Source organism: Chinchilla lanigera, unplaced genomic scaffold, assembly GCF_000276665.1.
Source record: "Chinchilla lanigera isolate Chin_1 unplaced genomic scaffold, ChiLan1.0 scaffold00014, whole genome shotgun sequence".
Lineage (NCBI taxonomy): Eukaryota > Metazoa > Chordata > Mammalia > Rodentia > Chinchillidae > Chinchilla > Chinchilla lanigera.
In genome coordinates, this window is record NW_004955415.1 from 5503118 (window position 1) to 5575206 (window position 72089).

Consider the following 72089-nt stretch of genomic DNA (forward strand, 5'->3'; position numbering starts at 1 on the left):
AAAGTGTTTGGTGTAAGTATAGCCTATGCAAGATTTGGGACATACTTATCTTAAAAAGCATTTGTTGCTTACTCAAAATTCAACTATAACTTAGTGTTCTATACTTTTATTTGCTAAATCTCGCAATCTTAGAAGAGCTTTCAGTGCCACCTTCCCTTGAAAACTGAGGACCTGAGAACTGGATCGAATGTTTCAGAGGCAGACCAAGACCAAGACTTTGAAAACCTTGTGAGTTGCCTTGACCCTGCTTTTTCCTTGGACATTTTTAAGGAAAACATAATCACTTATTTTAAATGGATGATTAGAGGCCAGTCTGAGCTTGACAGACATCAGATCTTTGTGAATCTACTGGCAAAACCAGCAGCTAATTTCCCGTCCCTCACCCCTATGCATAAATATATTTATGTGTTCTTGAATCTTAGTTTAGGGAATTAATCCAAGCACTGTTTATAACTTCCTTTCCATTGTATCCTCCTTTAGACTGAATGAAATTTAAAGATGCAGAGCAACTGTGTCTGTCCTGGTAACTGCCATATCCCACAAGCTGTGGTACATAAAAGTGTTCAAATTTTTTAAGTGAATTAATTACTTACAAAGTTGCTTGGAAAACTAAGTACACCAAATAACTTGACACTCATAGGGAGACTTCCAGATCTTTTCTTCAGGGTTGGAATTTGTCATCCACACCAGGCTTTCTCATACCTGTTACTGTATGTGCTGCTCACCGGTGCTGAAGGATATTCTGTTGGAAGATGTTGTGCAAAACAAGAACATCTAATTGCTATGACTAAAACAAAACATTTCAACCAACACAAGCTGCTTTCAAGAAGTTGAACTACTTCCCAGAGCCTGCAGTTTTTACTGAGGTGTGGAACTTGGCCCTTAAACCAGTCTGGGACATCTCCAATTGGTGTGAGGCTGAGGCACATAACACTGGGTCTTCCCACAACATCCTGTTTCAAGGGGAACCGGGCAAAGTGAACAAGGACAGCCTCAGAGGAGTCTGAGCGGCCACAGCATCAAATGGGAAGCAGGGCGCAGGATTCTACAGCTTTGCTTTGGCATGGAGGTATCTGGAGACTGGATATGAAATGTGCGTAGCTTCTGTCCTAAGCCACGGTGGACCTAGCTCACCACTGCACACCTCTAGCAGGAGCTCACCCAAGCTGTGCTTTGTCAACATTGAAGCATCTATATTGTCCCTGGAGTATGAAATTGCTTATCTGCTGCTTGGCATTGTGTTCCAGTGCTGGGAAGTGCTAACCATGACTTTATAAGATAAAACGTAGCAGAAAATGGAGAAGCACAGTGAGGACAGCCCTGGCTCTTGGGAGGGTAGCAGGGGCAGGCTAGCAGGTCCAGTCAAACTTGTGTTGTTTCCTGGGTCTGAGCATGAATGCCTAAACTCATGATCCAGCACTGCCCCCTATTAGCTCACTGTCCTTAAACAAGTCTGTTACCCTTAGTCCTCTGATGTGTGGACCTGGGACAACCACGGTGACCTTAGTGTTCTAGTGATTAGACAAGGTGGCAGATATGAAAGCTCTTTGGAAACTGCCAGCTGCTGGGTCAACCTGAAGGGTTGCTACTCATAGTATCCCTTGGAGCACTATGGGCTTCAGTAGCTTGACGGGTCTGATAGATAGCTGCCAGGACTGCATAGAAAATCACCCAGATGAGGGTGGGGGAAAGAAACATGTACCTTACACAGCCTGAAGTAAAATGAAAATATTATGGAATTCCTCTTAGTTATGGGAGAAAACGTGTTCCAAGCTTCCTTGAAAAACATAAAATATCTGTGAGTAGGAGATCAAGGAAACCTCTTGGGAACATCTATAAGGCCTGAGGACATAAGGCTGGAGGTGGGCCTTTAATTCTGCATGAATATGACTATAGATCCCCTTGGAGTCTGTTAGTAGATCTGTCCAAGGCTCGTGGAGGCTTTGCTGGTAAACAGGAGTCAAACACATGCAAGTATGGTTTTTTTTTTTTTTGAAGAGAAAGTACTGCAGGGTGTTGTGGCTGAAAAATTACTTGCTAATTCCTCTGCTGTGAGATGCTACACCTACTGGAAGAAAATTTGCTAAAGTGAGAAGATGTGTGTACTTGTATTTACTGAGCCAAAGCAATAGGGAACACGGATAGTCCCCTGTGTTGAGCAGGATTTCCTAGCTGGTTTTGTGTGTTTCCTCCCCAGTGTCACATCACAAGTAGCGGTTATTCAAGGGATGCATTACTTTCAGTCCCAAGGAGGTCCTGAAGACCTCTGATTCCCCCATTGTCCCGTATGTTTACTTCTAAGTATTGCCCACTCTGTGCAAAGATTACTCCGGGCTGTCATTGCCAGAGGCTCTGCTTACAACTCTGGAGGGCACAAGGCAATCTTTATGCAACCTGACCTGCCCATCCTCCTCTCCTTGCCCAGGCCAAGAATAGTCAATGATCATGTTCTGGAAGAAACCCCACCTTGTCACTGGATGCTCTGAGCCAACAAGAGGAGGAGCAGGGCTGCAGGCACATGCAGGAGGCCAACCAGCAAATCTTGCAGGAAAGGCAGAGAGCTCCCTTCAAATCAAACATTTCCCTAGTTCTGGCCCCAAGGACTGGCTTTGGTCTACTGGTATCAGTGAGGAGGGTGTTGTCTGCCTCTCAACACTCACTGGATTGTACATACTACGGGTAGGAATGTGGAGGCAGAGTTTGAGAATGAGCATTGACATGATTTTAGCAAACATATACAAGTGTACCTAAGGAACCTGTATGTGTACAGTTGTCTCTATGAGATGCTTTTGTTTGAGTAAGTATATCTTCAGAGATAGTCTTTCAAAATACAAATCTGATCTTTGCTGCAAATACATTGGATATGCTTAGGACAAAGACCCAAATTTTTAATTCAGCCTGAAAGGCCCCTTATGTTTTGTCCCCTGCCTGCCTGTTATACCCCAATACACCAGCTACACTGACTTTTGCTAAAGTCTTTTTATGCAGGAAGTTTCCTTTCACCTAGGACATTTGCACACACTTTTATCACCACATGGCATTGGCAAATTCCTTACTACTTTTTTTTTTCCTAGGAGTTAGTTAGTCACCCTTCAACTCCCTGCTGAGGCTTCACTTTCTGGGAGAACTTTAGTTGACTTCTCTGAATTAGTCAAGTTCACTCAAAACACCCTGTATCTCTTTCATAACTTATATCCCAGCTGCAATTTTGTATAGCTTTTAAGAAGCATTATCTTTTCCATTACAAGGATAAAGATGAACTGTTTTCATTCACCTACTGAGCTTCAGTATCTAACAGTCCCTGGTGCATAAGAAGTCAGTGGACACATACTGAACCAAGGCTGTATACACACACATAAAGACCAGGGTCAGCATGTGAGCAGATGCATATTCAGGTAGAAGTATGATAGTGATAACATGGTATGGCTCAGGTGGAGCATACAAAGTCATGCCTAGGAATCTCCATGTGTCTCTGTGTCTAAGGGAGGATGTATGGACCTGCAAGTGTCTGTGTCCTGCATATGTGTACATAATTCAAAAGAATCTAGATGCGCACAAACATCTATGTGAAGTGTTTGCATTTGCTCTCATACAGGCCTAGTCATCTGTCTTAGAGTGTTTTCTGTTGCTATAACAGAACAACAGAGACTGATCATTTGTGAAGAAAAGAGGTTTATTTGGCTCATGGCTCAGGAGACTTGCAAGTTCAAAATTGGTTGGCTGCATCTGCTGAGGGCCTTATGGTGCTTCTGCTCATGGTGAAAAGGAGAAGGGCAGATGGGTGCAACAAGAAAAATGAAAAACAAAAAATGAAACAAAGGGAACCCAAAACCAGAGGGGCTGCTTCACTTTATAGCAACATCCTGTCATGAAGTAAACCCACTTCCTTCAAAAAGCATTAGCGCTTCTTAACAACATAATTAATAGCTGCTTACAAGCCCCGCCTCCCAACACCACCATGATGGCAGTCAAATTTTGACATTACCTTCAAAGGGAACAAACAATATAGAAACCAGAGCAGCATCAATGTGAGAGCCTGTGTGCTTGTTTGGGTGTGTGCATCCGTGGGGGTGTATGCATATGTGTGAGTCATGCTGTTCTCTGCAGGTGGGTGGGTCCTCCTTCAGATTTCTAAGTAGGAGGGTTTATATCCACTTGGCAAATTGATTCATATAGAGCTGGGCATGATTCAGCTTAGCCCAAAACAGGCTTCTGTGAGCAAGGAGCCCTGGAAGAAGGAGCTGCCACTGGGGTGAATTTTTTCTTCTCCTAGCTGCTGCCTCCTCATCTACAGGCAGAAGGTTGAGAACAAGGTGACAGCGCTGCTATTTTCATTTAAATGCCTGGTTGCTCTAGGCAATTTATTAACATCTTCCTCATTTAAAGTTATATTTTATTATTCAGAAATTGTTTTCATCTACATTGTTCTACTGCATAACACAGGAAAATTAGGATTCTGTTTATCTGGCAGAATGATTATTTGCATAAATGCATGCAGGATCAGTTTTCATCTGCTTATATTTGGTGCTCTGGAGCAGGAAGGAGAGGGGATATTAATATGATCTCCAGACCCCCAAACTGTAATCTATGGGACACTTGCTTCAGAATCCTCCAGGAAGTTGAGGCAAAAACGCAGTTTTCTAACCTCTAACTAAGATCTTGTTTGATCAGCATCTCAGAGGTTCAGGGTTAGGGCTGGGCACTTTCTCAGAAGTTCCCCTCCAATCATTTTTGTGATCTGTAAGCTTTGGGGCCCACTGCAATAAAATAAAAGAGAAATTCATGCCTAAATGGACACCACTAACTGTTACATCATTCTGCAGAAAGACATGCCTGAGTCTGACAACTTATGTGTTCTAGGCTGACCCTCCACTCCAGATAGAGGTGAACCTTTGAATTTACAGAGTGACACTGTGGGAAATACAACAAGAAACAAAGTTTTCATGAGAATAGAATGAACCTGCTGTTGTAATATATATCACAAGAACTACATCACAGAAAGTAAAAAAGAAAGGCCAAACCAAACTCCTAAATCCCACCAATAGATAAGGTGGTCTGTAATATTTATAAACGTCTAAAGAGATTTTTACTAGGAGAAACACTAAGTAGGGAGAAAGCTATAGAGAAAACTGGGACAATGAAGGAAATTCCCAGACAAAGGCAGTGGTGAATTTGGAGCACAGACTTCAGGTTGCTAAACCAATATGGTGTGGTTAAAGAACAAGCAAGAATTCCCTAAGATCCCGTGTTTGCTGTGTCATGGGTGCTTGTGGCTTCAAAACTGTTTTCTATTCCTGGATAAAAACACATCTAGTCCTCCTCTCATAGCACTGGAATAAACAAACAAATAAACAAGCAACTAAAAAACAGGACAGGAGACACTGTCCTCTTTTGGCCCCTGATGACACTGTTGGGTGACCTCAGCTGCTGGGAGCCTGGTTCACCTCCAGAGCACCAAGCAGTTGCATTTCTGTCATGGCCTGGCTTTCCCTAATACTCCCTGATGAGAAACCTCTGATGCTGGCACAGACCTGGGCTGAGAAAGGAGCAGAGCTCCCGACTTCTGATGTCAAGAGCTTCCAGAGTTGAACATGGCACATGGACTCAGAGAAAACCAATGTGCCACTACCAGGCACCTCCCTCTGTCCTCCTACCTGGCAGGGGTCCCTCACTCAAACCTGAATGGTGGCAAGTGGCAGTGATGCAGACCCACAGTGCAGTCTAGTTTCCGCTTTATACCTAGTCACAACCTACCTGGCATTGGCTTGACCTTTCGTTTTAAAGTTCAGAAATTAATCTGCACCTTCTGAAAATAATCCCCAGAGAATCAGAAATGATCTGAAATGTCCTCTCAGGATCTTCTCCCTCAGTCTCTCTCCTCTGGTTCTCATCAGGGGAAAGCTAGTGTTATCTTGTGGCAAAGTACATGGTCTCTGGTTTCATTACATGAGTTGTACGATGTTGGACAACTCAGCCTCTGGAAGGCGCGGGTTCTTTACTTATAAAATGAAAGCAAATGTGACAGTACTATTTCATAGCGATTCCACAGGTAGTACAATGAGACATGCAGAGTGCACTGCTTGGCCTCTGGGTGGCACTCTGCAGCGATGCGCCATGACTAGGATCACAGGAGGTGCTCTACTGGAATAGGAACCTACTGCCGTATTTCAGAAGTGGTCGAGGTTGGTCACTATATGACTTAAATAGATTTATTTTAACACCAGTGAACACGCAGAGTTGGAGGCATTCATCAGCGCAGAAAGAACTCTGGCCTGGAGTTCAGTGGTTAGCGTCCCCCGCTCTGAAAGCAGATTACGCAGGGCCCCAGTACAGGAAGAGTACTTTCACCAAAGTAGGTATAGAAACAGCCTTCTCATGTGCAGCAAGGGTGAGGATGGGGTCTAATCTGTTTAATTTACAAATTTATAACTCTATAAGCTTTTTCCCCAAAATGTGGTCCATGGACATCTGCACTGGGAAAATCTCAGGGAATTTGCCACAACGCTGATTGATTCCAACAGTTGGGGAGTGGAGATGTACTTGCACCCAAACATATGGGAACTACTAAATACTCTAAATCATCAGGCCAGTGGATCAATAGAAATTATGATATCTGGATCATGTTACATATAAACACATATGAGGGGGCATTTGTGAAAGTATTAGCAGTGAATCCCAAAATGCCCAAATAATCTAATTCCATTTTCATTTAAAAACATATTTATACACATTTGTATAGGTACATTTAGAGCAAAGGTAAGTTTAAACATCAAACTCACATATCTCTGTGTGGTGACATGATATGTGATTTAGCTTCTTTCATGCTTTGAAATGCTCTATGATAAGTATCTATTACTCTTTTTAAAGGGAAAAAAATTGTGCCTTTAAAATAAAAGTAATACAGCCACTGTGCAGTGGTGAAGACGTCCTGAAGTCGTTCAGAATTTTGGAGAAAGGAAGGAGACATAAGAACTCACATAAACTGAAGTGCTTTCTCTTCAGAGATGACAAAATGCCTAGCGAAAGCAGGTAGCATGCCAGAGGCTTCCTCCACGTGCTTTTAGCAGCTGGCTACCATCGGCCCTGGGCCTCCAGGTTTTTAGGCCAAAGGACTTTGAAGTGGTTCACCCTAGCCGAGGACCTGCCTCCCTTCCTTCCCGCGCTGCAAGGGTGACGAGGGAAAGACCACAGGAAGTGCAATGATTCCAAGGGTGGAGAGGGACGTAATAGCCTTTGCAGAGAGGACTTTGCAGCTCTCATTATTCTCTCTTTGGGAGTTAGTAGGTCATTTGCAAAAGGCATGGGAAGAGCTGCTGATGAAAGGTCTAATAGTTTGGAAAACTGTTTAACCTTATTGCTCTATTTCTGGATGTTCCCCTATGGCCACGGACTGTTCAGATCCTGATTTCCCTGGGAGGTTTCCCGTTTAGGAATGCAGCAAAACCTCTGAAATACAGAGGAATAGGACAGAAGGCCAGCTGTGAATAGGGAACCATCTGGGTACTTTTTAAGGACATTCAGGCCTATTACATTCATGGACACAAGATCATAGATCGGAAAGGAACCTAATCTAGTCTCCCGCTCAGCGCAAGGGTCTTTGTGCTTCATACTGATGGGACTTAGATGCTTCCAAAGAGACCGCTTACTATCCTATCAGATAACCTATTTCATTCTTAGGAAAGTCTTTTTCACATGAGCTGGCATTTGCCTGCCTGTAAGGTTATGATTGTCTTCTGGTAGTCACTAGGAACTGGTATCTCCTTTCCATCTAGATGGTCCTCGAATATTTGAAATCTGTTACAGTGCACTAAAGAGTTCTTCACAGCACCTCTCTGCAGGCTGAACATCCTCAGAATACTCAACCATTGTTTATATGACAAATATCACCGAGTCTAACTAGGAATATGAATGGTCATCTCTTATTAGCCTATGAATTCACAGCCACATAAATTTTATCTGAGCAGAGGTTGGCTATGACCTGTACTGGCCTCATTATTTTGCAGATAAGCAAAGTAAGGTCCATGGAGGAAAAATGTCTGGCCCAATTTTAGAAAGAGAAATAGGGGAAAGGGGGGCGGTAAGGGGAAAGGAGAAGGGAAGGGGGTGGAGGAGGAGGGAAGGAAGGAAGGAAGGGAGGAAGGAAGGAAAGGAGGAAGGAAGGAAAGAAGGAAAGACAGACAGGAAGGCGGTTGCATTGATACCTAAACCCTAGTTGTATGGCTTACTATTCATAAGCCACTAGCTTTTATCAAGTTCTTGAAAGTACTTGAGAAGTCTGTTCCTTTAGGCATTTCAAAAATTCTCTCCTTCAAATTATATTTCTGCTGTCAGCAAGGTAGGAACTGGCACAGAGCGGAATGCAGTAAGGGCTGTACTGTCGATGAAAAGTGCCATTCAAAGTGCATTAAGTCTCCTTGCTTTCTGCTGCCTGGAAATTAATGCTGCAGCCTTAAGAATTCCAGTTTTTTTTTTTTTTTTTCTCTTGTACCGGGAACTGAACTCACGACCTTGTGCTTGCCAGGCAGGCGCTTTTGCTGCTGAGCTAAATCCCCAGCCCCAAGAATTCCAGTTTAAAGTGGACAGCACACCTACAGGGCTACCCCATCAACTTTGCATGAGGTCTAACTAGCATTCAGTTTAGACGACCATCCCAGCTTCACAACGAGGAAGGAGTGTGTCTGCCAGGATGCAGGGAAGGCTGTGCTGCTGTTCAGCCTGCTGCGTGCACTGTAGATTTTCATATCCCCTTTTCAACTTGGCCTGGTTCTCAAATAAAAAGATGAAGCAAAGACTCAGAGAAGCAAATTCGGCATTTCAGCAATTGGTTTCCTGTCCCAGTCCCTGCTGTCCCGCAGTCACATGCTGTGAAGGGGAGCATTCCTCCTTTCTCCAATCCACAGCCATTTTGCTCTTCTCTCAACAAGGTATCACATTTCCAGCTCTGCACTTGTCCTGGCACACATGAGCAGCGGCCTCCCAGTCCTTTCTAGTTTGCATAATGCTCACTCCACCCACCCTGGAGTTGCACAGACCTGGGTTCAGGGGTGGACTCTGCAACTAGCTGGCTGTGTGACTTTGGAAAGTTACTTAACCTTTCCAAGCAAGAAGCAATATGGATATGTATCAGTTCCCTAAGATGAATGTAATTAATGTATTGCAAATTTATTTTGATAAAAAGGAAAAATAATAAGTAGCATAAAAATAGAATAAATACCCCCCAAAGTGAATGACTTAAACTTTCGTGAACACAGTTAGTGTCATTCCTGAGAGGAAGACAATTATTCTACCCACATCATAATGTTGATGTAGTACCTGAGGTTCCTTACATAGTCCCCAACATGCAATTAGATTCCATATAGGTGGATGTTTGGTATTATTAATGTTACAATCCAGAAAGCAGAGAGTGAAACCTATACAATTCTCATGCTGCACACAGTGAGTGCTCTATAAATACTCCCTGGTTGATTCCGGTCTAGGCTCTATTCAACAGTAAGTTCCCCAAGAGAAATACTCTAAGCACTGTGTGAGGAGGGTCCTTATGCCTAACCACCCCCTTTCCCAGAGCCCCCAGTGACTGTCTCAGCAGGCCACTCCTCACACCTGTCAGCTTGCATCTCAGAATGAAGTTCTCATTTGGCATACTCTGAGAACTCGCTGTCCAGGCAAAGAAAACTTTACGATGGTGAATCCAACACAAACCTTATGTAACCAGCATGTCAGAAAACAGAGAGACAGAGGAAATGAAGCTACACACGAGAAGTAGAAAGCTTTTCAAGATCCTTAAAACTGATAAGCATTCTTGTGTTTAAAATACTCCAGAATTTTGCATGAATGTGGCTAAACTCCCTTTTTTGGTTAGGAATCTGAAATAATATTCATAGTTGATTTTTAAAATTGAAATTATATTAGATGTTCATTTAGCCAAAAGACTTTATATACAATATTAACATTATTTATCAAGAATATTTATTGTCTTTGGGGCTTAGAAATAATGATGTTTCCTACTTTATAAAAAATTTAAGACTGTGAGAAATTTCTACCTAGAATGGTTTGAAATTCTTCCCATGTCATAAAGAGTTAAAAATGGTCTCTCAGCTGTGAAAGCAGAGGATATGGATTCTTGTTGGGTAAAACAAACAGTTCTTTCTCTTGTCACTATAGAAGATTATTTGTTCATTCTCTGAACTTTGTGTTAATGACCCAAAAGAAATAAAAATATCCACCACAATACATTTGCTATGTTATAGCCCCAGGGAAAAGATTCCACAATCGAGGGTGAGGGCAGAATCCAACCACAACGACGTCCCTGAATACAGAAGGTCTTGGCTTGGGAGTCAGGTCTCTCCCTGCTCAGAACTACACTGGCATCCGTGGTTGCTTACCTGGGGGAGGTCATTGCCCTCGCGGCCCTTCATTCTCCTCAGGTGATGAGCCCTTCAAATCCAAGCTCCCATGAGGCTCTAGGGGGTGTAAAGAAGCTAGCCCATCTCTGCGGGTGGGCGCAGAGCAAGAGGAGGAGGGTGTGACAGGAGGTATGCAAACCTTGAACAGAAGGAAAAAGTACTGAATGGCATTCACTCTGCAGTTAGCTCTGCAGTGTTCCAAAAACAAGGGCCTAGCCTTCTCCTGGGAGGTCAGTACCCGCCCAAATGCCCCATCACCGAGCTGACAGGAAACAGGCAAGGGCAGTGCTTTTCTGGTTGGGGACCTTGGCTGGCATAGAGGGGAAGACAGAAGTGGAGTCAGCTTCAAGAGAGAGTGAAATAGCAATGAACCCTGCGGGCTGATCCTTCCCAGTCTGGTGTTGCCAAGGAGGACGATCCACGCCATGAAACCTGGGCCAAGCTCTGGCTCAGGCACACAGGCAAAAATAGAAAAGGGGCTGTGAAAAGAAATGTGTTTACTTTTGTGATTTCCCTTCTGTGCCTCCTAACAGTATTCTAATCTCTTTGTAAACAGGCAGTGAGGACCCATAGGCCTTGCCTGCATTGATAAACCCTCCTAAACCATTCATATACAGACCTAAAATCTTAATGCCACTAGCCGGGCAGCTGGAAAGTGAGTTTAGAAGGCAGAATGACAGAGTTGAAGGAGTGCTGGTCTAGGCTCTGTCACTAACTGGGTAGAGTAAGACATTCTTCTCTGAGGCTCTGCAAAATACACCACTTGCATTAGATAGAACATAAATCGTTGTTTACAGCTTCAAAGTGTGTATCAGTGGCACTCTGAGAGGGACAATTTCATGCCTCAGTGGTATTTGGCAATATCTGAAGATATTTTTGCTTGTCGTATCTTGGGGGTGCTATTGGAATCTAATGGGTAGAGGCTAGAGGTGCTGCTAAACATTTGACAATGCATGGGGCTCCCTCCTACAGCAGTTATCTGGTCTGAAATGCTAACAGTGCTAAGGATGAGGAACACTGGTTTTTACTGAGGTGCAGAGAGTTAAGGGGAGGGGAGAAAAGTGTCAAAAGTCAAGAAGGGGGTGTTTAAAATCTTTTTTCTAGGTAATGAGGTATTCATAAGGTATATGTTTTCCAGCTTTGTTTGCTCTGACCAGTGCCCTTTGATTTTCCCTAGGAATTATAGGGCTCTGTTTGAATAGCTTTTGCGCAGGAACATTGTCCTCAACTGGAAAATGCCAAGCTCTGATGCAGCACAAAGGGTTCTACTAAGGAGACTGCAAAGATTCAATATACACAATTATTAAACAAGTAGAACTGGAAGGTGGGTGGCGGGGGCACATGGAGGGAAGAAATATCTGCCTAGAACGCCGTTTGTATGAGTCAGTGTTTCTGAGGTCACAGGACAGAATAATAACCGTAGGATGAGCTGCTATACTGAGAGCAGATGAGGCTGATACGGGCACCAGTGTTAGGAGAGATACAGGTATACCATCATGAAAGGGTTAAGCAATCAGTGAGTGCCGCTCTTGTGTCATTCCACTGGGCAGTTATTGCACATAGTTACCTGTGGTTTCCAGTGGGAGAGGCAAGGACACTCCAGTCAAGGGGTTTTGGAGAAACAGGTGCAATGAAGTCATGGTCAAACAATTTATTTACTGTAAACGTTAGACTTTGCTCAGGAAAACAACTGAAGCTGTCCCTCGAATCCCTACCTACAACTCCATTTGAGCAGAAAGAGGTGGGGTGGGTGGGGGAGAGTCCATGTTCACAGCTGAAAGGTCTGAGATACTCAGGAGTCTCAAGTCCCAGGGTGCAGGAAAGAAAATTTCCTTCAGATACAAAATTACCAGCAGCAATATATTATCCCTAATACTTGACCAATGAGGTAGATACAGAAAAACCATCAAACACACACAGACCCAGGTCCTTGAGGATGAACACCCTTCGGACATAAACTTAAAGTTCCAAGCAAAGAGGAACTGAACTGCACAAGAAACAAATAATCACTCAAATATGTTTTTCTTTTATACAGCTTAAAAAAATAAAAAAAAAAGCAGAAGGATACCCTCCTTCTGCAGCTCTCTATACAGTTTTAGTCTAAATTACTTACACTGAAGTTAAATAGTCTAGTGTTCTGTTGAGGGAAAAAAAAATCTTAAGTAGAAAAACTGCGTTAGAGCAGTGAGTCATTTGTACTACAGTTCCTCCCTTGTGAATCAATGCGATCGCTAGGCACAGTACCTGGACAGTTCACAAAGTCTTCAGTGCCTGGGGGGTCCTCATACAGAAGTTCCCCTTCTTTCTCCTGTCCCTGGTGGCACACACTCGGCTCTCCGGTGTAGTCCGTTTTGCTGTTGCTGTTGCTGTAGCAGCCATTCCCATAAGCCTTCAAAGAAGATCTGCGCAGACACAGCAGCTCCTGGAAGGCAATCCTGAAATCTGGGCTCCGGCAGTAGATGAGGGGATTAAAAGCAGAATTGACGTAGCCCACCCAGTTGAGGAGGATGTAAACCTCCTTAGGGATGAGCTTGTCCTGAATCACGTGCACAATGTTGACGATGAAGAAGGGCAGCCAGCAGAGGGTAAAAGTGCCCATGATGATACCCAAGGTCTTGAGGGCTTTGTGTTCTTTCAAGTAGAACTTGGAGGACCTGCGAAGTCCATGCCCGCTCCGCCCATCCTGCTCCACCTGGCCGAGGTTTTGAGTGTGGAATCGGCCCTCAGATCGGTCAATCTTCTGGAGCTGCCTTTTGGCCACCTGGAAGACCCTAGAGTAGACAAAGACCATGACCACCAGGGGTAAGTAGAAGGACACGATGGAGGAGGCAATGGCATAGGCTTGGTTCGTGAAGAAGTCACAACAAGTCTCCTTGGCATAGCAGTTGATGGCTTCCTGGTGGGTGGCCCGGTACCAGTGCATCTGGATGGGCAGGAAGGAGGTAAGGCCTGACACAACCCACACCATCAAGATGACCACCCGGGCCTTATTCTTGGTCAGTAGGCTCTGGTATTTGAAAGGCGATGTGATGGCGAAGTATCTATCCACTGCGATCACGCACAGGGTCTCAATGCTGGCGGTGACGCACAACACATCAATGGAAGTCCAAAACTCGCACCAGAAGTTGCCAAAAGTCCACATTTTCATGAGGATGTGGCTGGCCCCAAACGGCACCACCGCTAGGCCCATGACTAGGTCAGCACAGGCCAGCGAGGTGATGAAGTAGTTGGTGACCGTCTGCAGTCGCTCGAACTTGGCAATGGCTGTGATGACCAGTACGTTACCAAACACGATGGCCAGGACAATGAGGGACATGAGGATAGCCATGCCCACCACCCAGGCCTCGTCCCGTTCTTGCGTGACGTTGTGGTCCGGCGCGTGGCTCGCGTTGGGTGCCAACAATAAGTCACTGCCGTTCCCAAGGTGCCCCATGGCGCGCAAGGGAGCAGGTGAGCGCATGGGCTGCCGGCACAGCGGCCGCGCCTCAGCGGGCGCCCCTCCGGCGGGGCGCTGCGGGCCGCGGGTGGACGCCTAGAAGCCTCATTCAGCGGCTGTGGGTTGGCTGTGGAGGGGCTCGTCCTGCACGCTCAGCTTGCGGGGTGCTCTGGGCTCGCGCTGTCCGCTGGTTCCAGCCTGCGCTCTGGAGAAGCCGCCTCTGAGTGCGCTCTGCCCGTTAAGCGAGCAGCACTTTAGGGGAACTGCCCTCCCGTGACGTAGAGCAACTTTCGGCCAATGGCGCTCCGGCAGCCCCGAAGGGGCGAGGCCCCGTTCCCCTTCCCCACCCTACCCTCACCCGCCCTCTCCAGGGGTTGGCCCGGGCGCGGCCGGAAGGCGGGCGGGCCACCTCTTTCTCCCGGCTACCCTAGCTGGTCCCGGAGGGCTAAGGCTGGCGTTGCGGTGCTTTGCAGCCAGCCTGGGAGACTGGACTCCTCTTTGGCGCTACCTGTCTGCTCTGGGCACCTCTGTGGCCTGAGCTCTCAGAGTAGAAGCAGCTCACGGGGACACTCATCCACATTCGGGAACAGATGAAAATATCCACCGAGACACGCACGCACAGGCACAAATGCACCCCGATAAACATGCTCAGACTTATTCCCAGCGACAACCACAGACTCGGAGACACACCCGCCCAGCGCACCGACATGCACACTCGTGCGCTCTCTCACACCGAAGCTGAAGGCATGGACACACGCCTAGCCAAGATAAGTGAACGAGCGCTCTCACCACACACACGCGCACTCACACGCACACGCCCGCGCACACGCCCACACATGTTCCTTTGGGACGAAAAAAGAGACATAGGGTGGTCTCCATCTAGGTCGTTATCCCCCGCCCCCAAACACATAAATGATACCCCCTGCCTCCAACCCCAAGCACCACTGTATTCCCTTTCAAACATTTGGCAAGACCACAGGAGGTGACTTCAGCAGCTGCAGATTTCCTCAGCACACTCGCCTTCAAGCACTTTTGGTGCTCTCCTGGGGAATTTGCAGCCATTGAAACAGATAATTGTACCCTTTGGATTCTATTAGAAGCTGAGGTATGCTTGTATGTCTGTATGCATGTATGTATTTGGAATGAGAAAGGAAATATGGTTTTGTTCTTAATTCTTGTTCATGTGACATCATGGCTGGTTATCTTTTGGATCAGAGACATTGACAATGAAAACGACATAATTTTTCTTTCAAATATAACTTTGTCACTAGTTCCATTGTAACTAAAAAAATTTTTTTAAACCCCTTTCATCGGGTAGGTAATTTGTTAATCTGTTATATTATGCCGCATGAAATTGCCACCATTTGGCTCTCTCTGACTTCTAAAAATGCCAACTTTAACAGTACACATTATTAAAAATGTGTGAGCACTGACGTTTTGAAACTATTAGCAAGAGATAATTTTCTCCTTCCAAAAAGTCAGAAAATGAAAGTCTTTATCCATGAAATTCTATCTTCTACATCTGGCATATGACTTTACTGCTGAAAAAAAATTCATTTTCAGAGTTTTGATTTTACTTGTATTGGTGGTGTCTGAAAAACTGAAAGTATTTCATGCAGTGTAACCAAACATACTTCCTAGATTACATAACAATGGCTTAAATTTATGGAACATCCTGCCATGTGCTTTTCATGCATTATTGCATTTAATCCTTTGCACGGTCCCATGGAGTGGGGAGTAGTTTTTTTAGGTTAATTAACAAATAGGACTTAAAGAAGCAAGTAGCCTGCTGAAGAGCAATGCCAGGCAGTGTCAGAAGCTGGATTTGAACCCAAAACTTCCTGACTCAAAGCCTGGACTCTGAGCTTTTCCATTTATTGCATTATCATATGCAGCAAAGAGTGGCGCGGGGGCACAAGCGCTGCAGCTGAACAGGAGCACCCACATTCCAGCTTCACCTGACTTGGACATTTACCGTTCTGCAGGCAAATCAGCGGGACGGAGCCTAATTTCTCTCCCCTGTAAAGGAAGGAGTGAGGCACTTCCAGTGGGTGAGGAGGATGAAAGGCTATGAGTGTGCATATGAATGCCACAGAGACCTGGGTTGCCAGTGAAGTCTGATTACCTAGACTTTGAAAGATTATTGTTAGTCTTCTCTACAAGAACAATAAAATACTTCAGAACACAAACATAAGTGGGATGTTTACTCCGGAAGTAAAGCGCAGAAACAAAATTTAACCTCCATGTCCTCTTTAACTTCCTTCAACAGCAGAAACTGTCTTTTTGCACAACAGATGCCCCCTTGACAAGTATTTTCTATACAAGCCACAGCTATCAATTAAGAGTCTATTATGTTCACATAGTTTTCAAAATAGACCCACCTCAAAAATTTGTGTTTTCCAAAACTGGGCCTCCATGTGATACATTGTAGGAAGAGGCAGTGTGTATTATGTAACAATGCTTCTTTAAATATACATCTGCCCCAATTGTGGAACTAAACCATTTTCAGCCTCCTTCCTGTTTGTGAAACTATAGAATACTGTAAATAGGCATTTTTGCTCAGCCTTCCCATACAAGAACAAACAAATCCCTTTTAAGATAAACATTAATTAGTCATTTATTTATATACACATAAATAAGTCATGTAAAAGCTTAACTGAATATTTTGGTAAACACCTTTTAAAAAACCACAAGCACTAAATTAAGAAGGGGAAACTGCTTATGTCAACTAGGAAGTCCTCAGTTTTGCCCACAAGCTTTGACAAATGCAGGACAGTGTTCCCTCTCCCCCCTCCCCTCCCTACCCCCTCCTTCCTCTGCCCTCCACTCCCTTCTTCTCTCCATCCCCAAGCTGGTAGGAATTTCAAGATTTATCTTGTAAGAGTCTTTCTCTGACCTTTTAGAACTCTTGAATCAGAAAATTAGAATGGGAAAGAATTTGATAGATCATTTAAGTCAGTTCCTCCAGTTTGAAAAGAGGGATCTCAAGTGAAGAAAGAAGAAAGGTCCAGTCCAAGGTGGTGAGAATTTCAGGAGTCCTGCTCTACCTCAAGGCCTCACATGTTCTCACTGCCCAACAACTGTTACGTCATCTTTGTCTCTGCAGGAGAGTTGGACTGGAACTGCTTATGAGCTCCTGGCCTTAGGGAATTCATGCTTGAGTTGAACTAGAAATTTCTTATGGGCTCAATGCAGCTTTATCTGATGTAAGAAGAAATGGGCTCTTTTACAGTGGTTGATAGTATCTAATTACATATTTTGTCAATCCCTTAAGACACTGATTTGTCACTTCCTGCCCACCGAACAGGAATAAAAATCACAGTGTGGTTTACCTCATGAACTGAATAGGAGTGAGGTTCTGGCATGCCAGAAAATGCCCTCAGTCTGATAGCTGAATGGCTGAGGAAAATCTTATCTCATGCAATTTTGGCTTAGATAAGTGTCCTTCTGGCTTTATGATTCTTGAGCAGAAAACACCTGTAGATTTCTCTTGTTTAAAATGTCGCTTTTTAATAATATCTATCTCATTAAATTTCCATGAGACTGAATGTATGTCAAGTGTCTTGCCTTACAAGAGAGAAAATTGTTACTAATTATTTTTAATTAAAATGCATATACAGAAGGAATATTTCTGTCATCAGATCATATATGTGAAAGAATCCTTTGAACATGGATATTTGTATTTCAATTAATGTGAAAATTTTTGAAAAGAGACGTAGTTTTATTCCTTAGAAGAATGATTCTGCAAATTCTAAAGCATTGAGTTATACAGTGAGATGGGATGACCGTGGTTTCTGGATGAAGCATTTTACAGTCTGGTCAGCTTCTTACACAGTGCATCCCTCAAAACTCTTGGAAAGCCATCTCTGGACAGGTGACTCTCAGTAGTCGGGTTCAAAGGTCTATGAAGTTATTTCCCTCCTTCCTAAGAGTTTGCCCTTAGATCTTAAGTCTGCCCCCTTGAGGCCACTCAGCATAAGTGTGTTGTCTCCTTTAAGATTGTTCTTGAACTTGTGGGAGAATTCCTTAAATTTCTCCTGAGCCCTCGCCTCTTCACACGAAGTATTCTTTGTTCTACAATCATCTTTACCAGCAAGGCATAACTCTTCTGTTCTGGCTTTGGTTTGTTGACATCTAAATTTAACATCAATACCTGGAAAGATCCTAGAACACGTCATCAAACAATCACTTTGCAATCACCTTGACAACCATAAAGTAGAGCAGAACAACCAGCAAAGCTTTCTGAACAGCTGATTATACCAGATGAATTTAATTTCCTGCTATGCTAGACTTTTATGAGAGACATACTAATGAATTCTCCCCATCTCAGGGGCACTGAAGAAAGATGACATTAAATTAAAGCAGTGGAGACTTCAGTTGGCATATAAAGGGCTCCTTGGCTGAAAGAGAATTAATCATTCAAAAAGGCTAAGCTCTAGCCGCTTTTCTCAATTGGGAATTTGCAAGAGAATTAGACCCTAAGGAAATTATTTGAGTGACTATTCTTGATTCTCCCCAGGGTGGTACAAAACTATTATCCTCTGAGAGACATAAGAGAGAAATTAAGTCATTATATACAGTGTAATAGATGCCCTGGGCACAATGCTCATTCTTCTTGAAAAGCCGGAGAGGGATTGGTTGGAGTCTTTTGCACATATAAGAACAAAGAGTGTGTGATGATGAATGATTGCAGTTTGGTGCAGAGGAGAGAGCATAGATGGCACCAGGAGCCGTAGGTTCTAGTCCCAAAATAGCTGTCATGTTCTGAAAAAGTTTAACGGATCAGATCCTCTTTTTTCTTTGAACCTTGATCTTCATCTAGGATGTGAGAGGTTGGAGTGATGACATCCAAGGGCCATCCACTTGAAACTGCACAAGTCTGTAAAGGGAGGAAGTGCCTGGGGGGAGGGGCACTGAGCAGAGGAGTTCCTGACTCTGAAGAGGCACTGTGGAGTTGGCAAGTGAAATTTGTTTCCTACAAAACAATTTGTTTATGCCCCTCCCCATCTGCCATTTACATTTCACCGCTGCGGTTTCTGCTATTCTGAGTAGCAGGTGTCCTAGGATTTATTAGATTATTGACTCACTTTTCAAACTCAAATACATTTATTTTTAAAGAAAAATTTATCTTGCTTCTATCACCACAGGTAGAAAACAAGTGTCATTTGGCGTGAATAGATAGTAACCACAAAAAAAAGTTAGCAAATTGTAGCCAAAGTAAATTGCCAAAGTTCTGAGCCTGAGGCCTGCTGTCTCTTTATGGCAAAGGAAGATTAGCAATTGCTAGGGACGTAGTAACGGCATTCTAGTACCCCGAAATGGGACTTTCTCCATCTGAAATGATAGGAAGTTGAAAAGGAAATATCTAAATCGTGCGTTGTTATTTTATGTGTTATTGTTTAGTTATTTAAAATAATTCCTCCTTATTAAGAAACTCATACTTCAGCCCCAGACTTATGCTAATGGGACACTGCTATGAACGAGAGACTGTTGGGCATGGCTTAGACTGGCTGGAAAGAGATGTGTGGCGGGGTCCCGGGAGCTGCACAGCGTCGCCTCTGAGGACCCGGATGTATGTAGAACTTCTCACGGTTCCTGCGCGATGTGGACAGCATAAAGACCAGATGCCAGGAGGATACCTGCTGTCATGACTCTTCATGTTAGCCCTCCCTGAGTCTCCCTGACCCGGGGTATACTTTTAGTTTTGTCTTTTATCCTTTCCTCTCTTTTGTTCAGCCCGTTTGCTCCGCAGAGCCAGTTTTGCCTTAACCCCTCACTTTTCAAATAAACCTTCTCACCATTTTTTGGCTTGTTTGTTCAATTCTTTGTTCGAGATGAGAAGGGCCTGGAAGACGTTTAATTGGCCAGGCGTTCTTTAAAAGAACTACCTGATAACACTCTGACAGAGAGCATGAGCTTTAGAGCCAGGTGAATCTCAGTGCCAATCCCGCCCCTACCCCCAACCAGCTGTGTGCCTCAGGCAATATGCTTTAGCCTTCTGGGCTCTAAGAAAACAAATGAAAGATGATTGTTGAGGGAATGGAAAGAATCTGTGAAATGCTAGATTTGGAAAGGAAGGAAAAGAACCAAGAGGCACCAGGACAGATCAGCATAACTTGGATGGGCTGGGGTGGCGCTGATGAATCAAATGGGTGGGGCCATTCCCCAATAGGCTATGGAGTGAGCACTTGGACCAACTGTGGCTAAGGGCGGGGAGGGCTGATGGATTCTGATATGACCATATTAAATTTGAGGCTTCAGTTGGACATCGAAATGGAGACTAAAAATATCATAGTGATTAGAAGATAAGTAGATTGGTAATGATGTTCTGTGGGTCACAGCCATTATGGTAGAAGCATTCCCTGAATAGTAGTGCTCTCAGAAAATATTTTGAATGGTTACATGAAGTAATGCATTTAAGGAACTTAGCACAATGTTTCCAAGAGAAATATTTATCTTTGTCTTAATAGTCATTGTCATCCTTCTCCTGTCCTGCTTCGCCTCGTCATCTACTGCTTCCTAGGGCAGTTTCCATTTCAGGAGCTATTAACTCCTCTAAGGACAGTCCTATAAATGAATCACTCCAGCAGGAAAACAATTCTTTGTGCCTATCAAACTACCCAAACTACTTACAATGGTGGTTTTGGGGAGGGGTATAGGCGATATCTATGTTGGCATTTGAGATGAGGTTTTCTATGCAAGTGATTGAGGAATGGTTTTCTTGAGAAATCAGGCAGGGAGTGCGAAAAGCAGTCCTGAGAGGAAAAGAAGCAAAGGCAAAGCCCCAGGCAGAGCGTGATCCTGGGAGCAGCTCTAGGGCAGCTCTTGAGCTAACTGCTTCCTCTCATTGTTAGCTGTAAAACCCTGAACAAATTACTTAATTTTCCTGTGTCTTGTTTTCCTTACCTGTAAACTGGAGCTGTTGATAGTATCTCCTGGGGTTATTATGAGGATCAAATGAGTTTAGTATCTGCAAAGTAGTCGGGAGTGACCTGGCACATAGTCAATGCTACATTTATTATTTGTAGTCAACCTAGAGGAGTCATGGAAAGGTCTATTAGTGGTGTCACTCAGAAAACTTCCCACAGGGAAGAGACTGTGCACACAATGTTTTAGACTGTAGAATCTCTACATACAACCTGGCCTATGCTGAAGCATAAGTCAAGAAAGTGCAGGGTGTCTGGTGGGCCCTGGAAGAAAGAAGGAGTGAAGTAGTTGGGCGGATGAAGCGACATCTGCTGAAGAAGAGGATGGAGGACATCGGGTTGATGAGATGAATTGATGGCAGATGAAACTGATGATGGATAAGGGCACAGGGAGAAATGGAAACAGGGTGATAGGGTGGCCTCTCTCCAAAACAGGACCTTTGGCTGGGCAGAGACGACTGCATCTTCCTGGGTTCAGAAGAGGAGGTCAGGGTGCTCCAACTAAGTCTGAGCACTTCAGGGCCCTAGAATATGTCCTGTGCCTGCAGGAGGGAGGTCCTGCCTTACATTTCCAGCTGCCATGTGCCTGCTCTTCTCTGGGCCTCGGTGTTCCACGATGCATAAAGTGATCAGATCAAATCAAGTGTCTTTAAGATCAGTGCCTGGTGCACCACAGTCAAATGGTGATGGGGAAGAAGTGTGAAAGACAGTGAGGATACTTTCTGTGTATTTTGTGTGCCTTGTATACCAGGAGCTGGGCTTGGGAACTTATATCATTCTCATGTCTCATCTTACATTTTATTGTCATTTGTGTATAACTTTATAAGATAGGAGTAATTGACTCCCACTGTACAGATGAGACAACTGAGTTTTAAAGATATCAAGCAACCTGCCCCAGGTGGCACAATACATAATAAAAGGGAAAGGGGTTCTAACCTAGCTCCATCTCAATACAAGCCTCACCACGAACCCCTGTTATGGTTTAGATCTACAATATTCCCCCAAGTTCTCATGCACACAGAAGCAGGACTTTTGGAGGTGGTTGGCTCATGGGGGAGCTACTCTCATCACTGAATTCACCTACTAATGAGTTCAGCAGCTGAGGGCACTGAGTTAAGGGGCCTGGCTAGAGGAGCGCCCTGGGACATAACCCAGAAGGGTCTATCTCCCTCTGAGATTTCTCTCTTTGCTCTCAGCTTCCTGACCAAACCCTTCCACCACAGCTTTCAGGCCAGGTATGGACTAACACCTAAACACCGTGAGCCTCCTTTAAGTTGCAGGTGTTGGGTATCATGTCTCAGCTACACAAAAGCGACTAAGACTGTTATGGACTAAGTTACACAGAAATCTTGTAGGCAGTCAGACAGGGTGAGGGCCTCAAGAAAGTCAATACAAAAGATCGAAACACATTACAACTGTGGCTGGAGGCATGTCTATTGGAGGCTAAGCCTCAAGATAAAGATGGAATGACCAGGCCTACATGCTTCCCAAGGGATAAGATAAATGGTAGGATCTGGTCCAATAAAGTTGAGATAGACATCAGCCACCTTGATGGATGACCAAGATCCCCAGACTCATTCCTTCCTGAAAAGATCTTTGTTCTTTCCATGAACATTTGATACGTGGCCCGCTTCCCCATTGGATCAATATTACCTATGTGGCTATACTTACAATCTTATTGGTTGATTATAGCTTTAGTCCATGTTGTACTCATCCTGTGATTTTTGCTCTATAAAACTTCCTTTGAGAAGTGGGCTCCTTGGCAACCCACGCAGCCCTCCTCCTGTCTCTCAGGATCTGACTCTCTCTCAATAAAATTTTCTACTCTTAATCTCCATTGTTCCTTATTAATTCATTCTGTGATTTTGGGGAAGACAAACTAGGCATATCAGACATCTAGCAGGTTGGGAGTTACACCATTTCCCTTGTGTCATTTGGAGGTCCTATATCAAGACAGCTATCAACAGGAATCAGATGCAAGAGCCCACGCTCCACAATAGGACTCTTATGTTCAGCTTCCAAGGAGGTAATACTTTTGTATCAGGTTCTCGCAGCTGAGTTTTACCAGACTGCTACATCAAAGAGGCAGCCATTTCCAGTAACATATGGGGAAAAGGTCAAATGGCCATGATTTGAGGCCATGGTCATAATTTCTAGAAACAGAGAGAAGATGTTAGAGTTTAGATGTCAATGACCATGAGCCTCTGGGCTTTGCTTACACCCCTTCTTCCACTCACAGCTGTCTCTCACTTGCCTACTTTCCCTCTTTCCTCATCTTTTGAACTAGCTCCAATGCCAACACACACATACACACACACACACACACACACACACACACACACACACACACGATATTTTAAAGTACTGTGTGAAGGAATAAAGAATATAGAGAAATGAACAAGGAGGGAGATAGGGTTCTTGAGTTTATGACACTGGCAAGCTAGTAGTGGTGATTACTACCTAAACTTGGCTTACACACACTGTGCTAAGGATTAGTATAGAAACACTTAATTTTATGGGTGACTGAGGACTAGTCCTGTACCCTATCTCCCTACACAAATCCTGCAGGGGAGTCATGGGAAAGAAGAGCTAAGATACTCCAGTCAAGAGGCTAATGGGTATTTTAGAAACAAAGTAAATTAGCATGGTTGTTTAGAAAGTGATTTTGGCAGAAATTATTAAAGTATAAAATATATGTACCATTTCAGCCATAAATTCCATAGCTAGAAAGTTATTCCTTATATGTCAGGTGTGTATGTTCATTTCCATTTTGCTAGTAATAAGGAGAGATTTTAAAACTAATTGTTCAGAAAAGAAAGTGGTTAAACAAATGAGCAAAAAGTTCTGATACAAGTAGCAAAAAGAATGAAATAGATCTAAGCACACTAACTTAGAAGATGTTCTCACTTTATCATTAAGGTGAGAAATGACTCCATTCTTTTTTTGTTCTGTTGAAAAACAAATGTATGATAATTTGGATCTGAATTCAGCCACTACTTCCAGGCCCCATTGGAAGCTCTAGGGAAAATAGCAGCTCCACACAGTGCTGCTTTTCACAAATTTGTAGTCAACATAACGCTGATAAGAAGGATGATGGTGGCATAACAATGGCGACAAAGGCTGCAAGTGGTGTGTACAAAGAAGAGGATCTGCATTTTACAGACAGGTAGTTTTGCTGGTGTGTCAGGGAAAATGAAAAGACGCCATAAAAATTTTCATTCCTTCAGTGGCTAGTGAGAAAGGCTGAAGGCTACTGGGGATTTTGGTAGCTGGTCCTGGGAGGTGGGAATTCCCTGGGAGAAGCCTGAACCTCTGAGGGGCAGAAGTGGGAAAATTTATGTCTGCTCGAGAAATGGCAAGAATTCCAGGAGAGTTGGGGCACTGAGTGCGGGAGAAGGGTGTCTTGGTTACTTTTCTCTCGTTGCTGAGACAAAATACCCAACGCCCAAAATGAAGGAAGGAAAGGTTTATTTAGCTCACAGTTTGTGGAGGTTTCAGTCCATACTTGGCTGGCTCCGAGGCAGAAGGTGGCAAAGCAACAAGAGCAAAGGGGGGAATGGCAGCCGAACAGCAAAGCAGCCAGAGCAAACTGAAGGAATGGCGGCAAGCAGCTTCTTTCTTGCCTTACATCGTAAACAGACTACCCCCACCTAAGGGGCGTGTAGCTCTCACATAATCTCCACGCCCTCCTCTGCAACAGGCTCAGGATATATACAAAGTAAGTATCCTGCCTTCCTGCTGAGTTACTTAGCCAAACCTCTAGACTCCCCAAGTTGACACAATGTTTCAACCATAACAAACGGGAACAGTAGGAAGTGAGTGGGGCTGCACGTTTTGAAAGCCTCAGAGTGCTGAAATGAGAATTGGAGTCTGGGAGAAATGGTGGAAGGAAGTGGAACAGGCCATGGAGAGCTGCAGTGTGGCAAAACGAGACCCCAAGGTACATGAGGCTGTTTCACAGAGATGTGCTCAGGAGCAGTGTGCCAAAGGAGCGGATGAGGAAAGACACAAATTTGGCAAGGACAGTGACATGGTATGGCTCCCATGGGTCTGCACAGTATGCCGGGTCTTTGTTTCCTCATTTGTAAAGAAGAGTGTTATCCTTCTTTGACCTGCTCATAGATTGGTGGCAAACATGGAATGAACAGATATGTGTGATAGCCAGATGGAGGCTGCATTCCTAAAGGGGACTGTGACTATTGCTGAAAGAAAATATAGGACAGACACTGAGTTAGGGCAGCACTCAGGTGGGCATGGGAAGGAGTTGTGGCCAGCTGTGGGAGCATATGGAGTGGTCACATTGGCAATAAGGAATGAAAGGAAGTGAGTGGATCAACGCCTGGAATCCTGAACCAACAAGAACCCTTTACTGAGATGCATCCTATTTTCCAATTACTGGTCAAATTTATTGCCTCATACAAACTTAGGATTGGAACAGTTAGGACCACAGCAAAATTTAAAATGTACATATCCTTGATGTTGTAATTCCAGCTGTAGGACTCTCTCTCACAGATGTAGACACACAGACACATGAGGGATGCATGTAAAGGATGCTCATTTCAGCATTGTTTGGTACAATAATGATGATTTTTTTAAAACCCTGGAAATAATTTAAACATTGTTAACGGAGAATGGCTGGATAACTCAATGTGTTGACACACTCCAGACTATTATGCAAGCACAGTTGTTTAGATGTTTATAGCAGCTTTATTCTGTAATTGCCCCAACTTGAAAGCAACCGAGACATCCTTCAGCAAACTAATGGGTAAACTGAGATGCACCCAGACAACGGAACTGTACTCAGTGCTCGACAGAAAAAGCTATCAAGCCTCAAAAAGATGCAGAGGAAACGTAAGTGCATGTTACTAAGTGAAGGAAGCTATGGTGAAAAGGCTACATACTGTAGGATTCTAATTATATGACATTGTAGACAAGGCAAAATGATGGAGAGGGTAGAAAATGATTAAGTAGTTGCCAGGACTGTGGTAGGGAGGGATGGATAGGTTGGGCAGAGAGGGGCAGGGAAACTGTTCTGTAAGACATCGTAATGGTAGAGTCAGGTCATTAAACATTTCTCAGAACACTTAAGATGTACAATAAGAAGGAAGAATCCTAAAGTAAACCACGGCCATTGGGTGGTTGTAATGTATCAATGTAGGTTTACTCACTGTGACAAATGTACTGCTCTTGTGGGGGACATCAAGAGTGGGGAAGGCCATACACATTCCGGGACAGAGGGTATAGAGGAAGCTCTCTACCTTCCACTCAGTTTTACTATAAACCTAAAACCGCTCTAAAAATAAAGACCTTCATTAGAAAAAAGAAGTAGCTCTGTACCAGCTAACGTGAAACAATATCCAAACTGTGTCACGAAATAGAACAGCTAACTCTAGAACCGTGAATAGCATGTTTCTATTTGCGCATGGTGTACACACAGTCTTATGTGTGCATTAATAAGAGATGTGTGGATAAATCTGTGTAAACGCACAACAGAATTTTATTGTTCAAAAGAATGAGACAGACATATGTACTGATTCATAAAGACGTGCCAACAGGAAGTGAAAGAGGTTGAAACAAAACTTTGCATAATATCACATTTTTAATAGGAACATGTTTCTATTTTTACAAATATTTTGAAAAGATACTCAGATGTAATTAAAATATGTCTCTAAAATGATGGTCTATGGGCTGGGAGATGGAGGGGCAGGACGGACATGCTCGTAAAAGTTTCATTGTAGCATTAATTTGTTTTGTCTAGACTTTTACTATGAGTACTATTAAAAAGTGCAATTTAATTAAAAATAAACCTCCTTCACAGAATTCTAGAACACACGGACATAGCCACAGAAGCCCTCTCACTGGACCCTCTTTTGGATGGAAAAACGCAGATGCAGTGTAAGTAAATGTTCGTAAACTCAGCAATAAATCTGTACCCATGGAGACTGGAGGTGCGGGGGAAGGGATATACAATGGACATTAGCAAAGAAGTAAAAGTAGCAATTTTTAGAATTTTTAGTAACCTCTTTGCAGGGGGAAGAGGAAGGGTGTGCAAAGAAATCAGGAAATGAAATTGAAGATGGCAAAAATGTGAACAAATGAGGAAGCTGTTAGAGAAAGGACTGCGCCTGCTTAAGCAGTCTGCGCCTGTTTTCTGTCCCGAGTGTATGAAGCGCATTAACTCGGCGTTCGTCTGCGGACCGGGCCTCGTTTGCCAGTCCAGCGGAGTAACAAGGCTGTAAATCATTCTGTGGTGGAGTTGGAGAGCCCTGAAGAATGACCTCATTCAGGAGAGACCCACCTCAGTAGAGGGGCATCAGAGGCAGCCACAGATAGCAAGGGAGGAGACAGGAGGCCGGCGGTCCCCACCCCAGCTGGTGCGGCCCCACTTCCAACCGCTTGCTGCATCTTGCTTCTACATGCAGTTGTATTCACATGTAATTGTAAAAGCCTCCCCTTGCTAACAACCACTCCAACATCCCACAGTACTGAATTTGAAAAATATTGTAGGAGTGGTGGGAAACCCAGAACTTCTGACTCTCAGCCTCTTTTATGGCTTTTTTTTTTCATTCTTACCTTTTATTTGTCCTAGAAGGGAAGAGGAAATGGCCCGGAGATTAAATTTCAGTGACTGAAGTGGAAAAGATAATCTTCCTAGGGAAAAAAAAAATTAGACAAAAGAAAGAAAAACATATCATTAGAGAACTAACAAAGAGAAACACATCAATAGCTAAAATAGATAAAAGAAGAATACTATGCTCCAGTATTTTTGTAGGTGAACTGAGACATAGAAATTTAAAGAACCAGATTGAAGTGAGAACATTTAAACAAAGTTTGCAAATGCTATCAAAAAATATAATGACTTGATTATCTACTGGAGGTCACTTACTTTTTAAGGCACTGTTGCCACACTGATGAGTAGGTGAGATACAATTCCTGTCCTCACTGGTTTACAGTCTAACACACAGTTTGGCATTTTGCACAGAGCAAGAGCAAGGACTCACTCACCCAAATGCTTGCTCCTTCATTGTGCTTTCCTGAGCTACTGATTATTTGCAAAGTGCAGCAAATCTTGTACCTTCTCTCACATCAAAAGATGTTGCTCTAAGCCTTCATAAACTCACAATCAAGAAGGAAACCAGCTACTCAGGGAGCTGTTCAAGGGGAAGAGGTGAAAAGCACTGCCTGATATTTAGTGGTAAGTAGAGGAAAGGTCAGGTAAACAGAGCAGCTGAGGGAACAAAGTGGTGCTTTGGTAAGAGGAAAGGGAAAGAAAAGAGCAGAGGCTCCGGGCCCTTGCAGGGAGCTGACATGCTGATGTGCTAAATGGATGAAGCGGCCAGTTGGTGACTAAGGAGTCCAGAGGTGCAGCACAGACCCTGAGCTCTCCAGAATTCTAGAACCAGGCTGGCAGCCAAGATCAGGGGACTCTACCTTGCCTGCATAGGTGAGGAGCCTGAGGTCCAATGTGGGAAGAGCTGGTCAGTGTCGCAGCATGTGGGATACCTGCTGATATCAGAACCCAGGACCCTCAGGTCAGGACTTTCCCCTTGCTTCATCCAACCCTGTGTAAGTAATGACACAGTAGTTACATGCAGACTATTTAGGAGTCAGATAGACTTGAATTTGCTTCCCAGTTCTACCTCTTGCTGCTGTCTCTATGATTTGAAGCACGTTTTATTTTAACCTTGATCCCTTCATCTGTAAAGTGGAGCTAGTAATTGTAATTATGGTGATATTTATCTCCTAGATATCCATTTAACTCCCCCTCCCTTGCCTATCCCCTGTGGTACTAGAGATTGAACCCAGAGCTTCTCACTGCACTACATACCTACCTCTGTTTTTATTTTGAGACGGGTCTTGACAAGTCTCTAAATTGCCTAGGCTGGACTTGAACTTGCAATTGTCCTACTTCAGCCTTCCAGAGTGCTGGGATTATAGGCATGAACCACCATGGCCAGCTCAAGATGCTCATCTGTTATGGTTTAGATCAAGAATGTCCCCTGGAAGGACCTCATGTATTTATAGGTGGGCTTTTGGTAGGTGACTGTGAGGCAGGAGATTAAGGTGTGACAAACTGGCTATTTAGGTGAGAGTGACCTGTCAGTCACAGAGATCCAGGGCACCTGTGCACAAATCCTGGACCTGGCACCAATCAGAAAGTGTTGTCTTCATCTCAAGACAGCCTAGATCTGACCTCAGCCTGAGCAGTGGAAATACAAAAGACGGCCGCTACTAAGCTCTTGGCCAGTGTGTTCTCTTCTTCACAGTGGTCCGCTCTTACCCTGCACATGTACTTCTTTTTCTCTTTTTAATTGGTCCACACTTGCTCTGAAGAGAAGGTTTCCCTTCTTACCATTGATAAATGCAAAACCTTGCTATGTTTTGCAATTGTTTTGTCCATTTCTTTGTTTAGGACAAGAAGAACCTAGGAAGAATATCTAGAAGGAGTTCCAGAACTCCAGAACCTGGTCACAGTTGAATTATAGGGTGATGCAACTGATGAGCTGCTAGGAGGTGGTGTCTGCTGGGAAGAGGTGAGCCACCGGGTGGGAGCATGACCTGGAAAGACACACCTCCCTGTCTGGCTCCTCCCTTCTCTCGTCACTTCCTGGTGATGTGATGCGAGCAGTTTTCTTCCACCACGTCCTGCCACTCTATCATTCCTGCCTTAGAGTCAGCCAACCATGCAAGGACTGAGACTTTTAAAACTGTGAGCCAGAACAAACCTTTCCTTCAGGTCACAGGCATTGGGTATTTTGTCACAGTGGTGAGGAAAGTGACTGAGACACCATTGTTGATGCCTTCTCTTCTGTATGCATATGCCATGGTCTGAAGAAGAGGTGGAATGTAGTATTCCATCTCCTTTAAAATGGTCTGATTTATGACTGCTGTGACCAGAGAGTACAATGGAAGTGCTACTGCCAGCTTTGGGCCTAATCTTTTAGAGAACTAGCAACATCTGCCTGTTCTCTTCTTGCTGTGGAGGAAGACCTTCACTAGGTAAGCAGTGTTCTACCCAAATACCTCCTTGCCTACAAGGATCCCAGACTACCCATGTGTAGGGCAGCCTCATGCACAGAAACCTCATGCAGAGAAACCTGCTCCCTAGTCTGTCCCAATCCAGTTCTTTCAGTCAGCCCAGTACTGTCGTGTGATCATTTCAGCTACAGCCTTCAGATGATTTCGTTTCTAGGTCACCATCTATCTAAAAAGGCATGAGGAGCCCTAAGCAAAACACACCCAGCTAATCTTTTTTCAGAATTGAGAGAGAGAGAGAATAATAATAAAATTTTGAGTCTGTTACACAGTGATACGTAAGGGGACACTCAACCTCTTGAGACTGCTGTATGGATTCCTTAGAGCAGGGCCCGGTACATAGTGAAGCAGAGTAAATGATGGCTTTTTATTTTAATGACTAAAGACAACCGAATCCTAAGTACTCCCACTGTAAATCTCTCAGAGAAAACATGACTGAGACATCCTGATGGATGCATTTGCAGATGGTGTAGAACGCACCTCATCTCTCCCTACTCTACAGCCCCTGGCACCTGTTCCGCTGGTGTACTCCAGTCATGGCAGCCCCCTCAGCCCTTCCCATGAGTCAAGAATTTGTATATGCTGTTCCTTATGTGCCTAAGAGCTTTTCCTTCCCTCCTTTGACATCATTTATTCTTACTCACCTCTATTTCTGAACATCATCATCATTTCTCTGAAAGTCAAGGTCCCCACCCTCTAGGACACACACTTGAGACCCTCTTCTTCTCAGCACTTACTTCAGTTTTGCATTTTTGGCTTTATTTACGAGTTTTTCCCATTGATGCCTTTTTGAAAAGATTTCCGAGGGGCAGAGACAACATAGATTGTATGTTCTTTTCCTCATCACTCTATCTTCAAAGTCCAGCACCAACTCAATAAATAACGCTAGCAAGCAAGCAAGCAAGCAAGCTTCCACCTTTCTGTGGCCTTTCTCTCTCAGATGAGGCATCTCTAGGCCCTGCAAGGTGTAGGACTTGGTTTTCCTATCACTGACTGCTAGCTGAGGCTGCTTAGCCTTTGCCTTCCCTTGTGGCTACCTTCAAGGCTCTGCCCTCCAGCCCCACGGCTAGTGGCTTGTTTAATCTTTGCTATTTTGGGAGAAGGCCTCTCCAGCACCAAGTGGTTCCTTTTCTACAGTTGTCTGTTGTCAAACAAGGAGCTCCCTTCCTCAAACTTGAACAGCGGGTCCCCAGGGCTCCAGGCAAAGCTGCAGTCCTGGCTTTGGGTTCCTGGTCTCTAGGCAAGGCTGCAGCCCTTCTGGGTTCCTGGTCTCTTTCACTACTCCAACACCCAGGCATTTCTTTCTTCACCAGCATCTCTCTCTGACCCCAGAGTGGAGGCTCCCATCATCACCCTGTGGAATATTCCATTCCCGCCACCTCCAGCCTCTCCCTATTCCAGCTCCCTTCACAACAGCTGCCTCAGGCATTCTCTGAACTACAAATCTGCTCCTGTTACTTCCCCGCCCAAGACCTTCAGTGAACTCTACCCCCGCTCTGCTCCCTCTAGCAGTAGTTACAAATTGGAGTCCACAGGCCACATCTGGCCTACAGATGTTTTTGGATTGACTTGTAGAGTTTAAAAGAAATTAATTAGGTTCCAACATTTCCATTAACATAAAATTTCAGATGCCCAGGTTGTCTTAGAAGTATCAGTGACCTAGCCACAAGCGAAATAATAAATAAAGAGCTAGAGTAGAGACAGAGATAATGAGTAGGGCTGCTCCTTTGGGGCACAGGTCTTGAGTTTGCCACAGTCTTCACAGTGCTCTAACGTCCCCCGGCTTTCAGGCCAAGTGGTCAGGGGCCGTTTATCATTGCTTTTGCTATGAGTCACTCCGCTGGTCTGCTTGTCTGTGCTCCTTGCCTTCTGCAGGCCCTGCTGCTACTACACTGTTCAAGAACAGGAATTCTCAACCTCTGAGCATGTCAGGTGAAGTCAAAGAGGGGAAAAGAATTAGAGGAGTCATATTTTCATCACTTAGTCTGTCATATTGCAATATCACAATTCACAGATCTCCTATTTTTGTGTCAGGGCTGAAATTCTGTTTATTTGTAATTTGTTCATTGTGTTCTCATGCAGTTCCTGAATTTTCCAGAGTAAAGAACTTTCTTTTTACAAAACTAGAATTTAAGTAATAGATATGCATTCTGAATTTAGCTGTGTTCATAAAACATGGAGTATTTAATTTCCCTTTATATTATTTAGTTTTAATGTTGGCTCTGTTATCTAAGTAGGTCACTTCTTATCCCATTATATTACCATTAATTCATAAGTTACAACAAACAGATCATATTTGACGTTTTCCTTTTTGTAATTGTTTTATTGAAGTATAACACATACATATAAGTGAAAATCTGAAGTATAAATAATGTGTTCTGTAAATGCATTTTAATGCTTAATGCGTGTTCACAAAGTGACTGTCCTGTTTTGAATTGCACGCAGATGGGGAGGTTGCATATTTATCTCTATCTATCTGTCTGTCTATCTATCTATATTTGATATTCATGATCTAGAGGGACAGGCCATGGTGGAAGATGAGGAAATGCGTGACAGAAAGCAAGAATAAATGTCTTCTTCTAAATCTTGCTGAGAATGTGTTGCGAAGATGAGATTTAAACCCAGTCTCATGATGAAGCTCTCAGCAGGAAGGCCATGGGGCACGGCCAGGAAGAGAGGGCTGCAGAGAGCACTGCTTCCGTGACTCAGGTGCACACATTCGGGCACTGTGCACGTGGCACTCACATGCTCCTTCTCACTTCCCCCGACTTGCTCCTCCTTCCTCTCGGCCCCTTCTCCTCCTGCTGTTTGTTTGGTTATTTGTCTTGTTACCGCTCAAAGTTCACAGTGAAACATTCCCCTTAGTCACTCATTCTGGGTTCAGTGACCAGAGTCACTCTGCTGGAGAAATTCAGCCCTGGCTTCCTTCTCTGCCTTTATTACAGCATGAAAACTGTAGCCACAGAAGTAGAAACCAGAAATGCTGTATCCACTTGATAGCTCCAGCTGGAGATAGGATCCTCTAGAGAGGTAACATCGTTCAAAAATCCCAAGCCACTCCCTGGTGTCTCCCCTGTCAAATCCCATCATGCACTGGCAGAGAACCTGAATCTCAGAAGGGAAAAGATTTTTGCCCAGGGACATAGTCATGTGTCATGTGTGGTAGAGCCCTGGTCAGCAACCCAGCAGCAAAGATTTTTTGTGGATGTAATTATTTAGTAGAGCAAGGTGGACCCCTGTACCAGTGACTTGTGTCCTTTTGAAACAGGAGCAATCTGAAAACAGACAGAGAGACAAACAGACAAACAGACACACACACACACACACACACACACACACACACACACACTTATACCATGTGATGATGAAGGCAGAAATTGCGATGAGACATTTACAAGCCAAGGATCACTAAAGTTAACCAACAATGACAGAAGCTCAGAACACCTTAGATTCCATTACAGTTCCTAGAAGGAACTTATCCTGTGTTGCCTTGATCTCAGACTGCTGGACTTCAGTGTGGGAGACGAAATACTTCTATGATATAAGCCACTCAGTATGAGGTTCTTTTTTATGACAACAGCTAATTCAAACTAGCAAACTGATGCAGAGATTAATCATGAGAAGTATTATAAAGCTTGGTAGCAGTCCTATACATCTAGTGATTTTTTTCTTTTTTGTGTCTTTTTGAGACAGGCTCTCACTGTGCAGTTCAGGCCGGCCGTGAGCTCACTTCGTAGCCCAGGCTGGTCTCGAACTCCCAACCATCCTCCTGCCTCAGCCTCCCAAGTAATGGGATTACAGGGGTGCGCCACCACACCCGGCCTAGTATTATACATTTAGTGAGCAACAGCCTCCAAGAGCTTTGGAGGTATTAATTTATTTAATCATCACAACAGCTGTAAGAGGTAGCTGCTAACTGTTATTAATCTCACTTTATAAACAAGGAGAACGAGTACAGAGACTTTAGAAGAGTTGGCCAAGGTTACTCTTTTAATAAGTGATATTGTGAGATTGGGTTGTGAATCTAGACTGAGAAAAACCTTATAACCATTATATAATATCACTGTCCATGAAAGGGTAGCTTTATATCTTACAAGCAATGTTTATCTTTAGAGATTTCTTAAAGGTCAGGTTAGCTGAGATATAATTTACAAATAGTAAAGTTTACTTCCTTTAAGCATGCAGTTCTGCGGATTTGATGCAAACATGTACGAATCCTGTAACGCCACCATCATGAGTTGGCATAAGGGTTTTAAGGAAAGCAGTGATGTGGTATAGTTCTCACTTCAGAACTTCCATCACAGCCACTGTATGGGAAATGGGCTGGAAGGGGAATGAGTGAGGACAGGGATGAGAGATGACAGCGGCCTCGTCTGGAACAGTAGTGCCTTACAGGGAGAAGGCTGAACTGATAGGAGAGCTGCGCCAGAGGTGAAATCAGTGGATCTTCCACACCATTTCTTTCTGAGCTTTTGACATGTAGATGTGTGTCAAATACAACATGAGTGACTCTCATATCATTCAAGATCTTCTAATGAAGACTTTGAGAAAACCCTAAGTAGATGATGAACCATCAGTGACATATGCTCCCTATGGCTGGTCTTTTCCTCTAGCTTGCAGTGGCCAGGAGCACTCACTTAGGCTTGGCACAATGCGGGATTGTAATTAAGCCTGAGTGAATTGCGTAATTTTGAGGCTCCATTTTGAAATTGGGCTCATGATGAAATATTTTCTGACAAAAGTTAGGAGTGAGGATTAAACAAAGCTTTCACATGTGCCTGGGAGGTTTAGATCATTTTCCGTAGTTCAGCTTTGGACCTTCTGGAGACAGTGATGGTGGTGTCAACTGCACACGCGTGCAGATGCTCATTCTTACTGTCTTCTTTCTCAGGCTTTCACTTCTTGTTCAAAGGTCCCCTTCTCAGAACGGATTTTTCTGAGCACCCTAAATAAGATAGGGTGATCACCTTATACCTGCTACCTGTGCTCTTGATTTTTTACCATGTATTGCATTCATCATGGGCGCTTTAATTCTTTCTAAAACTTTTAATACTTTTATTTTATATTTACCACCCCAACATCCCTCAGATAATAAGTCAATGAATTTGAGGACTTTTTAAAACTACTAGTTGTTGCAAACTTTTCAATGTCTAGGATAGTGCCTGGCGTATCAGGCACATAATAGATGTGTTCCACTGTTGAAAAACTTCAATATCCACAATCTGATTTACTCACAACAATTTTTAAATGAGGAAATTAAGTCTACATAAGAAAGGGCTAAGGTCCCAAGGCAGGTTAGTGGCTGAGACATGTCTCTGTGTTCAGCTCAACCTCTTTCCACCGTATTCTCACCTCCTGACTCTGTCCATTCCTAGAACGCAAAAGTAGAGGGGGGTAAAGTCCAGAAATTGTCAGAAACCATCAAGATGGGTTTCAGCCTATGAACTGTACCACTTTGGGAAGTGGCTTTGTTTCTCCGAATCTGTTTGGTTTACCCAAAAAGCCTGGATAAAATAAAACCTTCCTGGTAACTTTGCTGCAAGCCTTAAAGGAGTTCTGTTGATGTACATTGTGTAGGGCTTTTGGTAAAAAATAAATTATCAATTGATATTAAACATTGCTGTTCTTACATGAAAACCATCAGTAGGTCTCAGAACTTGCCTGGCTTCTGGTAGGCTTAGGTAAATTCTGATTTGAATGTTGAGATAAGGTTGATAGAAGACAGAAAAAAAGGTTCCCCTGTATGAGAGAGAAACACACAAAAAGACACAATCTCTTTCTTCATTGAGCATGATTTTCCTCACCTGTAAAGTTGATGGAGGAACTCATAGTGTCATGATCCTGTCAACATCTGATATCCTATGATTTACTCCCCTGCCCTAGCAGAGTGAGGATGGTACAAGGGAGAAGTTGAAGGAAAATAATCGGGAGTTTCAATTTCTTCTTCTTCCCCTTAACCTTATGGATTACTTTAAAATTCATTTCTTTCCTAAACGAAAAGTCATTGAATATGATTGAATGTGATAGACACAAGGATGGTCTTGTCTATTAGGGTATGAGTGGACGCACTGTTCCTGCTTCTTTTAGGTACAATTCGTGTTTCTGGCAGTCACCTCCCACCAGCATGGGCTCATGCTAGCCTGTAGTCATTTGAAAGGCTCTTTTTTTCCCCCACACGAGTTGACAAGCCAATTCATCCATCCAGTGTCTGAACAGCTGGTTTTATGATACTAAGTGCCACACAATACCCAGATTCCTAAAAGATTAATCTTTGAATGCCTCGAGTTATTATCATGAGAACTTGAGTCATTACACACTTAGGTCCATAAATAATTTCTGTAGTTGCCATTTCTGCATGGCCCTAGGACCCAGTTGAAGGGCAAATCTGTCCCAGGGATGAGACCCATTAGTCATACACATGGGCAGGCATCTTGCCTGCAGCTCTCTGTGAGCAATTTGTCTCCTCTTTGGTACCACACTGGTAAGGTCACCTCTGACCTGGACACTGGCAGTCCCTGGACAGGGCTGGGGTTAGTATGATATAAGTGCAAAAATATCCATAATGAGCAAATTATTAAAGTTTAGGAAGTTACAGGATCTGATAGGGTGAGAATTAGGTTGAAGTGAGTAGTCACAGAAGTACAGGATTGAATCCTGTCTCTATTTAAAATTTGAATATTTTGTTTATTATGAGGGTTCTACATTAACTTTGATTGTTAAAAATATTATATTAAGATGTTATTTATTGTAGCCACAACTTACAATTTGCCCTTGATTATGAACTCATCTCACCTTAACCCTGGCCTTTTGATGTATGTCTTTTTTTTTTTTTTTTTTTTTTTTTTTTTTTTTTTTTTTGTTTTTTGGTTTTTCTCCGGTACCAGGAACTGAACTCACGACCTTGCGCTTGCCAGGCAGGCGCTTTGCCGCTGAGCTAAATCCCCAGCCCCTTGATGTATGTCTTGATGGAGCAGAGTGGAATCCAGGGCCAGCTTCACAGCTGGAGCTCAGTATACCTGGCCTTCATCTAACTATAATTAATCACTTGTGCATTATTGACTGAGTTTTGTCTTCAAATTTTCATTTTCACCAAATGCAAAATTATGCAGATAAACTTTATGATTTTAAGGGACAAGCTATTTGTAAGGTTTTGTGATAATAATCAGAGTTCCAGCTGGAGGTCAGGGACCTTCCTCTGATACTACCTCTGCCATTTGCTGCCTCTGTGACCTTCGAAAAGACACTTCCTGTGGCTGTCCATTTTCTGTTGCTGTGAATGAAAAGCTCAGACTTGGAAACTTATATATAAAGTTCTTTTCAGTTCATAGTTCTGGAGGCTGAAAGGGTCACAAAGACTCACGTCTAGTAAGGGCCTTCTTCCTAAGAGGGACGCTCTACAGAGTCCCAAGGTGGTATGAGGCATCACACAGTAAAAGGGATGGATGCAGGGGACAGAGCAAAACTGGCTTTTGTAGCAGACCTACTCTGAAGAGAGCCCATTACCCATTAGTGCCTGGGTGGGTTAATCCATTCATGAGGGAGAACCCTTATGATCTCACTACCTTTGAAACTTTCACATGGTCCACACACACACACACACACACACACACACACACACACACACGGTCCCAACTTTTAGTATCTCACCATAAGGATTACATTTCAACATGAGTTTTAGTGGAGACACTGAAACCATAGCACTTTCCTATTAGACAACTAATCTTTTAAAGGCAACTGCCTTTTCTCCACTAGCTAGTGTGGAATTGAAATGATCTACAAGTCTCTTTTGAACTCTCTATTTCTCTGATCCTTTTGCTGATTAAAAGCAACCAAGAATATCCAAATATAAACAATACTGGCAGCCAGCAGCAGTTATGAGTGACTATATTTTAATGAAAAAATTTACTCAAGAGCAAACTTAATCACTTGGCAAGGCATCAGTAAACCTTCTCTACAAGGAAAGATAATTCAATGTCAAATGAGCAATAGCTAACTACTGTTTAATTTTGAAACACCCTTATTAGAAACTTGAGGTTATGTATTTTGCTGTTGGAGAAGAGAGTGGATCAGGGTACCGGTGTATTTCATTGGTATATTGGCTTTCCATCCGGTGATGTGGAGAGAGCTTTCACGGTAGCTTAGTATTAATACCTAAGTGTCAATTCAAGTTTCATAAACTTGAAAAAGGCTCACCCTAACTTATTTGGCATTCGTTTTTGCTTGTGAAGTTGGGACAAGGAGCTTATTCCAGGTGTTACTGTGGAAATCCAGTAAGGTAAGTTAAAGTAGGGCTTAAGGAATTCACGTGTTATGAAACCTCATTCAAAATTACTAGAGGGCAATTTGAAAATACAAAGCAAAGGCCTCTAAAGTGACTCAGCAATTTGACTTCCAGGTATTAAGCCTGAGGAACTAGTTAAGTATAGGGACAAAGATGTAGTTGCCGGTATATTACAGCATTTTTATAATGAAAATAAACAAAAATCATTTTAATGGTGCAGTAATAGAGGATTGGTTAAGTGTCTTATTAGGTCTTCTTTTGAAAGAATATTATTCAGATGTTGAAAATGACTTCATAGAAGCATGTTTATTAACTTAGACAGATACTCAGATCATATGACTGAGTGAAAATCTCTCTCTCTCTCTCTCACACACACACACACACACGGCCTATTTTTGTAAATATGTATGTTATCTTTAGTGTATTCTAATCAGCTTTCTTTTTTTGCTTATTTTTATTTTCTCACTTTTTTTACAATAAACATATGAGGACATTTTTAAGACTATCATAAAGCATACATAGACATGTACATGATATTGCTGTTTCACACTCTTACATATCTACATCAACAATAAATTAACACATACCGAATGTTGTTAGAACCTATTTTCTTTTTTAGGAAATAGGATTTTGTGGAATCTTACTCTGGCTGGGCATTTTAATTTTGCCTAAGTATTTCTGCTCTATATTTCTTTGATGAGCCCTCTGGATTTTATTTATTCATTCATTGATTTGTGACCTCATTCACTCATTTTGCAACAGTTTATCGAACACTTCATATGTCCCAGACACTTGGCTACTTGTTGTAAGTAGTGTTGCAATACGGCGTCATATGATTGCTTTACATCCTTTGTGTGTGTGGTGCTGGGGATCGAACCCAGGGTCTTGTGCACGCAAGGCAAGCACTCTACCACTGAGCCACATTCCAGCCCCTTATAGCCTTATTTTACTCCTTCTCAATTTCCTCAGTGCAATCGGAGGTAAACTTCAACCTATCTCTACAACTCACGTCCTCTGAGTCATCATTTATTCCACCCCACTCACCCCACTCTCATTTTGTCTTAGTTGCTGCTGAGCACCTCTAGCTCCTCCCCAACTCCCCAAGTCCTACTCCCACCCAGTTCCTAATGGTATTTCTTCCTCTCCACTTCTACAACCCAAACCTTGGCATGTGCACTGGATATTTCCTTCTGTGGGTTATCTAATCTAGAAATCTCCAAAATTTTCAGATCCTTATCTATAGCATTTCAGAACAACCAAAACCAATGCACATATTTATTGATCATATTCATGTGCCACTTTCAATTTGTGTTTCAATACTTCAATATTAATCTCCTTATGATTTTTGGAACCATGTAAACACTATCATACTATTTTCATAATACTCTAGTAGAGTATGGGAAGTGTTTGGAGAATCCTATTTTATCCTACGGTTCTAAACAGGGCAGCAAAACTAACCTCATGTTTTTGTCGTGAACTTTATCAGACAGGTCACAAAACATTGACTTTATTGAACCCAAAAATGTCCTGTTCTGTCTTCAAGATGCATTATTCATTTCATCTCTGTTTTCATCTCTGAACTAAGCTTAGCTTATTTTAAGCTGAAGTCCTTACACTGGGGGTTTCTCAATGTGTATTTCAGGTGAAGAGAGTCCTGTGGTCAAATAAGATTCAGGAACCCTGCCAGCCTCACCCCATCTTGAAGAGAGCAAAAGTAAATGAACTCTCTGAAGCTTCTGAGAATTCTCTTGGGAAGACGTCTGGTCACCTTTGTCGCACAGAACATTTCCCAGACTGTCTCAGCCCTTCACTGTGTAACGTCTGTTCACATACCTTGAAACTAGTGCTAATAGAAGCTGCTTTGGGAAAGGCTGACTTACATAACCTTCTGACTTCCCCCCACACCCTCACACATGTGTTTACCATCACCAAGGATGGTCGGTCCCTCTCTTTGCTTAGATCCACACTCACTGCTTAATGAAATCACCACAGATGAACCATGACCAGCTACAAAATTCCAGTTATTTCACAGGCCATGTCTCTGTGTAACAAATGTGTAGACAGTAGTCTATTAAAAGCACAAATCACGTGCCATTTGCCTGCTTAGAATCCTCCAGTGGCTTCCTAAAGTATGCAGAAGAAAATAGAGTCTTAGGGGCTGCAGAGCTGCCTGACATCCTGCCATTCTCCTCCTGGCTACATCTCTCAACCACACTGGCCTTTCCACCCTCCTCAAGATGCCAAGTTCATTCTTGCCCCAGGGCCTTTGCACATGCTTTCCTTCACTGGGGACGTTTCCACCCAGGTACCTCTGAGATCGCTCTCTTTTGCCAGGTCTCTCACATAGCACTTCCTACTCAGGTCCTCCCGACTTCTGACTTTCAAGCCCTGCTCCCTCTGTCTGCCCCTTTCTGACCCCATCCTCTGCACTTTTTTCCACAGTCATCCCACAGCCTATATCATGTTATGTGTTCATTAGGTTATACATTTCTTGTTTGCCAACCCTATCAGAATGTGACACGCAAGAAGGAAGGGAATTTAGTTATCTTTTTCATCATTCTACCCCTGGGGCCTGGAAAATTGCCTTATACCCAGTAGAAATTTAAGAAATGTTTATTGAAAAAAATGTTTAGGCAGGGTTCAAGTTTTGGTTGACTACATGACTCAGTGGAATGATAATTGTCTCATTCCCTTTCTCATCCCTGGAACGCTATACCCGATATCCACAAGTTAAAGGAAGAAAGAGTTTATTTTGGCTCAGAGTTTGTAGTGGTTTTAGTCCATTGCTGGCTGGCTCCAAAGCAGGGTGGCATGGCACACAGGCGTGGTGTAAAAGGGATGTGGGTGGCATGGTGGCAAGCAGGAAGCAGAGTCCAGGGAGGGGCCGGGGAAGGAATTACAACCTTCTGGGGCCTGCCCACCGTGACCCACCTCTTCTGGCCAGACCTTACCTCATGACAGCAAGTCAGCTACAATGCTCCCCTGATCCAAGCCCCTCCCTGAAGCCCCCGAAATAATTGCATGAGATTTTCAGGGTGCATCTGGATATAAACCATAACAATAATATGACTTAGTAGAGCCACTATTTGTGTCCCCCCCAACAGACCTCATTGTTTTAATGAGATTGCCTTGATTATTTCTATTATTACACTCATCTTGCTAACTCAAGTGTTACACTGCAGATTAAAGAAGAAAGAGATGTTATTCCTTACAAATAGCAGGCCCCATACATAGGATTTTCTACTGTTCTCAACTAGAGAATGACTCATTGAGCATTGAAATATATACCTTTTGTTTAGTTCATTTTGATAGTAATGAAAACTTTATTATATGTTTTTATTACTTTTAAGGCAAAATGGTATGATATTTCGTCCCCTACATTTCACCTCTAATCATTATGAAGAATCTGTAAGGTTTCAGTGACTTCTAAATGTAGTCAGGCACCATTGTTGTTTATGTTGAATTTAAGGCATATCTCACTTCACAGGTGTGGGATTCATACTGAGGGGCTAATAAAGCTTTGGACTACACACTCGTTCCACTTCTTTACATCTCTAGGGTTCCTTTAGGACTCTGAAGGTCCTGATAGAGTCCTGAAAAAATGGGGTTCTGGGATAGGTGTCTTTAAACACTGAGTTGAAGTCATCAGTAAAGCGAATGTGCTCAGCTCTGGCATTCATTTCTGGTGTGATGAAAGACAATTTCTTTGGTTTGAATGTGTTCCACAAAGTTCTTGTTTTGGAAATTCAAAGCCCAATGCAACAGTGCTGAGGAGTGAGAGATGACTGACTTCATCAGGGGAGTGGATTCGTTATTGCAAGAGTGGGTTTGTTATAAAAGCAAGGTCAGGCCTCTCTTGTGTGTCTCCCTGCGCCTCCTGCACTAACTTCCTGCTCTGCCACACTTAACGTTCGAGGAAGCTCTCTCCTCCCCAGATGCCAGGCCCCTGATCCTGGATATCTCAGATTCCAGAACTGTAGGAAATAAACTTATGTTCTTTTAAATTACCTAGCCTGTGATATTCTGCTATAGAATAAGACAGCAAAAATACTTATCTTCTTAAAGCCTTATTTTCTTCAACCACAAAATGGACATATTTTACCTCTTGTATATATTTATTTCAGGATTAAGTTAAAATGCATGTATTATTGTTTGTCACAGTGGCATATACCATTCTACCCTTTCATTTTATTTTTTCCATCCCCAAATCCATTGCCTAGCACATAGTACAGACCACATAAAAGTTAACTACCATAACTCTTAACTCAGATACCATCTTTTCTAAAGTTTGCAGACTGACCCATTATCAGTCAATCAAAGAATGTTTTCCAAGGGCCTTCTCTGGATCTGGGACTCTGTGGGCATTATAAGGGAGTAAATAGACATGTAAAATATGTATTCAAGATGTTTATATCTTAGTTAAGGATGACGTATAAATGCATAATAATATATTTGAAAAGTGAGGAGACTATGAGAATTGAAAACTGACTGCAGATGAGTGATACCTCTCTCAGTCATGCTTGAAGGGTAAGTATTACCTGTCATTCAGGGAGAGGGAAAGGCTCTCTGGCATGTAAGGGAGCCAAAGCGTAAGGTTGGGAGTGGGCAGTGTGGTGAGCAAGGGTAAAGGTGTGGGGACAGTGGCAGGGAGGGTAGTGAAGCATTCAAAGAACCCATAGGCTGTGCTGCTGTGAAGGGGGAAAGCAGGCAGAGGGAAGAGTCATGCAGGCGGGTGCACAGCCTTGGCTGTGGGGGGGGGTGTCTCACAGAGACAGGGCAATCAAGGTTAGGTGGGGTAGGGTGAGAGGAGGAAGTAGATGATGCTGTGGGGAGAAAGAGTGTCTCTGGGGCTGGGCTCGTGGGGGAGGCTGGAAGGGATGAGTAAGTGAGGATTCGGCTTAAGAAAAGAGATATTTCCACAAGGATCTAAGGTGGTGTGGGAGAAAAGTAGCCAGGGGTTGAATCAGTTGTGAACATAAATTCTTTCACAATAGGTGCTCTGCTACATGCCATTGTCAAACACCGTCTCCTCTCTTCTCCACATGGGTTCTTTGAGATCAGTGATCACTTTGAAACTTTCATAAAGGCCAACTTGTACAGCCAGGGTCACACAGACCCTAAGAGCAGAACCTGGAGTTAGACCCAGTGAGTCAGGCTCTAGGGTACTTCCTAACCCCTTATGCTGCCCTGTTATCCAAAGATAGGAGGGCTGCCCCAGACACAGGGGCCACCCGGGGCCACCCTTTCTGCTCAGCTCACAGTGAGTCAGAGGCTGGGAAGTAGCGTTAAGGAGAAAGGAGAGGACAAAGTCCTTAGGGGTGAGCTGAGGATTTGAGGAAAGAAGAAGTTCAGAAGAAGCACTATGGGAAAATATGGTAGAGTGGAAAATGAGAAATAAGCAAGAGGCCTGGTTCACAGCAGCATGGGGCGTTGTTCACAAGGGACAGGGAGATCATGCGTGTGAGCTCTGGAGGTACGTGGTGGGCTCTGCCCTCTCCACCATGATGCCCGTGGGAGTTCTGCTTCATATCTCACCCTCTTCCTGAGAAAGTGACACTGCTCTGCCCCTGCTAAGGATGTAACAGAGTCCTCGCAGGGTTTGGGAAAAGGCCCTGAGATGCAGAGGCCACCTTTGCTACACAAGAGCAGCTTCCAGAGGGTGCAGCTTTACAGTGGCATGTGAGCTCTAACACAGGCTTCTACAACTTACCCCACATCCGTGTGAAAACCTGAGAAATGTAAATTTCTATATTGAGTAAAGAAAAATGAAAGATTTAAGCTATTGTCACTGGGTTGAGTCTGTAAGATCCTTGAGGCTGAAATAAGAGATTTATCCTACCCTTTAAAATAAGTTTGTAAGTTTACTGGCTGCTTGTTTACTTTCATGCCTTTGGAAAAAAGTTTTGGGATGTACCAGTAAAAAAGAGACATAGAAAAAGTTTACTTGAACACGCATTGCGTTCTTGAGTGTGAGTGCTCAGAACATGGGAACATGTTACAGGCTAGACTAGGACACATTTAAAAGGGTATCTTCCTGATAGGTGAGCTAGATGTGCATTCTATTTGTCAGTTTACAGTGCAAGCCATTTACTGTACATGCCTTTGAAGTCCAGATACATTGTTTGAAGTTGACATACAAGGTTGCCAGGGTTGTTGCTTCTACAGCTAGAGGAAAAGAAAATTGGTAGGCTTTTTAAAAAAGTGTCTAGTGCCCAGGAATCTATAGGCTATTATAAAAGAACCTTTCAGAATTTAACACTATTCTCTGCAAGAACAGAAAGACAAAGGTCGCAAGCTATGGTGACTACCCAAAGCAGAAAAAAAAAAAAAACAAACACAGCATCTTGAAGTTGCAGTTTATCTTAAAAGTACAACCTTAAACTCTCGATTTCCTTGTCTCCTTTTTATTTACTTTTTATTTCTTTTATCTTACCTCATTTGGCTGTAGGTCATTGGCTGGAAGAGGATAGCTATAAAGTTGTAGGCATTATGAAGATAAGATACTATTTCTTGCTCTGAACTGAGTAATGATTATAGAGATTATTGGATTAGCTTTTTGCTCATCCTTTGCCATCTCTGTCATTCTCTGTGAACTCACTTTTCACTGAATGACAGCAATTTTCATGAAGTGCTTTTATCTTGCCTTATATCATCTCATCTCTAAGGCAATATCTGTCTCAACTCTGTCAGAGAGATGCTGTTATTATTGGAGATGAGAGCAAGACTGAGGCACATACACTGTGGATGTGATTTTTTTCAAGGCCACTTGGGTTTTCTGTCTCCAAAGTTTGCCTGTTTTTAAGTGTTTCAGACACTCTCTGAGCACTCTACACAGCTGTCATGTTAGAAAAATAGCAGAGGCTGCTGTGCCTAGACCACATAGAAAATGCCGCTTTTGGGGATCACGTTTGAGCAGCAAGGATGAGGGACAAAGGAAGCTGATAGCACCTGGCTTTGACCCCGGCTCTGCCCACATGGACAAGTCACCTAACCTCTCCAAAACTTCACCTCCAGTTACTTATTCTCCCTGACCCTTAGCTTCTGCAGTTGTTGAATAATCATCTTTAACCGTGAGGTTTTTAGGAGGAAGGAAAGGGATACATCTGGCATTAATCCAGGTTTAGTAACTATTGAATGAATTACTTCATATTAACTTTATGCAATCTCTCACTGATCCACAAATCGCCTATTTATCTTCAACACAAGGGAGACTTGTCTCCTGTCAGCTTGTTGGTAGATGGATTAAAACTGCTTTAAGGCTCAAGGACCTTAGACTAGAGCCTAGAGAGCAGAGACTGAGTCACAGAACCCATTCCAGAATGAGTCACTTTGTAGCCAGTGCTTTACTTAAGTGAGAGTCAGAGGTGGGGAGGAAGGGAGACCCATTGGTGGTCAGGTGGGATGGGAATAGGGGTTGGGACTTCTGCTCTCTGTGGAGAGCAACTCTGTAAAGCCCAACTGGTATTTCATGGAATGAGTTATTCCAGTTTACCATTGCTCCTGATGTGTACATGTTTCTAGTTCCTTTCTTTTAACTCTTCAAAGAACCTACTCTTGGAAACATCAGCTGCACTTGCTGTGTAACATTAGCCTGAAGTCCTCTGCCTCCCATATCCATTCTAATCATCCATGAGTGATGGGACTGTGTCTAGTGTCTCTAAGCTTCATTCTAGTTTGACATTCAGACTCTCAAGAATGAAGGCTGGAGTTTTGGGTGTGTTCTACCATACCAAGGAGAAAGCATTCTTACACTCCTTACACCCTTCATTTCCTGGGTCCCTGACACATCACCCCACAATTCTGGACTGATTCCCAGGGCACCTTCTGCCAGCGGGTGGTTTTCCATCCTGCCAACACTTCCACCATCCTCAAGGTATAAGGCAAATGCTGCTGCTGCTGCTGCTGCTGCTGGAGAGCTCAAGCAGTTTCAATGGGCCCAAATAGTGGCAAAGCCACTCGCTTCCTCAAGGTCCCAGGTGACAGCACAGGAGCCAGAGGGCTGGTCCTGACTTCAAACGGCACTTGCTTTTCGTTATGCCTGCTTCCTGTGGTTACCAAACAGACGGACATACACGGAACGTTTCCTCCGTCTCTCTCTCACGTCTTTAATCATGAGGTGGGGCCATTGTGGGATTAGCTTAGAGCCATGAGTCAGTGGTACAAGGCATGTTTCTATTTGTTAGTATTTTATTAGTAGGATTTTATTAGTAGTTTTGTTGTTAAAGTATCTAAAGCCCAGTGGATACTAAAGACCTAGTTTGACCCCTTCTCTTCTAAATGGCCTCTATGTTCCACTTTGAAAAATGGTTATGTCCCCGCTCCAAATGCAGGACACATCTGTGGAAAGTGGCTTTAGACTTTTATGCACCTGACCAGTTTGGAGCTCTGGAATGGTTGAACTGATAGGAGAATTTTCAGCAAGAAGCAGAGGAAAGAGTACTGAGCTGGCTGGAGTGAGGAGGTGAAGCTAAGTTACTAACCACAATGTCAGTTTGGGCCCTCAATTTTACCCATGTTTAGGAGATTAGGGTGATGGGGACGGGATAAAACCAGTCTGTTTAGCTTGCCAGAACCAACTAATTGGTAGTAGATGTCTGCTGCTGTAAGTGAGAATTATGGAGCGTCACTGGGGCCCTGCAGAAGATGCCTCTCTGGGAATGCAGCAGTGGGCTTTGGAGAAGAGTGCTGAGTCTGATTAGCAATTTCTGCGATGGGCTCTTGGAGTGGGGGCTGGCTGCATGGGTGTCAGGGGAGTGGGTGGTTTTCTTCTGGCACAAGATGATCTCTAATGTCCCATCCAGATCCCCAGATTTTATGGTTAAAAATTAAAATTAACTTGCTCAAGTCTGTCACCACATCAGTTTCTCAGTGGGTCTTAATTGCCCGGACATTTAATTTTCAAACAGCCACATTACTGGAAACATGAATGCCACTTTGTTAGATTCACTGCACACATTAAGGTTGATTTAAAACTTCCAAATAACAACTTTGAAACCTCCAAACCATCATAAAGGAGATGTCCTCGGCAACTCTCAAGGGACTGGACGTAAGAGGAGTGAACAAGATGTGCAGTTTTGGAAAAAATATATTCCACATGCTTACTGTTTTCATAATATAAACTACAAACAAACTAAAAACCTCCCACACCCTTTCCCTCCAACTCTTCCCAGATCTTCGCTCACATTTAGTACACACGTTTAAAAGGGCTAAGAAATATTGTCAGCTGTAAGTGTGGACAGCTCTTTGAAGAGTAATAATATTTGGGTGCACGGAGAGGGAGCCAGCTTGACAGAAAGAAACGTGGGAGTGTTTGCGGAACACAAGCTTCAAAAAAGTCAACAGAATTTTTGGGCTGCTATAAAGCTGACCTAATCTCCTGCTAAATTCAAGAAGTACAATGAATGTAATCTCTCCCCGCACTCTGGTCGAGCAGGTCCCCCTGTGGAGTTATATTTGATCTGTGTAGCACATCAAGAGAATGTCGGGATGTTCGGAACCATGCCTGTTATGCACGACTGGAAGATTCACAAGAAGAGACCCAGTGAGCCACGGGTGCTGTCTGGATTCCTTCGGGGTCTCTCCAGTCTCTGTTCTCTCAGCTCAGCCTCATTTCCTGCTTTTGAAGCTGGAGTTCTTCTGTGGTGATGCAGGTTTGATTTTCTGGAAAAATAGACTCTAAGATGGAGGTCTGCTTGCATACTCTTAGGTCTGACTACAGGGAGAGAAGGAAGGATGAAGAAGAAGGAGGAAGGAGAAGTTGGCCTGCAGTGTTCTTACAACAGTGGCTTGAGGCAGAAGAGCTGGGTCTGTATTTCCCTGTAAACCAGCTTCTGGATGTATGCTGGCTGCACCCAGAGAGGGCAAGACTGTGGAGGGTACCTTCCCTTTCCCAGAGAAAAGACCCGGCTGTGAGTTCCTAAGGAGATGATGTGAACATGTCAGTTCTGAGCTGGTGGCATGTGCAGTGTCCCATCACAGCACCCTCTACAGTAAAGGAGTAAATATGACCACTGAGGGTCGTAGACTTATATTGGCCTACAACTTTACCTAACTTTATGTCCTTTGTCATTTCTTTGTGTCTACACAATTTTCCATTGCTTTGATGTAGCATGATTGGCTTTACCTTACTCTAATTTGTGTGATTCCTATTTTGCCATTATGTGCTGCATTGCCACATACCATGTGGTATTTGCCCTCACCTGTACCTGCTTCATCTCTATAACTCCTAACTCTCACAGCTCCCTTCCCTCACTGCAAGCTTCCACTGAGTTCCCTCCCTCCCCTTTCATGTGACCCAGTGGCCTGTCAGTCTTGATTAACCTCCTTCCTACTCTTCATAATAACTGAGGAACTTTGGGTCAGAATTATTATGTAAGGTCTGCAGCTCTGTCATGAAGTGAGATCTCAAGAAGTATAGTGGTTGCGAGCAGGATCACGATTATTCCTGAATTCATAGATGGAGCATTACTCATCTTTATCCAGTTGACTACCCAAGAATGTCTGTCTCCCAAATATATCTGTCTCATGGCCATTCCAATGTTATTTGCCCAGTGAGTGGATAGTTCTAAGAGTTATTTTTTGTCAGTGTTCTTTTGAGTCTTAAATAAGATTACCTCTGCCCCTTCCTAATATAAAAAGTATCACACTCTAAGTTTCTGGAGAGCTGAGAACATTATCTTTTCTCCCTTCATATTGTCAGTACTAGTCTGGTTTCTGTCAAAGGTTGATAAAGGATTTTATTAAAATTCTTTTCATTTCTTTCACTTTGTTTATTATGGATGATTTTCTTGGAAAAGTAAACTTTTAGTTGCAGAGAATAATTACTTAGCATATGGATGGTGTGATGGATTGACAACTGGTGGCCAACTTATAACCCCCAGATGAACTGAGTAAGCATGGTGCTGGATGTGGGAGACCACCTGAGGACTGTTGCCAGCAGCATAAGAGACAGAACTGGAGAAGAAGTTAAGCTGCTGGGAACTGAAAAAGGCTGTTGAGAGCTGGTAGAAGCTGTAAGGAGCTTTTGGTTCAGTTGGAGGGGTTTGTCACGCTGGCTTTGCTGATAAACTCAGCTGTTTCCAACCAACAAAGAGCTCAGGACCTTGTTGGCACTGAGAATAGCTTCAGTTCTCTTTGGGGGAGCTCTGGTCCTCACTCTGAGCGTCGCTTCCTGGCTCCAGAGGGTCAGATGGTGCACTACTCAGTCTCCTGGAGAAGCTTGTCATTTGTTTCCTGATGGGAACTCAGCTGTCCTGATCATTTGAGGAACTTGGGACCTCACTGTTGCTGAGGATGGCTGTGGTACTTTTCAAAGGAGCTCAGGTTCTTATTTTGAGCATCCCTTCCTGGCTCCAGTGCAGATCCCTCAGCCTGCTAGCACAGATGCTTCATCCTGCTGGCACAGGCTTTCTAGCTTCCACCACTGATCTTTGGGCCTTCCAGTGCAGGTCTGTGAAACAGGCCTGCCTGAGACATTGTCATGGGCTCTAGGCCTCCAGTTGGACTTATGGGAGGCACTGTTATGAGCTCTAGGTCTTTAGCTGGACTAATGCAGGACATTACCGTGGGATCCAGGCCCTCAGCTGGATTTTTTGCTCTTTAGTGTGTGGACAGATTTCCTGCACTCTCTTGTATATGATTCTTTGGTGACTATTATAAATAATCTTATAAAATATGCATCCTGTATTATATTGTTTCCCTTGCAAGCAAACCCCAAACCATGACAGATGGATTTTATTTGTTTAAATTATATTTAGAATAATACCATAATAAGGCAAGTTACATAGCATGTAACAATTTTCTTATTTAAAAATATAGCTTTTATGGTGAAGGTTTGAAAAACACTTATCCATAATATTAATTATCTTTGTTGCGATAATAATATTTCTTTAAAAATTTTCCCAATTTCTTTCTTGACTCATGAATCACTTTACATTTCTATTTCTGCTGGAATCAATTTTGGTCCATTATTCTTTTGTGAAGTTCCTCCATGCTGCTGAAAATTCAAGTATGTCAGCCGGACATTGTGATAATAACTCCAAAGGCAGTGTTCAAAGCAATACAATGCATGTGGGCTGAGAGATACGAGGAGAAGTCCTTTGCCCCACTGCTCCCTGTCTTTATTCTTCAGAGACAAACACTTTCATAACTGTATCCTTTATTATCCTTCTAGTGTTTCTGACAACCAATTCATTCTGGCAATACTTTTTAAAGTAACCTACTTATGTTTTGGCTTTGTCTTATACTCCGCCCTCAGAAATCCTGGAGTCCCAGTTCTTGGATGGGTGATTCTCCATCTTTTCTCTTCTTCCAGGATTTTGTTTGCATTACATATGTGAGACCATCTTCTCTTTTCTTTTTTCTGTCCTTGTTGGCTTAGGACTTTAAACAAAATCTTTTACTGTCTGGTGAGATTCAGGAGAGAATACAGGTAAATCATATTGATAACCTGGCATGTTTCACTGATAATCTCTAAATTTTACAAAAATTCAAAGAATAAATGAATAAAGGGCAAGCAAAAAATTTTCAGTATCCACTGCTAAAATCAAGATGTTAACAACTACTTTGCAAACCTGCATGTCAATAAATTGGAGAATCCAGAAGAAATGGATAGTTTCCTAGATACATATGAATTACCAAAACTGAACAAGGAAAATTTAAAAATCTTGAATAATCCAATTACAGGCAATGAAATTGAAGCTGTAATAAGAAAACCTACCAAGAAAAGCCCAAGTCTGGATGAATTTACTGGTGAATTCTACAAAAAAAAAAAAAAAAAAAAAAAAACTTCAGGGAAGCTCTAACACCAACACTACTCAATCTTCTTAATGAAATTGGAAGTGAAGGAGTACTCCCAAAGACATTCCCAGAAGCTAGCATTACTCTGATTGCAAGGACCTAACAGAAAAGAACCATAGACCAATCTTTTTAATGAACATACAAACTGGCAAACAGAATGCAACAAATCACCGAAAAGATCATACATCATGACTAAGTAGGCTTCATCCCAGGAATGAAAAAATGGTCCAACATATGCAGAGCAATAAATGTAATATCTCACATAAACAGAAGCAAGGACAAAAATCACATGATTTTCTCAATAGGCTCAGAAAAAGGCTTTGACAAAATTGAACATTCTTTCATGATAAAAACACTGAAGAAAATAGTTAAAGAAAGATAGTATCTCAACCTGATAGAAGCTATTTATGACGAACCTATGTCAACATCATATTGAATGGGAAAAGAACTGAATGCTTTCCCTCTAAATCAGGAAAAAGACAAGGATGTCCATCATCACTCTTGTACTCAAAACATTAGCAAGAGCAAGTAGGCCAAGAAAAAGAAATAAAAAGGATATATGTAGGAAAGGTAGAAGTCAAATTATCATTATTTGCAGATGGCACAATCCTGTCATAAAAGACTCAAAAAATTCCATTAAAAGAGTAATCAAATTCAGCAATACAGCAGGTTACAAAATTAACACACAAAAATCAATAGCGTCCCTGTATCCCAACAATAAATCCACTGTGAAAGAAATCAAGAAGAAATACCACTTATAATAGCACCAAGGAAAATTAAATACTTAGGAATTAACCTAACTAAGGAGGTAAAAGACCTATACAATGAGAACTACAGTACTCTGATAAAGGAAATCAAAGAAGACGTCAGAAATTGGAAGGATATCACTGTTCCTGGATAGGAAGAATCAATATAGTTAAAATGGTTATACCTCCAAAATCAACACACAGATTTAATATAATTCCAGTCAAAATACCAAGAACATTCTTCACAGAAATGGATAAAACAATCCTAAAATTCAGATGGGATCGGAAGAAATCCAGGATAGCAAAAGCAATATTGGGTAACAAGAGAAAAGTGGGAGGCATCAAAATCTTGGGCTTGAAGTTGTATCACAAAGTTACAGTGATAAACAGCACACAAACAGATGTGAGAATGAATGGAACAGAATAGAGGGAGCAGAAACAACCCCAAGCACATCCAACTATTTGATCTTTGACAAAGAGGCCAAAAACAGACACTGGAGGAAAGACAGCCTCTTTAATAAGTGATGATGGAAAAATTGCTTGCAAGAAACAGGAGACGGATGCTAGACCCACATTTCTCAGCATATACTAAAAAAAAAATCAATATATATCAAAGAACTAAATGTTAAACTAGAAACGCGTCATCTCCTGGAGATTAAATAGGTAAAACTCTTCAAGTCATAGACATATGACTTCCATGACTTTCTGAACAGAACCCTGTTTACACAGGAAACAATACCAAGAATCAACAAATGGGTTCGCATCAAATTACAAAGCTTCTGTACAGCCAAAGAAACAATCAACAGAAATAATAGATAACATACAGAGTGGCAAAAAAATTTTTGTCAGCCACTCCTCAAACAGAGGCTAATATTTAGAATAGTAAAAAAATATTAACAAGCCAAAAAATCACTATGCAGATCAATATGGAGAATCTTCAAAAAAACAAACCTAGAAATTCCATTTGACCCAGCTTCTTCTGGCCTAGTAATTAGACTTTAACAAATTTATCCTATAGATATAATAATCCTAATCTGTAGGATAATATAATTTATCCTATGGAATTAGAGACATCATATTACAGTTATATATGCATGCTCATGTTTATAGCAGCACAATACATATAGCTAAATCTTGAAAGTGGCCAATATGTCCATCAACAAATGAATGGATAAATAAAAGTGTGGTATTTAGACATAAAGATAAACCTGAGTAATTTGTGGGAAATGGTGGTACCTTGAGACCGTAATGTTCAGTGAAATAAATCAGACACACAAACTTACATGGTTTCTCTTACCTAAGAAAACCAAAATATGAATAAAGAGCCAAAAAGATAGATAATAAGAAGTAAGCAGATCAATGTTTCTCAAATAGCAAAGTGATCTAGAGAAGGAAGGGAGGAAAAGGAAAGGGATGTAAAAAGAAATTAAGATATGTCATGCACATGGACCAACTCCACACAAAGAATGTAAACATTATGTACTACAAATATGTACCAGTAAAAATATTTTCAGTGTCCAAATTTCAAAAGGTACAAAATGTTTTAGAGGGAAAACACTCCTTGTTACCATGGCTGTTTGCCAACCAGCTCTGTGCAATCAAAGCCAATGGTTTTTTGGCAGTCCTCCATGGATATCGTATGCATGTATGTGTGAATTCATGTGCATATTATTTTTGCTCTTTTATACACAGAGTTCTAGAAACTGTTTGTCCTTACTTAACAATGTATCTTAGAGAACATTTCTTATCTTTATATAAAGACCCTTTTCATTTTTTAGTGGGTACGTAATATATCAAGGTTTATTTGAACAGTTCCCTGTTAATGGCCACTCATATATTTTCTAATATTTTGCTATTGTGACAAGTGCTCCTGAAAGCAACTTTGTTCTTTGCTATTTTGTATATTTGTTCATTGATCTATAGGATAAATTTTTAAAAATGTAATTATTAGGTCAAAAATTATGTGAATTTGTAATTTTGTTAGATATTGTCAAGTTACCTCTGTATAAGAACTATTCATCATCTTTTCATACATTTAAAAGGCACTTGAATTTCTTTTTGTATGAATATCTCATTTACCTTTCATTCATTTTTGTGATAGATATTAGTCTTTATCATTTTTTAGAAGCTTAAGGAAACACTGTGTGGTTTTATATATGAATCACACTTTTCCCTGTCATTTATTTTAAAATTTTGCTCATGATTCATGTTGTTATGCAGACATTTTAATTTTTATGTAGTCAAATTTATCAAACATCAAATTGCAGATTATTTCATGGTCTTGAAACTCAATGGACTCCCTCTTCCATGGATTTTGGATTCACTTGGGCCAGAGACACTTTCTTTCCTCTTTCTCGTGGTGGGATTGGAAATGTCTACCTTATGCCTGTGGCTACATTTGAGGCACAGATTGCTTATTTCCTCACTTTAGAGGGCCACTGATGAAGGGAAATCCTCCCTAAATTCAGTCTTCCCTGTATCTGCTTTAAATTACTTAGATGTTGAGATTTGGGACTCCTTGAGGGATAATATTTGGATGAGATCAAGAGTTGATTCTGGAATGGCCTATGACTTTAGTAGATGCCAGGATATTGTGAATGCATTTTGCCTGTGTGATGGATGCAAATTCTGACGGGCCCAAAGGGAGTCTATTGCCTTTGAATAGTGTCACTTCCAAATTCATGTTCACGTCAAAGCTCAGAATATGGTCTCATTAGGAATACAGGCTTTTGTACATACACTGAAAGCAAGGGTGGAGAAGGGAACATACTGAATTAAAGCGAGCCCTAAATCCAATGAGGTTTGCCTTATTGGAGACAGAACCAAAGGCCCAGAGACAGTGAGAAGGTGATGTGAAGATTGGGGCTGGAGATTGGGCTGGTGGGGCCTGCAGACCTACAAACGTGGAGATTGCTGGAAACCATGAGAAGTCATCAGAGAGATACAGGATGGATGGTTTCTGCCCTCAGATCACGCAAAATCACACAACTGCTGACACTTTGAGTTTTTGAACTTCTGGCCTCCCAAACTGTGAGAGGATAAACTTCCACTGCTTTAAGTCACTTAATTTTTTGTAGTTTGTCATGGCATTCCTAGGTAACTTATAAACATTAGTCTGGAGTTTACGATGGGGTAGAGAGCTGGCAATGTTTCTGGCAATATTAATAAGTGATGGTTGAAACCATAGATATTAATAGGGTCACCCATTTAACAAATATTTGCCTCCTACACATTTGGATTTCTTTTTGGTGTGGATCTGCTAAACACTGAGATGAATCAGATGTGTTTATTGCAATATGCTCTCAGTACAAGATGCCAATACTAAGGAAGTTGACTTTCAAGGAAAGTTAGAGTGCTGCAGGCAGTTAGTATGTTGAAGTATCATTTTGTAAAGCTTCAGAACTAATAACATCTTCCCAGGTTATTGTTTTTTCATCATCCATTTCTTCTTTCAAAAACATTAGCTAGCACTGCATGAGCTGCAGAGTTACAAATGAGGAACAATACAGGTACAATCCCATCCTCTATGGGTTAGCAAGTTTTACAAAAACGAAGATGAACTGACAGAATCCTAGAATTCTTATTTTACTTCACCTGCAGCAAGTGGCATGTAGGAAGGTACAAACAGGAATTTTGAAAGGCTAATGTAATCTAGTTCTCAGGGAGACCTGAATGTGTAGCTTATAAGAGGGTATAGACCTGTGTTTATTATGTGTCAGCTACCACTGAAGGAAGTCTGATATTTCTGGTTAAAAGCTGAGAAAACTGAGGCCCAGAAACATCCAATGACTCTCAGTATGTTTATAGAAAAGCCAGGATTATACTGTGGACCTGAATCCTTGTTCAGTGCTCTATTCTAAACTATGCTGTCATAACTCACACACATATATGCACACAGAAATACACGTGTGCATGTTACATAACTTAAACTACTACAAGTAAATTTTATAAAACATGTCAAAAGTGTGCATACACCGGTATGTGAAAAATGTGTATAATTGTGGCTTTTTACCTATATTTTCATAAGCCAATTAAATTTTCTTTTGGAAAGAAGTGAGTTGCTCATAATTAATTCTGGGCTGGTTATTTTGTCTCAGCTTCCAAATCTTTAGGAAACGGTGCTGTTAACGATGTTGGGAGGATCTGTGTCACAAACTTCCGGGAAGGGCCTGAGAGTATTTTCATGGCAAGAAAGTTATATTTACTTGCCCAACTCTCAGCCCTAGGGATTCTCATGGCTTGGCTGCCAGGATGACAGCTGTGACTCTTTTCTGCATGCCACATAAAGGCTCCCTTATGCTCAGCAAAAGCTCTGCTCTCACTGGGACTTGGCAACCTCTCCTCTGAGTTGAAGCCACTCAGAAAATCAGTGTTTACGTGAACAGGCAGTACCCTTTCTTCATCGTAATACGCTCTGGGAGACTGTGTTGCAAAGCAGATCTTTAAACAGCAGGTTTCATTTTCCCAATCATGATGTGATCAGTTCCTTGTTGGTAAGCACAGACCCCATATCAAATTAGTGAAAGTAGGACTGAAAGGTCTGAAAAGCAAAGGTACAGCTATCAACCACCACCCACAGTCAAGGTTAGTACATCATGCTTACTCTAAAAACTAGGAAAACAGCTGCAAATATACCCACTTATTATTTCAAAGGACACGATATGCTGTAAATAACGTATAAAGGACAGGAAAATTAACTATACTGACATTCTATGCTGATAGTTATTGACTAGTATTTTGTTTACTGTGGAAGAGAAGCAACCAAATGAGTTTTGGGTCCAGGTAGATCCAGATGGGAATTTTGGCTTCATCATATCTAGTCAGCTCATTTGAGAAGGCTAAATAATCTCTTTTAGAATGAAATTCCCTCCTCTGTCAGATGAGCATCATATCTGTGGCTGATGTGAGAATTAACCGCTTAGCAGTTTACCTCAATTGTCACTTGGGCAGCGTGTTTGTTTGCACACTATCTCGAGCATTGCTCAGGGAGGTGTCATTTCAACCAGCTGATTCTTGTATTGAGTAAATTTGTTAAAATTGTCATTTTATGCTTCCTGTTATATTATCTTATAAAATTCATGAAAACTATGCAACTTTGGCCATTCTGTATTTAAATAATTGGACGGTAAGTGGTTAAATAAGCCAGTGAATGTAAAACATTTAGAACTGCATCTTGGTGTCAGCTCAGTAAGTGTTGATTCCTCTGTCTCTTGCTTTTCCATTAATTTATCAAATGCAGGAAGCCCAGAAGATGGTTTAAGGCTCATATCTCTGGAGACAGTACTTTGATAAGTTTAAATGTTTGTAGGAATTTTTAAAAATATTAAATTACTTTTATTCCAACTCCTAAGAATGCCTAGAGATTTTGTAGTCCATAGCTGCACAATACCTAGTCAGGTAACAACACTGTTGAGTTGTAGAAAAACAATCTTGTTGCAAGAGAGAAAAAACATTTCTCAGATCTAGGTTTTATATGTAGAGACCAAAAGTAGGAAAAGCCTAGCACAGATATCAGTATCCACCGTGGCTTAGGAAAGAGAAGGAGAAGGAGAATGTGAAAGCAGCACACAGCTGTGAGGCTGAGCGTGGTGTCCGTCCAAACCTGGGCAGCGTGGGGTCCACCTGCAAGCGGCTCAGAGAGCTCACAGGTGCTCCAGGGGAAGGAGTTGATCCCGGGAGCAGTGTGGGAGGTTTATAAGCTTCATATCTGGCATGGATATGGGGCCATTGTCAACATGGCAGGACAGCAGTAGAGCAGCCACTCCCAAGGAGGTGAGCTGGAGAGTCATTGTGGAGTTGAGGGACTCTGAGTGCCCCAGCAAAATGAGAGCTTCCCAGATTCAAAAGGGAGGTGGAAGAGAGTGGAGTGCTTTGGAAGACCAGAGACACAGCTAAGCCGAGAGTGTCCTACATGGCCGGCACCTTGGCCGTCAATAAGGGATGCCAGTGCCGTGCTCTCAAATACAGATCAGGGCAGTCTCAGACAGCTATACCAGTGCAGGATGCCCAGTGTCTGGGACCGAGGTCCGCAGGGTTCTGGAGCCCAGATCATAGACTGACACTCTCTGTTCACTCATCCCGTAAAGCCATCCTTTCTTGTTTTCCCTGCCCCAGAGGCCACTGCAAGGTGGGACTGGAGTGGAACACCCTGAGCGAGGGAGAAAAGCTGACTGACACATTACTTCAGCTTATATGTGGGAGGGAGGGTCCTAAATTATAAACCAAAATGAACTGAATTTTTTCAATATTTTTTTTTTGGTGGGGGGGAAGGGAGCGAGGAACTCCAAAAGAAAAATGGAGTTCTGTTAGAACAACACCTATTTCTGCCCATGTGACTTGTTTGGTATAATTTTTATACCTGCTCCAAACATAGGGATTTACTTCCCCTAAGCAGATCACCAGGAAGAGGCTTCCAAACCCTTCCACAGTGGAGCGTGTAGCACCTGTGTGTGTGAGCACTTGCTTCCTCACCTGTCTGCCCCACTTGCATGAAGGAGCCTCAGCCAGGCACTATGCTGTTGACTTTCCCCAGTTTAGATAGAACTTGACACATGACAGATGCTCAGTAAATGTTTGTAGAATTGTTCAATGCCATTAGATTTATTTCTGAAACATAAGAAGTGCTTTATAAAAAATAACTAGCAAGACTCTCTGACATAAACACATGATACACAAATATGTCTATGAACAAATAAATAAAAGAGAAAAAGCAGCATTTAATTTGAAGAAGAAACACGTATTAGGAGACTAAGTTTAAGAGAGCAAAGTGTGTTCCTGAATTCCTAATTCCTAGAAATTAAAGTGTTCTTCAAGGTTCCTAGAAATCAGGATGCTTTTTATATAACAGGGTTGCATTTTGCACAATAAGTTTAACAAAAAAGCCTCATGCAATCTGTGCTGAATCATATGTCAAGTAACATTTTAGTAGAGACTAGAATTATAGGTACTAACGGTGCAAAATAACAGATTCTTAAAACCTGGAAAGTTTTAATTAAACATAGGTGCTTTCTACAATGCAATAGGCATACTAAAGATGGGATATTGATTATTTTAGAAATACAGAGATAAACATTTTAGTAGTAATTTGTGTATTTTACTGGGTGTTAGAAAAATATGACTAGCATACAACCTCTATGACAACACAAAGTTTTGGGTGAGTGTAAAGTGGTTGTTTGAGAATAAGATGTGAATGTGCAGGAAGAAAAATGTGAAGCATGTAAATAGTGCAGATAGGATGCAGTTTTGGCCAAAACAAAAGCACAAAGGTAGTAGTCTTAGTTATTTTTCTTCTTGCTGAGACAAAATACCTAATGTCCAAAGTTAGAGGAGAAAAGGTTTATTTGGCTCAGAGTTTGTAGAGGTTCAGTTCATAGTTGGCTGGCTCTGAGGCAGGGTGGCATGGCAGAGGAGAAACACAGAGGAGAAACAATTCATGGCAGGCAGAAGTAGAAGGTAGAAGGGAGCAAGCAGCAGGCTGTAAGTGACAAGCAAGGACAACAGCAGCACTCTTTCTGTCTCTTATATTTTATCCAGGCTACCAGCCTTAAGATAGCCCTCACACCCAGCATCAACTCCTTAATCCCAGCATCACACACTGTAGATCCGGCCACCTCTAAAAAGCCCCACCTATGACTGCATGAGGTTTTGGGGGGACACTGAGACACAGGCCATAACAGTAGTACTGGGATAACTGATGTACAGGATGCAAACATTACTCAGTTTTTAGAAAAAAAGCTATTAATTTCCTACTTTTGAGGGGGGTGGAGCACTAGGTCTATATCCAGTATACTAGATAAAGGTAATGGTTCTCTGGAGTTCCCCAATTCTCACTGGGCCATGATTTCCCTTGTTGTAGTCAGGGTTTGCAAGGGAAACAATTTAATACAGGACACATAATTTATAGGATTATTTTATAATAATCACCCAAAGAGTCAGATACAAAAGAGTTCAGGAAATCTGTCCACACACTAAAGACCCAAAGAATCCAGTTAAGGACCTGGATCCCACAGTAGTGTCCTACAATAGTCAAGCTAAAGACCTAAAGCCCATAACAATGCCCTCCCCCATGAGTCCTACTGGAGGCTTAGAGCCCCATGACAATGTCTCTTGCAAGTATGTATCAAGGATCTGCACTGGGAAGACCCACAGATCAGTGGTGGAAGCTAGAAAATCTGTGCTAGCTGAATAAAGGATCTGGAACAGCAGGCTGAGGGATCTACACCAGAGCCAAGAAGTGATGCTCAAGTAAGGTCCAGAGCTCCCCCCTAAAAGCACCACAGCCATCCTCAGTGACAATGAAGGCCCAAGCTCCTCGGATGATGAGACAGCCAAGTTCATATCAGGAAAGCCAGGGTGACAAGCTTCTCCAGGACAATGAACAATGAACCATCTTCCCCTCTAGAGCCAGGAAGTGATGCTCAAAGTAAGGACCAGAGCTCCCTCAAAGTGAACTGCAGCCATTCTCAGCAACAACAAGGTCCCTAGCAACTCCGATGATTAGAACAGCCTAGCCCATATCAGGAAAGCCAGCACAACAAGCTTCTCCAGGAGAACAAATAGCATCACCCCTTTCTCTCCAGCTCTTTTTATGTTGTTGGCAATAATCCTTAGGTGGGACCCCACACCCAGTACCATGCTGATTCACTTCAGCTGGGTGTTATAAATTGACCTCTAGTTGTCAGTCCACCACACCCCTATTGAAGCAAGTTGTAGGGGGATAATCCAGCTGTCAAGTTAGTGGAGGAGCTCCAACGGATGCCTGGAAAAGGAGCCCCAGGTTTTGCCCATGGCTGTGGCACCAAGTCACTGTGGACTGAGAAAATTCCTCACCTTAGGATACCTATCTCTTACATGTAGAGTTGGACTGATCTGGGAAAAAAAAAATTAGGATTCCCAAAATTAGGATTCCATACTTCCTGATTTGACCAGGACAGCCCCAGTTCACCTATCCCTGAAGCACAGTTATTAGCAGGGTTTCCTTATATGCTTAATAATGTCTCTGTTTTGACAGTAAATTACATGACTCCTGTATTTGGAGCTACCTTAAAACACCACAAGGACTAAATGTCAAACTAGTCTCTAAACCATTAGCTAGCATGACTTCAGAGCTCCCATTTCCTTTCATCCAGAGGAGTTGCCCTTCTATCTGCTATATGGTAGGGTTCTGTGTAAGATATCAATTTGGAATAAGAAAGGAGGAATCTGGTCACTAAAGTTGAGCAAAAGAAAGAAAGAAAGAACAAAAGAAAGAAAGAAGGAAGGAAGGAAGAAAGGAAGGAAGAAAGGAAGGAAGGAAAGAAGAAGAAAACCAACCCCTGAACCCCATGAACTTCAAGTTCCTTTATAGGTCTGCTTTAGACAGTTTAACATTTAGTGTTTTCAGTCCCTGTGGGGCTCAGGCTTAAGATTCCTAGTGAATGAAAGTGCAGTGATTTACATAGCTATTTGCAAAGTCTCAAGAGACAGGAAGCTAACTTTCCACTCTGCCATCAAAGAGGAGAAGCTACAGAGCTTTACAACACTGGCTGTCCTTGCCTAACCCCACTTCTTTTGATTCTAGGTGTCATCAGCCCTAATAGACTAAGGATTTCCACAGAAAGTTAAGATTTCTTCTTGCATGATTACACTTATCTCACAGTGTGTCTGCTACATGATGCTAAGGGGCATCTTCGGTGCTCCAGGTGGGCTCAGAGATGGTCCTGAACCGTACCTTTGCACAGAACCCAAGCTCGGCTGTAGAAAGCATCCTTCTCTTAAGGACACGTATCTCAGGTTTCTCTTTCCACAGATGTGGGGATAGTCAGTTTTTTAGAACGTTTCTGGTAAAAATCCAGAAATTTCATACTCTTACTTAATCTCAGAGATTGGTACCTCTCAATCTGGACCATTTTCTCTTTTTAATGTAACCCAAACATCCATCTCTTCTGGAAATACTAAAAGCAATTCTCCTGGTGTCTTGAAAATGCTAGGTGGAATTTGTCATCTCCCTATCCAACCACTTTATATTTTGGCCACAAATCAATAGCTATTGAGAATCCTCAATCATTAGTACCATAACATCCTACCTTCCCGAAGGAAAGAATACAAAGAGGAAGGAATTTAAGTGTACAGGAAAGAAGAAAAACAACCACAAAAACTCCCCTTGCCTGCAAGCAGTGTACAGATTAGCTTGGAAGAAAGACAAAACGTGTGCCAAGTGGTAGGACAAGGCATGCCCGGGATTCAATGAAGCACAGTAGAGTGCTCTAAATCAGATTTGGGGGTATCTTGGAGGGCTTGAGGGAAAAAGTGGCACAGAGATACAAAAATTTTTAAAAAATCATTTAAAAACAAGCACCACTATAGTGTAAAGTGGTCAGGTATTTGAGTCTGTCAAACTTGAGCTGGAATTCTGGTTCCATTACTTATGAGCTGTGATTTCTCTATACTCTGAAAGGTTAATTGCATCATCTATAAAAAAGCAATGAAAATAAAACCTATGTCATAGAGTTAGCATGAAGGTTAAATAAAATAAATATGTACAGCTCTTAGCCTGTAGCTGGAACAAGTTTACTATTAAATATTTATCTGTTATTGCTTTTAATGTTATCATTGTTTCACGCAGTAGTCAATTTGCACAGCTATACAGACTTTTTAAACGTTTTGTTCTTTCTATATTTTCAGAAATATTGCAAAAAGGCTTTACTTTTTCCTCAACAGAGATTTTGGAGCAGAGGCCACAGATGCACTTGGGTGCATGAGGAAGCCAGGAGAAGGTGCCGAGAGTGGGACTCTGGGTCAATGCCAGTCAATCAGGATATTTATCTGGAAACCACCCTGTAATTTGGAAATGAAGCTGGAAGCCAAGGTGGGAAAGGGTGGGGCTGCTTTCAGCGCTCAGCATCCCTAACCACTTCAAATTTCTTCCCAGCCCCACTGCATGGCAGTGTCAACAATGAGGCAGGCACCCACCCCACTTTCTCGGGACTATCTTCTACATCTCCACAGAAGTACAAACAAAATGGAAGGAAGGAAAAGACACAATAGGCAAAATGTTAGGGAACATTTGCCTTTTAGAGTTCCTGGCAGCAAGCTAGCTTTTCTGTTTAGGGGTACAATTATTTGGATATTTAAAATATCGTAAGCAAACAAGATGAATGCTTTCTGGAATTCACACAATACCAGCCCATCTACCCATTTTGTAGATGAGGTAAAAGAGACCCAGGTAAGTCCATAGAAGACATGGGAAGAATCCAAGCTGGTGAGAACAGAATGAATTATCTGAGGTGTTGCTAGAGAGATGAGGCAAAAGATGGAAGAGGGGGGAGCAACCATTAGCAACAGGAAGTAGATTTCACTCAATAAAAGGTTACTGACATTCACATTACCTCTCAAAGCATGTCAGAGATAAAACGAGCTATGATTTTAGGATTCTCTAGAACAATGGAAACAGTAGAATACACATATGTCTTACAATATATCAGCTCATGACTACGGAGGCTGTGAAGTCTCATTGTCTGCTGGCTGTGGCCTGGAGACTCAGGGAAGCTGGAAGTGTCATTTAAAACCAGAGAGCCAATGACATGGGTTGCAGTCAAAGTCTGATTTGAGAAGCAGGAGCACTAAGGCTAGGAGATGACTGTTGTCCTAGATCAAGTAATCAGACAGAGGGAGTACAAGCTTCCTCCACTTCTTTGCTCTATTCAGTGGATGGATGATACTCTCCCACACTGGGGAGGGTGCTGTACTTTACTCAGTGCACTGGTCCGTGGGATAGTTTCTCCCAGGCCCAAGAAGTAGTATTTATCCAGCTACCTGGATGCCACAGCTGCATGTAGAAGCTGGCTCACTGGTTAATGGAGGATGTTTAAAAAGTGGAGAATGGAGCTGGTGAGGTGAGAAGAGAGATGATGGACCTGGGGACACTTTAAGAACTCTTCAACCCTTTGCTTCTAAAGTTGAGCAAAGCAGCCAATAAGGGGAAGTCACGATGCTTAGGTGATTCGCATAAATTTACTTGTTCTTGTGGCCAGTTCATATTGCAGAGGTGGGAAGATGGCAGAGAAGGCATTTGAAGTTCAAACACCAACATCACTACTCACTGGCTGTGTGCTGAGCCTCTGTGCTCTCATCTCAAACAGGGACTATGTTGACTAGATAAGGTAATGCATGTGTGAACGTGTTGTTCTAACTTGATGAGTGGTAATTAAAGATGGAAAATAGCAGTCAAACATAGAACCATAGAGATAAGACTTCTGTGTGCTGAAGGCATTTTTAAAAATACTGATTTATTCCCACAGCCACATCAGAATATCGAATGATCCATGTTTTTCATGTGTATGCACAGGAGAGAGGAAGCTAGAAGTAGGCTGCCTTGAAAGGAGAATTATCCTTGTAATAAACCCCAGGATGTCTAAGGCTTACTGTTGCCGGAACTCTTTTATAGTTTGCATGGTTTACTTGGAATTTAGATGGTCAAATCAAGTGTTCTAGAGCAATATCCATAACTGCATCACTTACTGCCTATGGAATCTTTGCCAAGTTATTTCAACTCTTTGAAAGCAGGTATCTTCATCTATAAAATATAAAGGTTTAGAATAGTACCTAAAACACAATGTGATAGCTAACCATTTGTGTCAACTTGAGTAAGAAATGCCCAACTAAATTGGATCAGCAGAGTTCTGGGTGTGGCTGAAGGGATTTACTGAAGACAGAAGACCCAGCCTATGTGTAAGTGGCACCAACCAATAGGCTTGTAGCCTGAATGGAACAGAAGGGGAAACAAAAAAGGAAGGCTTGCTTCTGTTTCTTCAGAGGAGCTCCAGTCCTCACCCTCACCTTGGTCGTCATCTCCCGGCTTCTGACACAGACTCTTCAGCCTCCATCACAGACTTTTTAACTTCCTGATATTGATTTACATGGGGCAGTACAGTGAGCTCTGACCTTTGGGTCTCTGGTGCCCAGATAGCCCTTTTGCATTCTTCCATACCTGGCTCTGGGCAGCCACTGTAAGCCAATCTTGTAAAGCCTTACATATTTATATATTGTGCATTAAATCTGTTTCTCTACTAAGCACTGACTAATCCACACAGTAAGCATTTAATAAATATAAATAGTGGGGCTGGGGATTTAGCTCAGTGGCACAGTGCCTGCCTGGCAAGCACAAGGTCATGAGTTCAATTCCTGGTACTGGAAGAAAAACCAAAAACCAAAAAAAAAAATATACATAAATAGTTACTATTACTGTTGATGTTTATTTTATTTTTAGAGGTTGGTACCTATAGATGTTTATTTTATTTTATTTTTAGAGATTGGTACCTGAACAGAAGCCAGGACTCCTGCAGGACCATACAGTGAGGTATGAAATGTGACTACAGTTCAGGATTTCTGCCCTTCAAGTTGATTTTCTTTCATAAGAGTGCCATGGGGATTAAGCCTGGTTGTTTTAACTTCACTGGCTTGGAAGTCGCTGAGGGAATTAGCAAAGCACACTTCTGCATGTGTCTACGTAGGTCACGGAGATGTGACCCTGGGGGCTCATTATGGCCCCTGGCCCCACCCTTTCTGGTGCAATTTCCCTGCTCTTTCCCCACCTTGATGAGCTAAGCAGCTTTGCTCCACCCAGCACTTCCACTCTGATATTTCTGTCTTGGAGCTAGCAATCATGAATTGAAGCTCCTGAAATCGGGAGTCAAATTAAACTTCTCCTTTGAGTTGTGAGTGTCAGGTATTGTTTCTCAGCACCAGGAAAGCTGACTAATACAAGCCCCTTTGCTGCCCAGCTAGCAGATTCAGTGGGTAGAGGGAATTACACTTCTGATCAAATTCTTCAGCCCCATCCCGACTTTGCCCAGCCTCCAATGGTCTATACACAGTCCCACATCCTATTCCAACTTGGCAGCCCATCCTAAGTCCTGATATTTCCCTAAAACCTTCCAGAATGTTGCTCAGAGAAATGCTCACAACCATCTACTTACAAACAGTGATCTGAAAACAACTCCAGACCTTTTGTAAGATTTATCATTTCCCCTCTCTGGACTTTTATTTAAAATGAGGAAGGCGTAAAAGAATCAATAACCCATCGATTGTTGACTGAGAACTGGGCAATGTGCTAGATGATGGAAGAGAATAATGAATTAAATCTCCTCTGGCCTGCAAAGATTTTATAGTTTAAAAGACAGAAAGAGAAATAGTCAAACCTGAAGGTAGAAGACTCAAAGAAGTACCTGCTAACCAGCCATTTGATTTTTAATAGACATTTGTATGAGTAAATGGGAATAAAGTTACTACCAAGTAGGAAGATGGCTAGAAAAAGTGGGGCTGGAATTAGATCTTGTTAGCAGGAAGAAAGGAATAGAGGGAAAAAAAGGAGGAAGTGGCATATGTCCTCAAAGACGTCAAGGTTCAGGGTGTCAAGGAATAGAACAAAACAACAGAAGTTGGCAAAGCATCCTGCATGCTGGAGAAAATCTTGTGAGAGCAGAGAGAATGGAGAAAGGAGACAAAGATGAGCTTGAAGTGAGTCTCTGTTTCTGCCAGTAGAGCTTTGGCAACACCAAGACAAAGATTTCCGCCAACATTTCTTTTTTCCTTCCAACAAATATTAGTTGCACAAAAGTGTTTGCTGGAAAGATAAAAGTGTCTCACTCAATTTCCCCATTCCTGGGACAAAGGACCTGACACCTGTAACACAGACAGGGTTTACTCTGGCCCACATTGTTAGTACTAGTTGGCCAGTTCCAAGGCAGGAGAGGATGGTGGAGGAGGCTGAGTGGGGGAAAGCTGCTTAGGACATAACAGTCAGAAAGCAAAGAGAGAAGATGGGAATGAAGAGCGAGATGCACTCCTCTGGGTCATGCCCTCAGTGACCACACCTGAGATGTCAGGTCAACTATGGTCCAGTCCTCTTCTAAAAGCCCCACCTATGAGAACCTGCAACTCTTTGAGCATAACTAGATATAAACCATAACAGAAGGAAGACTCACCTATGAGAATCACATGTCATCCTCTGGGATATGATCTTTCCACCATACCAAATAGGAACCCTGGACGATTGTTAAGTAGAAATAACACATTCAGTTGGGTCTTTGGAAGAGATGACCCTGGGATCTGGGTAGAGGACAAACAGAAAAGAAGATATGAGGGGAAATAAATAAGGCAGAGGGGGCTAAATCTTGCAAGATTTCTCTAGTCTGAGAGACCCAAAATATAAATAATTGAAAGAGTAAAATAAAAGAGGTAGGGAACAGGAGATGGAAAGGGACTCTGGGGAAGGAGGGGAAGGAAAGGTAGATTGGAGTAAAAACGATCAGGACGTGATTGTTCCTGTACCAATTCTGCAAGATGAATATGGTTATTAGGTACTGCAAACATAAACTAATAAAAAGCCAAAAAAGAAAAATATTTTGTATATGTTTTTGATGTTTGTGTTTTAAGCATCAAGAGTCATAAAATTTTGATAAATTTGCCGAGGCCCACGGTGCTTGTAAGGTTTGCAGCAGTGTGCAGTGATACCCTGGCCTTTACCTCGACCCCTCTCTGTCTCAGACTCAGCCACAGCAGCTTCCGATCCTGCCAGCTCCCTGCCCGCTCAGTATGCTGTACAGGTGCGCTGCAGCTTATCTTTTATGCTGTATATTTACTTTGTCTTTTCTATGTTTTGGTAGATTTAGATACACAGACATGTACTACTACATCGCAATCGCCTGTAGTACGCATTGCAGTTACCCACTGCACAGGTGTGTAGCCTGGGAAAAACTGGCTGCACCAGAGAGCCTAGAGGTTTGTGCGTGTGGTCTGTCACTCCAGGATGTTCACACAATGATCAAACCACCCAGCAGCACATCTCCCAGAACATATCCTTGTCACTGACCGATGCGTGCCTGTATCTAAGTCTCTTCCAGGTCTCTCGTTCCATCCTATTCCGCCTGTGTACCGTCACCTAGCAATCAGTAAGAGTTAACAGTTCCTTGTGGCTGGACTCCAGCAGCAGTGTCCCAACTACTCCAGCCGCTTCCATTTCAGTCTCACGGAGGGGCCATCATTTTGCCCCTGCCCTTAAGTTTATCAATGGTTTCACATTATTCTTGTGAATAAAGACAGAATTCTGTAACATGGTTTACCGTTCCCAAATGACCCAGCTTCTACTTCTCCCCAGCCTTCTCTTTCACCAGGCTCCTCTCACTCTCTCCCTGTGCACTCTGCTGGCCTGCAGCCCCACCCCTGTGCTGTACGCTGTCCCTGGATACTGTGAGGTTTCAGTAGGATATGCTTTCTCTTATGCCTGGAAACTGCTTCCCTCCCCCTGCACTATCATAACTCCTTCTCCTCTCCAGACCTAAGTTCAAGTGCCCCTTCCCCATAGAAGCCTCCCCTGAGCATTCTAGCAGGAATAAAAATTACCTAGTAGTTGTCTTTTATGGAGTGCTTACTATGACCTAGGTACTTTTAAGAATCTTACATGCATTTATTCAACTTATTCTCAATGCAGCTGCATGCAAAATTGAGTATGTGAATAAACCAAAGTGCATTACTATGCAACTGTTTTAATTTTTAGCACTGTAGCTTAATTAAAAATTCATCTTGATCAGAGCAACCATCTGCTGTATGCTTGCCTTCTTCATTGGCTCAGGCTAATGGAGATATAGTTCCTATTTGATGTTACAAATGACATTTCCTAGCTGGGTGTTGTGGCGCACACCTGTACTGCCAGCACTTGAGAGGCTGCAGCAGGAGGATCATTGTGAATCTGAGACCTGCCTGGGCTACAAAGTGAGCTCAAGGCCAACCTGAGCTGCATAGTAAGACCCTCTCTCAAAAAGACAAAACAAAAAAAATTTCAAACTTTGGAGAACATATGAAAAGCATGTAACTAAAAGCCCTGGAAAGTGAACAAAGCAGATAGAAACTGGGCAAAAGTCTTACTTGGGAGAAGGGAATGTCACTGAATGAGCTACTTAAGTTTAAAAATGAAACTTTTCCTGAAAGCAGCTCAAATATACAGAAACTGGTTGGCTAAGATGCAGAAACAATTTTGAAGTCTTGATAGCTTGAAGAATTAGAGGGCAGAGACTGGAGTAAGCGTGGGGTTAGGAGTGAGGGAAAACATTTAGAAGGAGACAAAGAGAACTCTAAATTCTGCCTAAAAACATAGTTCTTATCTCTAGTTGGGCCTGAAATATGCACTTGCAAAACTAAATCTAAATTAACTGAATTGCCAGGCATGGTGGCACTTGGGAGGCTGAGGCAGGAGGATCATTGCGAGTTTAAGGCCAGCCTGGGACACAAAGTGAGCTCAAGACTAGCCTGAACTGCACAGTGAGGCCCTGTCTCAAAAAGAAAAAAAATAAATAAATAAATAAATTAAGTAATTAATTAACCGAATTGTGATTAAAATTGCTGCCCATAGCTGGAAGGTCAAAAGAGTTTGAGGCTAATTAAGTTTATTGTCTATTAAAATTCCAAGTTAATACTTAATAGAAGCCCATAACAAAATCCAGGGTCACCACAATATACTATTCACAATATTCTATATCCAGTAAAAAATTACTAGATATACAAAGAAGGAAGAGGTTTGGACCTATATTTGATAGAATAAATGGTAAAAAAAAAAGTTAGACTCTGGAATGGGCAAAATGTTGGAATTAATAGACAAAAATTCTGAAGCCAATATTATGATCACGCCCAGGCATGTAAGGGAAAAAGAGCTGTGATAATTAATAAAGAGCCTCTCAATAGAAAAATAAACTACAAAGACCCGGTCAATTCTAGAGCAGAAATATGCAATAAATTAAAATTCTAAATTGCTGGATTACTTACAGCAGTGGGAGATAACAAAAGGAGAGGATTATGAACTTGAGAATGAAGTAACAGGAAGAATCCAGTCTGAAGGAAATAGGAAGAGAAAAAAACAACAATAATTAAGTATAACCTTTGTGATCTGTGAGATAAAGTAAATAAATGAGCAAATGTGTGATTAGAATCCCAGAAAAGAAGAAATAATTGACTGGAACAGTAAAAAAAATCTTTGAAGAAACAAGTATGTTGATAAATTTATAGATTCAAGAGGAACAGTGAATCTTAGGTCCAACAAACACAAATAAAAATTATCTATGCATAGAGTAAACTCCAAAAAACCAAAGGGAAAAAATGTTGAAACTGGACTGAGAAAAATGTCACTTTCTATAAACAAGCACTGTAAGCTGCCTGTGACTTCTCCTTAGAAAAAAATGAACGAAAGGAGAGACAATCCAGTAAATTATAGGGAAACTATAGAGTCAATTCACCTTTTAATAATTAAGGTGAAATAAAGATCTTTTCAGATAAAACATGAGAGTTCATCTCCAGAAGACCTACACCATAGAAAATTTCAAAGAATATTTTGGACAGAATGGAAATCATATCAGATTGAAATGTGGCTCTTCCATGAAAAACAAACACATGAAATGATAAATTTGTAGGTAAATATTTTAAAAAAATCTTTAGACTTTCTTAAGATACGTACGATTAGAGTAAGTGTTATAACAGTGATTTGTGGGTTTTAAAGCAGTGCTATATGAAAATGACAGGACAGTGTAGCATAAAGGATCAATGCTAAGGAAAGTGGACTTATTATGGTTACAAGAGATTTTTTTTATTGAACATTTAATAGCATGGTATTAACTCTAAGAAAACTAAAATATTAAAAATACATGCTGCAATTCTTTAGAGCTACATCTGGCGTAACAACAACTATTCACAAGAGAGGTGGAGCTAAAAGCCAATAGATAAGTTAATGTGAATTTGAAAGGGATGCCAAATTAGTCCAAGAAAAGAACAAAACCTAATGGAACGAACAGAAAATAACTTGTAAAATGGTAGGTCTACGTCTCCGCCCAAATGCAGGCTCCATCTAGACAAGATTATTCTTACTTATCATCATGATTTATCGACAGTTCCTGAGTGAGGGAATGAGAGAATGAGGGGGTGAGTGAATGGGTGTGTGCTTTCCACACGAGAGTTCTTGCAGGTCCTGCAGGTCTGGTAACTTCTTGTGCTGCATATGGCTATATTTTACACTTGCTGTTGTTCTACTTGCCAGGAATTTTTATTAACTTTTTGTTTGTTTGTTTTTTTCTTTTTTTTTTTTTTGGTTTTTTGGTTTTTCTCCGGTACTGGGAACCGAACTCACGACCTTGCGCTTACCAGGCAGGCGCTTTGCCTCTGAGCTAAATCCCCAGCCCCTTTATTAACATTTTGGATTCATATTTTTTTCATGACACCTTGAAATATTTAGAAAGAATGTGGTTAAAAATCGAGTTGATAATTCTTTATATTGAAACTCTATAAATATAATTGTCAATAAAATTAGTTTTAGTTCTCTAATTTTGAAAAACTCTAAATATTGTCTAAGGAGGCATAAGCAGAAATGCTGCCTGAGGAGGATTTTGTGGGTTACTTTGGCTCTTGCTGTGAGACAAAACTAATAATTTATTACTGGGAAAACTAATAACCCTTTAGTTACATGTTCAATATTTTGTCTTAAGGGATTCCGACTGTAGAAATCAGTTCAAAAATATAAATTTGGGCTGACTTTTCTTCTACTCCTTTAACCTAAGTAAACTTTCATTCTGATCCACAGCATAAATCTATGAGGAAGAACTCGATTCTCTCAGCAGAGCTAACGTGCTTGGAAACTGCTGTGGTCAGAAGACAGGGCACGCTAAGCAGTAGGGCCTGGGCTGTCTGCTCACCTCTGGGCTGGTATTGGAGGAGTTGAGGGGGGGCAACTACCAGAATCAATGCTTCAAATCACATCATTAGTTCCTTACAGTGGTTCCTTTGTAAGGGGGACCTAGCGCACATTTTTCAGCACTGCTGAGGAGGTTCCTGCTCATTTCTTCACAGGTGCATTATCAGTGCCAACCCATAAGTCTTCCTTTCCTTGACAGTGAAGGATAGAAAGGAGGAACACTAGGAGTAGGGATATAGAGAAGAGATGTTATCTTTTATTTCTTAACAATTTCCCCTATATTAACTTAAAATTAAAAAACCTGAAATTTTGATTGGTCAAAGCAAGTAGGTGGGCCTTTCAAGCATAGGTATTTATTTGACTATGATCTCATTAGGGCAGAGCTCACGTCTAATAGATTTGCTGTTATATGAGCAGCACCCACTTAGGATATAGTCTGGAGTACAGCAATTGATCGTTAGATATTTGCTGTGATAGGAAGGAAGGAAAGGAGGGAGGGAGAGAGGGAAAGAAAGAAGGAAGGCAGAAAGGAAGGGAGGGAAGGAGGGAGGAAGTAAGGAAGGAAAAAAGAAAGGAATGAGGGAGGAAAGAGTTGGCTTAGCAATACACTGTGTTAGAACCCTAAGATACCAAATATAAGTATGTTCAGGGAAAAGTATTTTACCTTAAGATGGAGATTCAGTGAGAGTCAAACCACAAAAATATAGACAGTAAAATAATTTCTTTTCTTTCATAAAATATTAATAACAATTAAG

At 42.2% G+C, this 72089-nt stretch overlaps 1 protein-coding gene and 1 long non-coding RNA gene across 2 annotated transcripts; one reads left to right on the forward strand and one right to left on the reverse strand.

The window, feature by feature from the left end:
• Window positions 1-12039: 12039 nt before the first annotated feature.
• On the reverse strand, window positions 12040-14081 carry Adrb2 (adrenoceptor beta 2, surface). The gene has a single exon (XM_005380632.2). It carries the CDS (start codon window positions 13861-13863, stop codon window positions 12580-12582), a length of 1284 nt encoding a protein of 427 aa, XP_005380689.1. The 5' UTR covers window positions 13864-14081; the 3' UTR covers window positions 12040-12579.
• A 202-nt stretch (window positions 14082-14283) lies between these two features.
• On the forward strand, window positions 14284-19641 carry LOC102004272. Its single transcript, XR_260271.2, has 2 exons — window positions 14284-14944; window positions 19286-19641. It is a non-coding gene; the product is annotated as an uncharacterized LOC102004272 (long non-coding RNA).
• Window positions 19642-72089: the final 52448 nt, after the last annotated feature.

What these genes read in the sequence shown, in the direction of transcription:
- Adrb2 (XM_005380632.2), bottom strand. Translation starts at nt 13,863, where the DNA reads ATGCGCTCACCTGCTCCCTTGCGCGCCATGGGGCACCTTGGGAACGGC.